This window comes from Magallana gigas, chromosome 1, assembly GCF_963853765.1.
Source record: "Magallana gigas chromosome 1, xbMagGiga1.1, whole genome shotgun sequence".
Taxonomy (NCBI): domain Eukaryota; kingdom Metazoa; phylum Mollusca; class Bivalvia; order Ostreida; family Ostreidae; genus Magallana; species Magallana gigas.
Genome location: NC_088853.1, coordinates 23,095,161 through 23,167,249, shown reverse-complemented (window position 1 = coordinate 23,167,249; position 72,089 = coordinate 23,095,161). Strand labels below are relative to the sequence as shown.

Sequence of the window (72,089 nt, the reverse complement as noted above, 5' to 3'; positions counted from 1 at the left end):
TTTTGAAAACTCAATTGTTTCCAGCGTTCCTCTGTTTGTAAAAAATCTTTTTTTACAGCGTCCCGCTGTTTGCTTTCTCTGTCTGTATACTTTTCAATGAAGGCTTTTTCTGAGAACAATCTTGCTGATTTCAAACAAGCGTGGTACGTAGTATCCCTTGTAAGGCAATATTATAAACAAATATTATAAATTTTGAATGCCAGCCTACTCGACTAACATATATGTTTATATGGGTGTATTTGCTGCTGGTCCAGATATATATTTCACACGCAGTGGAAACAGAAATTGTTATCTTCAGAAAATATAACAAACAAGAATGTTTAACAACTATTCTACACATGCGACAAGCATAAACGCTTGTTCCACAATTGTTTTCATGGTATGGATATTTTGACTTAATCCTATCGCAAATAAGAAATATCATTATTATTTTGAAAAAACACATCATATAAATAATAAATGTGTTTTAGTAGTCCAGGTATTCAAGAAACCACAACCAGGGAAGGAAAACAAAATATTTATAAATGTCGATAATTTTAATTAACTTACTTCCTCAAATAACATACATGTTTACATGGATACATTTGAAAGTTGTCTAAATATGTATTTCAAACTTAGTGTAAATAGCAATTATCATCTTCAGAAAATATAACCAATAAGAGTTATTCTACACATGCGCATTTTTGACAAGCATGCATGCCTATTTCGCTTATCTTGAATTAACTAAATACAAGTGCATTATATTTCGATGCAACTAGTTTGTTCCAAACCTTGGTTAGAGTACAGTAAGTTAGTTGCGTATTTCTTTATCATAAGAGAGGTTTAGCCAATTAACGGGTATGCGTAATTGTAGGTGTGGGTTTCAAGTTTGAAATGCAGATACCATTTCTCATCACTGTTTTTGTTCAGCAATAATTATAAGGTGTACTTGTAGATGTTTTAAATTGCAATTACAACTCTTTCTCCTTTTAATCTGGGTTTTGATAACCACAGTCGAAAACGGAAAAATGAAAGTGATATTTCCATTGAACAACATCGTTTTAAATATTCATCTATACTACTATATTAAAATAATATACTCGAATTTTTGGGCCTTAATACCGAGATATAGAAAGAGAACTGCCTTTTGTTTTATATAATTTAAACATCATTAGTACTTGAAGATGACCGATTTGTTTTTATTTTTTCTCAATCAGGCTTCGCCAATAAGTAATCAACGAAAATTCCTTTTAAAAGTCCGGAAATTATCTGGATTTTTTGGATTTTACAATCTTCCACATGCGCATTACATTCACGCTAAATCACGGGGTTTTTTTAGTTTATGTTTCCACAAAATCACATCTGCATGGATAAACTCAGAAACGATATTACAAGTACGTGTAAATTTTCATTGAAAATTAGTCTTATATTTTGTTCATCAAAGTAATACGGAAGATAACTCTAGCTCAGTGCATTTAAATGAAATATCCCGAGAGTTTCGAATGTCAACATGGTGTGTAAATTGGAAGTGAGTAAAAAGAATTGGTGAAAGAGTGTTGAATTCTTCATTTGAATGAATTTTAAGATTTTAGATGAAAATTTGACTGTTATTTTCAGTGCAGCCTCATAAATTTTCTCCAAAATCGTTTCGGACAGATTCTGCATATTTTTGCTACATTACGGGTATATGTGAGGCATCTTAAGTGTGGTGAAGGCCTGTTATTCTAACTAAGCAGAGTGTAGTGAAATTAATACCATTATTCTAGTCTTAAAGCTTGGTTATGTAAATGTCAACAATACGGTGTGACGATGTATCTATTTCGTAAATGTCCGATATCATTTGCAATGTCAACCCGTGCACGCACGGGTCAAAATCTAGTATAAGTATATGATTTGAATTACAAATAATTAAAAATCATCGCATGCTTTACAAGAATGTGTAAGTGTATTAAAACCTGGCGAACGCAGCAGGCTCTACACATACCCATATAGTTGCCTAATTTTGAAGTTCTTTGATAAAAAATATGGTCTACAAACGATGCGTTGTTGGTATAAGTAAATTTTTTGCCTGTCACAAAATTTTACACTATTCATATTTTAGAGAGATCGATGATTATGTTTATTTTTTACAATATTTATTTTCCCTGTTTTTACAGATCTTTGTAAAAAATTTAATATAAAGAAATGTTTGAACTTAATATCTTTAATCTTACATTTTAAGATAAAACTGATTGACTGCTGCAGATTTTTTTTATGTAACCTTCTAAAACCTAGATAGGTAGTGGGTCTACCGACAATCAGTTTAATTTTTAAAAAGGTTCCACGGATATTGATTAAACTACAACTAACTGTACATAAGAACAATATAATTCTCGTTTTAGTGTCAACAACAGATACATCACGATGATCTCGGAAAAAAAACAGAGTTGTATCTCACTATAGAGAGTTCCAAGGCAATGAGAGTATTTGTAGATCAGGGTGTGACAACGATATACTTTTGATCGTATTCTCTGCTTCCTGAGCAGTTGTAACGCCTTTATAGATGTCCCTGGGTGTGGGTCGTGTATATTTTCAATTAAACTCACAATTAAACTCAAGTAGCGTGAACTGTTCAGAAAAACTACCACCATCGACAGATATTATACCTTGTGTCTGTAAAGATGTAAATGAGACAACGGGGGAAGCCATAAAAAGGAGACGAAACGAACTGTTCTTGAATAAAACTAAGCTTTCATCTGCCATTAGAGGACTAACTTCCGCACGGGACCACAGGATATCGTCGAAAGTTATTAGAACTTTTTCTGTGAAAATTATGGTCTTGTTAGGAATGTTATTCTTTTGTGCTGACTTATGCTCTGTTTTACTATTTTTCTTAAGGAAGTTCTAGAAATATGTTTACCTGTCAAGATAACTTCGCTCTTTTCGTTGTCTGTCTCAGAAATTTTTTTTTTAAAGATATGTGTTTGGGGTGTAATAAATGATTCTAAGCTGAAAACTTACGTGAGATTCTCCGATCACTTTTCTTCGTGGGCCCGGCCCACTGTTTCTAAAAGTCACTAATGACCTATTTCTATTCTCTTTGTCTGTCTGTGAAATTTGATGAATTTTCGATTTTTTTAAAGAATTATTTTTTGCTATGATGTACCCTATTTTTTAGGCTAGATCATAAAATATGTAAATTTGGTAGATTTGTTTTAAAATTTACTTTCCAAAAGTCGTTAAACCTGTAAAGTTTTGAAAACAGCCTCTTAAGTATACGTTGCGTAGATAAGTAAAGTTTGTTGATATTATGATACCTGAAGAATTCTTTTTTTCAAGATCAAGTTCTTCCCACAAGCAATGTGGCCAGAGAATTTATATTTCTAGTATGAAAGCATTGTCAAATTTCAAGGTTGAAGTGAACTAAATTCAATGGTAGGGCCAAATTAAGGAATTTAAATTATTAAATTTGTGTTGAAATGAATTAGTTTTGTCATGTTGTTATTGGTGCGATGCGATGCTATAACTGTTTTAAGGATTTTTCTTAAAATCAAAATAACATTTAATATAACCAACATTTTTTTTTAAAGTATTTTGAATAAAAAATTGGTTTCCTTACGGATTGCACACAAGAAGAAAAAAAATATATCATCTATTTCGAATAAAGTAATAAATTTGTAAGTTCTACGGTCGATTTAACGACCTTGTCAGCAAATACCATCTTTTGCTATGTCGAATTATGCCTGATTTATTATACTAATTGTAAGACTATTAATAACCACTAAATTCCGTTTTCCCGATTACAAAATGAGCAATTGACGGGTGTGACTGGTCATAAGAGGATTCTCACTCCTCCATGGCACCTGATCTTACTTCTATTTTTGTTGAGGTTTATGTTTGCTCTGCTTCTGTTCTGTATTTTGCCTTTGGACTTTTCACTTTAAACACTGTTCATTATCATTAGATTTTTTAAATACGTAATATGTTGATTTTACGTTTTTTAAAGATTGTCAAAAGATGTTCTTTTTATTATAACAAACGTATTCTTAAAATATGTGATTATTTTATCTTCGATAAAAAGGGAATTATGAAATATGCATATTCACTTGGTACGAGGACGAAAGCAAGTTTATTGTCCCTGGAGACAGCAGTGAAATAGTTGCATTCAAGGAGGACAAAATATTTGCAATAATCGCTTGATTAGTCACTTAATTAGTATTTTTTTATTCCGAAGAAAACTTAAGTCTTCGGCAATACAGATTTTTTATGACAAACAAAGAGGAGTTATCGTTCTTTGAAATAAATGTAGCTACTCGGATTTCGTTAGAGCTTTTCCGAGTTTCAAAACAAAATCGAATGCCGCCGGTGAATAGTTTCGATGAATATTTGTTCGTTAAGTCCAAGAAAAAATATTTTAGCAAAACATTAATTTCGAAAAAACTTTTTTCGGCCTAGATACAAATATGGAGAATTTTGATTACAAGGTTTTCTAGCATCAGGATATTTAATAATTGAGTTAGCTGCGTTTTATTTTATCAATGGTACATGCACTTGTAATTAAAATGTTTAAGCATCGGTAATGTAAATATTTGTACACAAAATAATGATGTGAATTTTGTTCGCACTATTATTTGATTTAGAACATCTCTATTCAGAAATGTATGTACACCATCTCAAGTACATTGTTATGATAATATTTCTGTATCCAGATCTACACGAACTTTTAATTTGATGTTTACTAATTTCATATTAATTGGAAAGAATTGGAAATTTGTTTTTCAGATAGACAAAAATTGATTTTTTTTATTAATACAGTACTGTAACTGTTTATCCATCATGTCTTTAAATCAATTGATTAATTAAGCCGATGCGTTTCTTTTCCATGTGTTTAAAAATACCAATTTTGACGAGGGTATTTGATGTTAAGGTAAGATTAGCTTTAGACTTTTCATTTTGAAATTTGAAAACAGGTTAAACATTATTTTTTAATTATGATAAGGTTCTTATTGAATTTCAATGACTTTGCTTGATTCGTTTTTGAACAAAATACCATTTTTTGCTTTTTAAAGATTTCAACTATGATATGCTTCGGTCAGACATAAATAATTTTTATTCTAACTAATGGAAAATCCCACAAGTTTTAAAAAGGGCGACAACTTACGCCATATATATTCACATTTTTGTAAACATATATAACCTTCTTTTTGTGTTAGACAACACGAATTTGTAGATTAAATCTTTTTCTATGCATATCCTTTTTGTAGCTTCCGCTAAGATTTTCTTCAAAATAAATGAATAATAACTTATTATGCCAGCATAACACTAGATTTTGGAAAGTAACAAATTACATTGCCATTACTTGTAATGCTAATTTTGTGGCATTACACATTACTATCATTACTTTGAAAACATGTAATGCATTGCAATGCATTACCATTACATTTATTGATGGGACTCTCTCACTTAAACATGTTAAAATATGTTATTGTATTGCGTATTATTTTTGAAATGTTTGAAACAGTACGATTTATTTCATAATTATCTATTATAGCTTTAAAAATTATTTCTATCCATATTGCACTGACCTTTTAGGGGGATTCACTGATATCTTGTGCCAGCTGTGAATATAAATCAAAAAACGCTAAATGAATATTTCTCTAAAGAGCAGTTTCATGAATATGTAAAGATTCCTCGTTTTATTTCAAATTGATGTCAGGGAATCAGGGAGTATTCAGAAACTTAAAATAGTGATTTTTATTACTTCCTTGATAAAATCGATTTTTTTCCCTCCATAAATGCAATCATTTCTTTAAGGATACTGAATGTCATTTTTTCGCACTTGATGAACGGCAGCTTCAAAACTTTATGTAAAGTACATGAATATTAATACTTCATTGGTTTAAAGGCAAGCTCTGCAATCGTTTATCAGATTTAACAAAAAGCATGTAAAATCAGTTTGGTGTAAGTAATAAAAACAAAATAAACTTGGAACGTTTTGGATAATATAGATGGAAAAATAGTAAAGATCAAAATTAAAAATAAGCTAGAAAACCTACAAATTAACCCTAATTGTGTTTCGGACCTATATCTGTGCCTTCAGTCAAAGACAAGGCGACATATTTAGAAAATGTCATAAAAATAGGAAATTTTATTCGAAACCTCAGCTGTCAGCTGTATGATTCATCAATGGATTTTTTTCATTAAAATAATTGTTAATGTAATTACCTGTGCCGATGCAATTTTAAAGATCATTTGTAGTTTAACGATACGCATAAACGTGACAAAAAATTACATTGGACTTTGCAAAAATGAATCAACTACAAAGCTTAGTATCGATGTTACATGTATTTTTTGTAAACAAAATGAAAGGATAGAGTCTTCGCAGTTTTTGTTCAAACAAAATAGTAGAATAATGCTCGAAAAAGCCAATATGACATGTTGAGGAAATTTAAGATTTTTTTCTTTCCTTCTTACAAAAGTTTAATTAGGCATTAAAAGTAATCAAAGTTTAAAATTTAACAATGACTCTATATTGGACAGATCTAGAATAATAATGTAGAAAAATATCCCACAATTTTGTTATCTAAAATAAATGTGATATAATAAGTTACAATAACTATTTTTTTATAATTAACAGTCATACCGGTTTTTTAAATTCATTTTAATTTAAAACAATATCAATTGCTTATAAAGTATTATATTTATACAATTCACAATACTGTTTGCTTCTGAAGCATTTAATGTTGGAATAGATTGATGTGAAAAAAATCGAACTTTTTTTTCTTTCATTTGGGGCATTGTGGTAGGCAGCAATGTTATAAAAAACAAAAATACCGATGTTACTTGAATGTAGAGTTGTTATATGAAGCACACTCAACTGCAACATTGTAAACAAATAACATACCCTCAAATAAGGTACAAATGAGAAATATTTATACATATGTTCATGTAGATAAAAGAAGTTCGATGTAAACTAGATTAAATTCACGACCTTATTTTTATTTGTTTTGGTTTGGTTTGTTTTGTGTGGGTGGGTGGGTGTGTGTGTGTGTGTGATCAAAATCGATAAAAAAAAATAGATTTTTAGTGTTTATAACATTTGATAACGCATAATGTTTTATCAAAAAATAGAGATGAAATCTGTATAAAACTTTGACAAGGTGGCTATTCCTCAAGTGCATGGTATTTAGAGACGATTTTAGATTGGTTTACTGATAAAAAAAATTAACACATTTAATCAAGGCATTTTTCTATCAAGCAAACACAGTTGCGTTTATTGAGGGGAAAAAGGAAAAATAATATACTTGTACATGTAGCCACAGGGAGAAAAGACCTAATTCCATTGTTACGCATCACTAGCTACCATTTTCCTGATGTGTTTTTTTTTATCTAATGCATCAATGGCATGCAATATCTCATTGTAATTTCATGTGTCTTTTTTTTTTTACAAACAAAGTCCATGACAGATGAAAGTCATTCTAAAAGTCTTGTACTCCTCAATTGGAATGAATATCACATTAAACATGTCTTTCCGTTCAATATTGACAATTTCGAGAGTATTTGTCTTAGAAAAACACCGTGAATCGATTTGATTTTGTTATTGATTGTCCAATACATTTTGTGCAAGACTGATCTAATATTAAATGTACAATCGCTAGAATTTATATGAAAATCTGTTATAAGGAATTATTTTTTTTTTAAAGCAATATGAGCTGTGTTTTTCATCATTTTATTTTGCTGCAAAACCCTCCTAGTTTGATAAGTCTGCATGTACCTTAAACTTTTATGATAAATAAAATTTGAAAAATCATTAATATTTGTCAGTAGAAAGATTTCCCTTCTAAGGAATATATAACAAATCAATTTTTGTTCAGGACGACAATAACTCAATTTTGCTCCAACTAAGGTTTCTTAACAGCTTTTTCACAACAATAGTGCTAACAGAAATTTAAAAACCATTGTATTTTTTGTCATTTTAGAGAAAAAAAAAACACTTTCATTAAAAAATATTCTATCACGAAAATTGCAGCTCATATTGCTTTCATATTATGAGGTGATAGAATATGATTGGCAGTGACCAAATCTATTATAAAATCCCCCTGGCTTTATTGTAATGGATTTATTGCAATTATTCCTTACTACTTAATTAAATTCTTTTTCAAACTTACCGTCCTTGGAAGAAAAGCTGCATGAGATTTTGAAGATATATCAAGTTTTGAATATACGCTACACGTGAAAATGTATTTTTTTGTAGTAGGAAAGAAATTAAGTAAAATAGCAGAAATAAGACAGCTACATAAAAGCCTGTGCAAAACTTAAAAATTGGCTACGGAAACAATGAGAGAAGTACATATAATCTATGGAGACCTACAACATATATGTATAAACCGTTTGTATGTTGGTAAGATACTTTGAAGATTGAGAGAAAAGTTTAGAGATACTGCACGTTTCATGAAAAACAAAACCAATGAGTAATGCAAAGAATTCTGAAAATCAAAAAACTATTGTAGGAGAAGGAACATACACGGTTAAAAATGTAGCTCGGGGTAAGTGTGCAGCATTTATCAAGGCTAATCACCTTTATTAGTATGTTAAAGGGAGGAAACGATACATTTTGCAATATTCTTCGAGAACAATTCATTCATCAGAATACAATAGTATTACTAAGACATTTAAATTAAAAAACTGGAAACAATTTTTCTAAAAAAACGTTTTAGGGATGGTAAACTATTTCGTTCTAATTACAAGACAGCAACGCTCCTAATTCCGTTTAGACTGGAGACAAAACAAATGTTTGGGGTCCTGGCATGCGTGGCATGTTAGCTCGAAGCACTGATTCTCAAACAAATAATTACAGAAGCTCTTGACGCTGGGAAGAAAGCAAACCCTCGATTGAAAAGCAAATGTTCATAATATGTAGCAATCTTTTTTCTTTTCTTTCTTTTTTTTTAAATTCACAATCAATTCCTGGCGAGACATTTATTTGTCATCACTATTTGTTTACCATATACTGGGCGAAACAGAAAATCAAACAGGCCATTATTAATGCGTATATTGCTACTTTTTAAAATCCCTTTCACCGCAGTATTACTGTTACTCGTTTGGATCCGAATGCTCAAAATGGGCGTGTACTTATAAAAAAAAAACCTCTGTGATTGATTTCCAAAAGATCAAAAATGTTTCTTTTATTATGTACGAACAGACGTATGCATGGATTTAACCATATAGTCGAGTGTATCTTACATATTTAGTGTTGCATTTTCTTCAAAATTTTAAACAGTAATGTTTCTGGATTTCGTGGTGTAACCAATCATTCGTAGCAGTTAGAAAAGTTACACTAAATTACAACCATGTGTTTGATACTTTTTATTAAAAATTCTAGCCGGCAGATAATCAATGCATTGACTAAATCAATAAACTTTTATAATGTCAATCGATTTTGTAACTTGGTGGAATTTCAAAAACATGTATAATATCAAATTTTGAAATAAATAAACTGAGGGAAATAAGAAAACAGAAAAAGATGTATATACATGACAAGTCGAATGACACTCAATTTTAAGTACAAAAATAACATGGATAAATATTAGGAAACAGTCGATGTTTGTTTGAAGAAGAAACATAACTGTTAATATGTTAAAATACTACAAGAGCAAAACTTTGTATTCCTAAAAAAAAACTAGCGTTGCCAGTCAAGATAAAGGAAGCTTATTCTAATCAGGTACACTCTTGCATTCAAAGTTAACAAATATCTATAAGCATTTGCTCAGTCCAAAGCTAATAACAAGGCGGCATACATGTATCATCGAAAATCTATATTTGGAATAATTAGTTTTATAAAATATGGTGATTTTTTTAATATTGATTTTATGAATTAATGAGCTTTTATTTTAGGTAACTATTTGGTTCTGGCTGTAAACAAACTTCAGTTTATAAACAATGGAAATAAACCAAAATCTTTGGACACTTCTTTCCACGCTTTGGCATAAAAAAATGACTAAAAACCTATATATGTACATAAATATCAAGTTTATTTGATTTGCATAAGGAATTTTGAATGTTTTTGTGGGAAGTTAATATGTTATGCAAAATCCTGTAAACAGGATTGAAACCATCAAGTTATCACTCATAAGTTAAAGAAAAACTTGACAATCCTGTAGAAACTCATATTCACAAATCATTCTTAATTCACCATACATCTGCAAAAGAACATACCTTTATATCTTTAACTTTTATTACACATTTCCAACGCTGGTACCGGTTAGATTATCCTTTCTTTATTTTTTCAAAGTGATTTGACATGTATTTACGACTTTCATTATTTTTTCAAAGTGATTTGACATGTACTTACGACTTGAAAAAAAATGCAATATAGTTGAACTGATACACATTAAACTAACATTTAAAGACGTCGTTATAACTCAACGGCAGACTGGGCCGTGTGATCTCTGTGATTCGCAAACAATTGTATCTTAATAACTTGTTCTAATACTTCCTTATATTAATTACCCTGTATTTTGCAATATTACAAATGTCCGATAATTTCAAATTTTCTTATAACGTTCATGGGTGTTTCATAATTATTCATGTAATATGCAAAGCATTGGCCATAAATGAGAACAGATATAAATGTAGATAAATTCTGTCAGCTTGTTCACAAAAGGATAAAGATTTAATGTACAATTGAAAACTGAAAAAAAATGTTACCAATAGACCCGACTTTTGTACAGATAACAATCAATTTATTAACGACTGTGGTATTGGATTGACATTAATATATCTCCCTCTATACATGAATGCAGAACTTATAACCTATTTACATTAAAGACAAACATATAAAAAAAATAAGAAAATGGACAGACCATAAAATTTTAAGCCTGTAACGCATGTTATGGAATACTCGAATGTATTTTTCTTAGTTCATTCTTGTACATGTGTAATTTCGATTGCGATACATAAAAATTTAATAATTTTTATGATATTTTTTTTTCTAGAAACCTTTTTATAATCTTTATAAAATAATCTTAATGATTCTATTATAGTATTCAATAATGTACAGTTTTGGGTCTAGCATAGAGGGGTGGGGTATCTTGATTACCCAGAATCTCTGTTATTCAGTTATATATATATATAGAGAGAGAGAGAGAGAGAGAGAGAGAGAGAGAGAGAGAGAGAGAGAGAGAGAGAGAGAGAGAGAGAGAGAATACACGCCGTGGTAAATTAAAATGATCAATCAGTATTTATCAGTTACGCATCGACAATGCAAACAAAATGATGTTAATTTTTCTCGTTTCATTATTTGATTTAGAAAACTTCAATTCAAAGTTTTATATCAACAATCTTAGTGTTAAATTATTTCTTTGTTCAATTTTATTCTAAAGAAATTTTAATTTAATGTTTACACAAATTTAGACCAGACAGATTTAATTATATTGAAGGAACGCATATTTGATTTTCAGTGTACTAAAATAAAGCAAAGTTTATTTTTCTATTCATACCAAAGGGTTTCTTGCATCACGTATTTTAATTAATCGAATACTTTTGCACATGCGTTTGTATCACCATGTATTTCTAGATGTCTGCCTTTTGACTACTGTTTGGTATTAAGGTAAGGTTAATTTTAAACTTTAAGAATTTGCAAAGAACAATTTTGTATAACTCTTTTTATGAAATTCATTTAATTTTGCCTTACTGGGTTTTTTAAGACCAAAGTGAATGATTTTAATTTTAATTTGCTGTTTGAGATATAAAAAATATTGCCAACTGTTTTAGGGTCATTTTTAAGGAGTTTGAACAAAAATTATTTATCAAACCATTTGGTTTTTTAGATACCACAAGTCATAAAGTATCTATTTAACTGAATATTTAAACACATATAATATGCTTCAAAATATCCATGGACCAAATTAAGTATGCTTGTATTTGTTTTGCTTCATTCTTAAATTTTTTTAACAGTAATTCATGCGTATCAATTATAACATACACCATAGCTAACATTTTAATATCGTGTATAAGCCTTGAAATCTCATATCATAACATTGGAATTTCATAGCATATCATTAGGTTTTCATTCGCCATAGCTTATCATTGCATCTATACCAAAGCATACAAAATTATTTGAACTCTGTTTATTTTTGCTAAAGAATAAGTGTTTACTTTGCATATTAATGGTAAACTTTTAGGTTTTTAAAATAATTTTACATTGAAATGTTTAGGGCTCTTCTGAATGCGAAAGGTGTTTTGATGAAACACCAAAGCATAGCATATTATAGCATGCCATATCAGTAAGCCCTTCATTTTAATTTTTCATGACATAGCATTAAAATCTCATAGCATTGCATTAAAATCTCATAGCATATCATTACAACTGCATAATATTGCATAGCAGGAAATTGTAAAAGATATGCATGAAATGACTATCTGATATAGTATATGTAGTTTAATTTGAAACATTCAAACAGCAAATCAGTTTCCTAGTCAGATAACTTTTTAAATTTTTTTTTTAATTTTCAGATGAAAACGTGTTCAAAATTCCTTGTTTTGATTTTCAACTTCAATGGTAAGCTCACTGCTTCTGTATCAGAGGGTATATCTATAAAAACTTAAAAATTATCCTTTGCCATAAAAAAAACGCAAGCTTACAAATTAATTTTTTTTAAATTTAATACAGTATTATTATATTCAAGCAAAATTTTCAAGTAATTGACATTTTTGAAAGACGTAATGTTTTTTTCCAACATGTTATGGTTAAAAACAAGTCCCGGTAGAACACTTCAATTCAAGGAGATCTTTAGATGTACAATAAAAGGTTCACGTATATCTATGTCGCTAATTATTACCACTTTTATTTCAGTCATTGATTCTGCTGCAGTAAAATATATGCGTTATAAGGAGTTCAAAACAGTCTCTGACCCTTACATCAATTTGCCCCTAAACGACAAAGATTGTAAAGCGATATGTGATTTACATTCATTATGCAATGCATATTCTGTCGACACCTTTAACTCCAGCTGTTTTCTCAGTAGTTGCAACACTTTCAGGGATGTTCCTACTTGTTCGACGTGTAGTTTTGCAAGAAAAGAAATCCCGTCAAGCGTTGTGTTATGCTCACAGACTTTCACCATGTCACAGTTTACCACCATGACAAAAAGTACCACTACTTCACTGTCTGTGAGAACCACAGACCCTACCACTTTGCCAGATACTACCAATATGACACAGTATACCACTAAATCACTGACTGTGAGAACCACAGACCCTACAACTATGCCAGACAAAACTACCATGACACAATCTACCACTTTTAAAGACTCTACATCTCTGACGCAATCTTCAATCGCGACTTTGTCTTTGATAACCAAGACAACCAATGACACAACAGCAACTAACGACACTTCTTGTGTCTGTGTTTGCAAATACGTAAACCTAACTCTTGACGAATCAATTGAAAGGAGAAGAAAAGAATTGATCATGAACAAAACTAGACTTTCGTCTACCATAAGGAAGCTAACTTCTGCTCCGGATTACAGAAAATCAGTAGAAGTAATTGGAACCTTGTCTATCGTAGTTTTGGTTGTGTTAGGATTGTTTCTCTTCTGTTCTGATGTATGTTCTATCCTGTCATTTGTTTGGTTCAAAAAATGTGTACATATGAATCATGAATAAAATCTTAATAGTTATTTCTTTTACATTTATACTCTATGTTGTATTTTATTTCATAATTATACCAAACACTTTAGTAAAAACTTCACACTGGAAAAATGTTTTGATTTGCGTTTGTTTTGTGCCATTTTTGTTATGCCTTCTTTTGAAGATATATGAGAATTTTTTTTTGGGGGGGGGGAGAGGTATTTTTGGGGGGTGGGGGAGGAGGATAATATGACAACCTGCTTAGTGCTGATATTTGTGTTTCGTTATCTTACTTATTAATGTAATCTCAAGAATACATTGACATGTTGACATAACACCAGATACCATTTCAGTCAGAAGACGATCAACAATCGAACAGGTTATCTTATACAATAATTTTACAAATCGCTACCATATATTGTTAGACGCTTTGGTTGCATGCAATTTTATCCAACTTTGAATGAGTAAAGAATTTAGGATCCGTTCTGTTTTAAACTTGTTAAGAAAACGCAATAGAGATTTTGTTCAATGAATAGTTTCTGAAACCGATAGTATGTAATGAAATAACTTGATGATAAGGGAAGATATTCATAGGTTAATCATATTTATCACACCCCTATAATGTTTCACAAATTCATTTAGCACGAACGAGTATTAAGTAAAGAATTATTCTTCTTCTGTTGTACTTCTTTAACACCTACTGGATATAAAAAAAAAAACCAGTAAAGCCCTTCACTGAAATTGAAATACTGTCCCCTGGTTTAGAAGATAATATTTTGATATGAAGATGATTAAAATTTTATAAAGGTTTATACTTGTTTTATTATGCTGACATGAAATGAAATGAAAATCAAGTGAGGACATAAAACACTCTACCATTGTTTCGTTTATTTAAATGTCTTAAGCTTAAGGGAAGAATGCCTGACTTCTTGTGGGATGGAAATTGGTTTTGGTTGGGTAAGACATGTATAGTATATATCTTTAGTTCTTTTGTTGACAAAGGACATTTATTGAAATAGCATAAAGCTATTTTAAATATATACCATTTATGAAAGCTTTGATAAAATCAGACTGTAAAAAAATTATTCAAAAACTTTTTTCAATAATAAGAGTCTCGCACCTTTTCACGACTCGTATTCTTAAAGTTATGCTACCAAACTTATACAGTTCAATCAAAGGCAAGTTGTTGCAAGCATTCAGGTTTGAGAAGAGGTATTACTATTTTTTCTTGGCAATATGAGCTAAGGTTTAGACTCCAGTATGTAGATTAATCAATACATATATTAGATATTGTATATATGGGCTATGGTACTCAGGTGACAGTTTACATCCTCTTATTTTTTTAACGGAATTGTTCTGGATCAAGCGTACTTCTTATTTTCTTATTTCAATTTCTTTTATGCGATAAAAAAAAGTTTAAACTCTACTGCAGGTTTGTAATCTTTAAGTGCAGAAATATATTACAAAAGAATATCCAACAAGTCCCCCGAAAAAAAATATGCAATAAAAGTATTCAGTTTCTTCAGCTGAATTTGATTAATCATCTAATTGGAGTGCGGATGTCAACATATTTAATCTTTTTCTCTAACCTAATTAATTTTCTGACCCTCGAAATTGCGATATGAATTATAAATGTACTAAGATTTGTGTACCAAATAGCCATTCAATTTTTGCTGAGATATAATTTGATGTTTGGATTGTTTTTCGTTTGATATGATATCACAATAACTAACAATATACTTCTTAACCAAAAAAACCCTTACATTTCAATTCGAATAAACATACACTCAATTGAAGTAATGCAGAAAATATCATCAACAAATCAGTAAAATTTTGAATTTTGGCTCTTTTTGTCCTAAATTCTAAAAGTCTGTATAAGTTTTGCTGCATGCCATTTTTTATTAAGCAAGTAAAATGTCTACAAATAGTTATAAATTTCCAGAAAATCGATTCAGTAAAATTGGAGGATGAGAAACGGAACTTTGTAAATAAAACTTTTGAATAAAACAAAAATGCAAACAATGAATTTTCCCTTCCAAATTAGGACCGTCTTTTAATTAGGGCTTTTAATTATTTAAGGCCGTTCAAGGTTTTATTGAATGATGGCCGAAATCATCAATATCTGTCCATATACATTCTTAAGAAATTCTTTAATTGATTGTATGTATATGTTCAAAATTTTAGAAATACTGGTAATGCACATGCGCAGATTTGACTCATACCATTAGATAGGCGGTGTACTAGTACAATTTTTTACATCCTTAACTAATAGTTAATGTCATTTTTAACCATAATCAGTGAAATTCAACTTCATTTATGGTAAGTAAAATTGTATCATTTCATCTTTTTTCACTAGAAGATTATAAAATATAGAAATATATATTCTATTCCTTTAATCTTTCATTCTGACCAACGTTAACAAAAGTATTGATTCTAAACATCACATCAATTAGAATTCTACAGAAGAGTACTTATGGCAAAAAGCTAAAATTGATTTAAAGCTTACATATATTTATATTTCAAGTTATATGCAGAGTTTATAATTAAGGTTGATAAAAACATCATTGAAAATTAAAAGTATTTGTCATTAAAAATTGCATTCTTTTAAACAATGCTCTATTATAATTATTTAATTTGTATCGATATTAATCAGTAAAATATTATAAGATCAAATCGATGAATTAAATGCACGGTTTTTCGACGTTTTTTCATTCTTACCTAACCAGCAATTACTACATGTACTTCGGTAAATCATGATCATTAATCATTTCAATATATCAGAATCATAGGTAGTGACGAAAATAGTTCTGTTATATTTTCAGCTGACCGGAGTGAGAAACTTTTCAATGCTAAAAATTTAAAAATGAACACTAATAATCAACTTAAAAAGTCTCTCTCTCTCTCTCTCTCTCTCTCTCTCTCTCTCTCTCTCTCTCTCTCTCTCTCTCTCTCTCTCTCTTGTTATGACTGTTTTAGTTTTCAATTGCTAAATTATCACAAGAATGAACTTACATGAATATCCCCATTATTAGCTTTTCTTTGAAAATCGAGCAAAACTAGTAACGTTACGAAACATGACATAAATGACGTAACAGTTTGCTTGCAAGATTTTCATACGATTAGTAATTTGAAATAGAAATAAATCATGCAATAGAATTAACCCAGATATCAAAAAATCTTTCTTATTTGTCTTTCTCAAAGAAAGTTATCATATCAAACTCGCGTAACTCAATGAAAATTTGAAAAAGAAACTTTTGTTTAGAAAATAAGTAATCATTTTTTAATGTGTTTTGTGTCTTCACAGATGTATGCATGGGTAGCTGTCACAGTCTTGTTTATCAGTTGGAACAGTAAGCTTATTCTGTCTTTATCCCAAACACTTCTTTTTTTCTGAAAAATAACTTTTTTAAATAAAGCATGAAAATCGTTTACCGGCTAACGGTTGTATTATGTACATTGAAGATACACGTATCATTTCCATTTCATTATTGTTTTAGTATTTATGCCCATAGAGGGTCCAGGTGGAAAAGAAAAAAATGATCCCATTGTCCTGCACAGTACTTTACAACAACCTGCCTATAAAGGAGAGTATGCATCTACTTTAGAGATTACTGCTTTAAACGGAACAATGACTAGAACAGAGTATACTAGTGTGAAAGAGACTTCCAACATTACAGAGTTGAAAACTACAACCACGCCAGAAACTACCACTACTTTATCACCTTCCAGTATGACAGAGACTACTCCTTTAACAGAGACTAACACGTTGACACAGTCTACACCAAAATCAGAGCTTACTTCAATGATACAGCCTACCACTAGTACTATTGCCGAGTCAACCACTATGCCAGAGTCTACCAATATACCAGAGGCTTCTACTGTACCAGAGATTACTAATGTGGCGGATACTACTGAGTATACCACTATGCTAGAGTCTACCAATATACCAGAGTCTACCAATATACCAGAGTCAACCACTATACCGGAGTCAACCACTATACCGGAGACTACTAATGTGGCGGATACTACTGAGTATACCACTATGCTAGAGTCTACCAATATACCAGAGTCTACCAATATACCAGACTCAACCACTATACCAGAGACAACCACTATACCGGAGACTACTAATGTGGCGGATACTACTGAGTATACCAATATGCCAGAGTCTACCAATATACCAGAGACAACCACTATACCAGAGACAACCACTATACCGGAGACTACTAATGTGGCGGATACTACTGAGTATACCAATATGCCAGAGTCTACCAATATACCAGAGACAACCACTATACCAAAGACTACCACCATGACAGAGGCTTCTACTATACCAGAGACTACTAATGTGGCAGATACTATTGAGTATACCACTATGCCAAAGTCTGCCAATATACCAGAGTCAACCACTATACCAAAGACTACCACCATGACAGAGGCTTCTTCTATACCAGAGACTACTTATGTGGCGGATACTATTGAGTATACCACTATGCCAAAGTCTACCAATATACCAGAGACAACCACTGTGCCAGAGACTACCACTTTTTCAGAGCCCACCACTTTAACAGATCCTACCACTGTGACCGATCCTAACACAGAGCACACTATTATGGCACTGTCTACCACTATTTCAGACACTACTTCAATGCCACCCACAACCACTATAATTGAGCCTGTCATTGTATCAAAGTTTACTGCTTCTGCACAATATACCACTTTGCCAGGCACATTCATTACGGCAAAGACTACCATTATGACAAAGCTTTTCACGGTGCAAGATTGTTCCACCGTGACACATTATTCTACCAGATCATCGTCTTTGATAACCAATGCAAGTAATGACATGAAACACATCGCAGTTGGTAACACTTCCTGCGTCTGTGTTTGCAAATATGTTAACCAAACTCTTGACGAATCAATTGAAAGGAGAAGGAAAGAATTGGTTATAAGCAAAACTCAACTATCGTTTACCAAAAGGAGGCTTACTTCCGCCTCGGATTACAGAATGTCAGTAAAAGTTGTTGGAAATGTGGCTATCGTGGTGCTGGTATTGATTGGATTATTGATTTTCTGTATCGATCTTTGCTCTATTGGCCTGTCCAAAGATACATAAATGTATTGCATCAATACAATCTCAGTTTACTTATTTATTTTGATAAATAAATTTAATTTTGTATTTCTATCCGTCTTTTCACAGCATAATTGGATTTGTCCCTTTTTATTTCTCATTTAGATTAATGAAAAATGAACTGTGTATTCAGGTACTATGTTGTAGTATCAAACGTACCAGTGTTGATATTTTAAAAATGTTAAAGCTTTACAAATTCTTTATATATTATACACTATAAATGTTCTTTTTTTTGTCGTTGAAAACAGCAAGCGAAAATCGTCTCAAGAAGGCATGTATTACATTTAAGAATCTAAAACATACTATTGAGTGATCCAATGAGCACACTTTTTCATAAAAAAAATAGTTTCATTGATAATTGATAATGACCACAATTTCCAAACATTGTCAACATCTTAAATTATACCAGTTGGGAACAACCGCCCAAATGGGATATAAAAGCCTGTTCGAATATAACAGCCCAAATGCGATTGAAATTTAAAATGCAAAAAATCTTAAATTAAATAATTGGGGTCAATCGCCCAAATGGGACATGATAGCCCAAATTAGATAGAATATTGAAATTATAAATGTATACATATTCATCGGAGAGAGATATTTTTTCCTCAGAAATTAAAGCCACACGAATATTATAGATTAAAAAGTGTCTCTTTTATTTTAATTAAATAAAAAGCAAAATTTAATTTTGTCATTCATTGGGTGCATTACGAATTAAAACAACATAAAGATTTAAAATTGTTTTTGAAAGATAAAAAGATGAAAAATATTTCAGACAAGGATTTTTAATAATATTCTGTTATAATCTTATGCTTTAAAACACATTGAAACACGATTCAAGCTCACTGCAAACCCTTTACCCAAAGCACCTTGTGGTAGAGGTATGAGCCATATTAGGCCTAGGGAAAAGAAATTACAATGCAAAACAATAGATCTTGGACGGACGGACAGACTGATCCCTAATTACCAAAATAAATATAACACAAAACAAAACATTTAAAGAATTTATTTAAGTTTGATATAAGAATTTAAATATCTAACGGCATAAAGTTCTGAAAGGATTATGAAAGAAATAATAGAAAAATACAGCAAATTACTTTTTTATATACTTTTTCAGTTTGAGATGATACCGAAAATTTGAACAAACAATAAAACCTCTTCAGAAGTTCTAACTCATTCTAAATATAATAGTTCAAATGTTGTTTTTCCTTTTAAACTTCACCTCAGAGTATTAACTAGACTTTTGTGTCGACCGGTTGATTTTAACTTCCATACTGACAGTGATGTAACCTCAGAAATTTTATAAAGCATTGTATATATGAAACCAATAATTCCTGAAAACTCATTCTTATAAACCTTTTTTATTACCAGGACTCTTAATTAGTTTCGAGCAGAAAAAAAAATTTTCGATATGAGATAAAGGGCAATGAAATTATTTCTTTGCATAATACAGTTTCTTATTTAAGCAAAACTAATTAACAAGTTTTATTGCACATAGATTAAAAAGAGGTAAACATAATTTAAAAAGAGGCAGGGTTAAAAAATCTTTAATATATAGAAAAAGTTATTTGCATCAGATATTAATAATACTGAAAGAGTTGGAACCTAAAGTCAAGTTGTTTTCTGGAATCATTTTTACCAAGATTTGTTTGATGTGAGGTTTACACCTGAATGTGTAAATTATATATGTGCTTCTCTCCATTTTTTCTGAAGTAAGTACCATTGTTTACAATCAATTAGGATGTTTCATTTACTTTTATTTTAACTTAATTATTTGAAGCATGAAAAAGGAAACTTATTAAACATGACACGAGAAAAAAACTCGATAATGCAGAAATTGATTTATGCCTCTCCAATTAATTGAGGTTGTTTTTTTTTTTAAATCACGATTTCTTACAAAAAAGATAACGTTATGTGTTTCGTTAGATAATGGCTAAAAATAGAATAGTATACAAACAAATCAACAGAGGTACTTTATTTAGTCGCAAGAACTTGAATATACAATTCATATGCGCACTATATTTGATTAAGAATACAAATAGATGTGTATTTCTTTTGTGTGCATGTGTTTACCTTTTTTAGGGAAATCGTTCTACAATGTAAAACAGTTGACAACACCTTATGAGAATCTTAAAATGTGTTTCCACCATATTTGTATGAATTGCACGCAATTCATATTTTGCATAACGTTAAATATTTTCAAATAAATAAATAGCACTTGGTTAATTCGAAATTCATTGCAGGGCTTTTGCTTTATGCATGTTACTTTTTATCTTGAAATCATGAAGCTATTGAAAGCTACTACATAAAAATAGACTACGTAAAATAACTTTTATAAAAACATATATGTTATTTGTTTCTTTATAGATGTATAAGAGGTTAGCTTTAACCGTTACATTGGTGATAATCTGCTGGCATAGTAAGTTCCTTGTTTTTCTTTATTTCAGATAAACTTAATTCAATCTAATATTAGAAAAATATTACTACATATACATTGAAAACGTATTTTCTAACTTCCTATTATTAGAAGTTAGGTGGGTGTTTAAAAACTGAACACGAATTACCATTTTATCAATGAGACCATGTTGACAGAATGAAACTCTATCATGCTTTCAGTCAACTGAAAGATAACTCACTGAAAGACTTGGAAATTTAAATGAGTTTTGCTATTCAGTAACATTTAAGCAACGTGTCAAGTCACATTTCAGTTGACTGAATGCCAGAGTTATCCTGATGAAGGTTTGTTTACTTTTATTCGTGATGACTTTATTTCGCGATTTAACACAGATAAACTGGTTCACGAAGACTAATGTTCGTCACCTAGCCTTATCCAGGCTCCTCTTGTTATAACAACCTTACGACAACGAATGGTTCGCAGTGAGAATTATTCGCGACAACGAGGCCCTCGCCAACCTCGCCAAATTTTCTCGCACGCGAATAAAAGTTGGTTTACATGAATTAAAATGAACGCATTTTGAATTGTCAAAAACATTTCAAATTTATCACAAAAGTTTGGAAACAGTATATATCATTGGTATCGTTTTTTATATCCATGTAACTTAATTAACCAATGTTGCTGTTCCAGTTTTACTCGCTGTAGGGGGGACGACATAGAAGACATAGACAACGAATTCAAATCAGCACTTTGAAGCAGGGTACTATGATGGTCATAACACAGCCGCCTACCACTATTCTAGACACTACCGCCAAATCAGAACCTACCACCATTTTTACAGAGTCGACTACTAATATAATAGCACATTCTACTACTAATTTGCCAGGATCTACCACTATGTCAGAGAAAACCACTACGCCCGAATCCACTATGCCAGAATCTATCACTATACCAGAATCCACCACTATGTCAGGGAAAACCACTTTACCAGAATCTACCACTATGCCAGAATCCACTAACATATCAGAGTCTACCACAATGCTAGATCCAACCAATTTGCCTGAGACAAGCACTTTAGCAGAGGCTACCACTAAGACAGAGTCTATTAATATACCAGAGAATGTCAGTATAAAATCTTTACCACATTTTAACACAATGCCACAGTCTACAATTGAAATTTCTTCAACGGCTATGCTCATGAACAGTGACACGCAGGTAATCATAAACACTAGTACTTGTGTCTGTTTTTGCAAATATAAAAACCAAACTCTAGAGGAGTCAGTCGAAACAAGAAGAAGGGAGTTAACTCTGAACAAAACAAAGTTGTCGTCAACCGTAAGGAGACTCACTTCCGCCGCGGATCATCGAGTGACATCCAGAGTTATCGGAACTGTGGCAATCATAATTCTGACTGTGTGTGGAATGGTTTTCTTCTGTGCCGATATGTATTCTGTCATTATTATTGGTCTCTCAACAATGTTCAAATAGTGTCTCAAAATAGAATATCCATATCATCATTGAACGTTAGTTTCAGAATTTTACAAGTACTTTATGCGGCTTCATCCTTGAACTAACACATTATAAGACATTACCCAAATACTTTTCACTGGCCAAATAGAATTTGAATGTTTAAAAAATCGATAAATTCCTATTATTTCCCAATTATTTCCCCTTTAACTAAGGCGTAGTCCTTCATATGAACATAATATATTCACTTATGCACTTTTGCCTAAACAAGATTTGTGCCAAGTTCGGCTGAGATTGGCTCAGTGGTTTTAGTGAAGAAGATGACAACGCCAGTGACGACACATACAACGGGGAAATTTCGATCAGAAAAAAAAACCTTGAGAGAGAGAGAGAGAGAGAGAGAGAGAGAGAGAGAGAGAGAGAGAGAGAGAGAGAGAGAGAGAGAGAAAGAAAGAAAGAATGTTCTGATTTGTGAATGAAATCAATAAAGTGAATCGATTATCAATGTAAAAATGGCTGGGTTGTCTTTTTCTGTCTGAACAAATCGACAGTTCTATTATATCTTACTTGTGTTTATAGTAATTATAGTACGTAGAGTTTGGATCAGTGAGTAATGTGTGCACCATTGTGATTCTTTTGGTACTAATGGGATCCATCAGTTAAGTTAGGTCATCATGATATTCAGTAAAGCATCATTGGGATAATCTGGTATATCAAAGTTCACTTAGGATAATTTTGGGTATCATCGGGGTCTAGTGGCGTTTCACTGCATGGGTTCACTGGGGTACCATTGGTTTTTAAGTTCCTTCGGGGTATCATTGGCTAGGGATTCATTGGGGGAAAAAAGACTCTGACACGTTCTGGATATGAATTAAGTTTGTTGGTATATGTGTAGCAAAGCTTAGAGACAAATAACTAAAGACAGAATATGTTATATGGGCCAAAAGTTTGTGAAACGTCTAACTATAAGAAGCTTGATGTATATTTTAACTCAAACTCATGTCAAAAAAATTACCTCAAATACGCCACCTCTACCTTTCAAGCAATATGAGCTGCAATTTTCATGCATGTTGAAAATGCTTTTTGCAAAAATGTTATCTTCTACTAAAATGACAAAAAATGTCATGGTTTTTAAATTTCTTTTAGCCATATTTGTGTGAAAAAAAGCCGTTAAGAAGCCTTAGTTGGAGCAAAATTGAATTATTGCCGTCCTGTACAAAAATTGATTTGCTCTATATTCCTTTGAAGATAAATCTTTCCTCTGACAAAACTTCATGATTTTTTCTAATCTTATTATAATAAAAGTTTGAGTTATATGCGGACTTAACATACATGTACTAGCAGGTTTTTGCAGCAAAATAATGTTCTAAAAGATACAGCTCATATATTGCTTTAACAGAAAAGAAAAATGATATTTTTCTCAGTTCTCCATTATTCCAGCAATAAGTATTCAAGACCTTGACCTTCATGGAGGTGGACGTGATTCTCTGGAGTGCTGCTCAGTGTTTTGGAATCTAAGGACTGCTTTCAATTGGTGTCTCCTATGATAGGTATATAGTCGGAGGTTAGTGTAAGTGTGCGTCAATTGTCTACTCTAATGAATTTTGGTACTCCGTCTCCCTCGAAACCACCAAAAAAGAAAAAACAGAAAACCAAATCACAAGTCAAGATGGCTGCCGCTCAGGGACAGGGACAGGGACAAGGACAAGCACAGTGCCAAGGTACGACTCCCATTTCTAATCCATCATGTAGTCCCATGCAGCATATTATTCAAGTCGGCAACGAAACATACCACCAAATGCAGCCGATGCAACATATACAACCTATGCAGCAAGCTATGCAGTGCTCTACATCATTTCAAAACCACCCTAACTCAACCTATTCGAACACTCCAAACACTTCCCATATCCCCCCACCGTGGGCCCAAGATATTTCCCTACAAATTCAGAGTGTACATAAAAAACTTGAAAAGCTTGATTCCATTGAAACTTCTCTCTCCCGCATGCAGGGCGAACTTAATAGTTTGAGCACCCGTGTCTTAGAAGTAGAGAAAAGTCAACAATTTATTTCAAACTCTTACGATGAAAGTACAAAAACCAATGCTATAGCCCTTAATGAGCTTGACAATCTCAAAACTTCACTTGAAGACTCAATAAGAGCCAACAATCAGTTAAGCGAGGAAATTCTTGACCTCCAGTGCCGATCTATGCGGGATAATTTGTTGTTCTACGGGGTGACTGAGGCCCAAAGGGGGGAAATGGAAGACTGTGAAAAAATTGTTCTTGATATATGTCGTTCTTCTCTGAATATAACAGATGATGTTCTAATTGAAAGAGCTCACAGAATCGGCAGACCCAATGACAATCGACCACGCCCTATCGTAGCCAAGTTCTCCAGATTTCCTCAACGCGAGGTCGTCAGAAAGTCGGCATTCAAGCTCAAAGGTGCTAATATCTCGATTGGTGAACAATTCCCTAAAATCATCCAAGAGAGAAGAAAGAAACTGCTTCCAGTGATGAAGGAGGCAAAAGATAGGCAGCGAAAAGCGGTCCTTATAAAGGATAAGCTCTTTATTGATGGGAAACCATACCACCCTCCAGCAACGGAAGCTGACCACTTGGACGCACCGGTACCGGCGCAGGGAGCTGAGGGCCATAGCTCTCCAGGCGGACGCTGGGAGAGAAGGGATACGAGAGGTGGCGGAAGGGGACGCAGGACTCGCTTAAGCTAAGCAAAAGTCTTGTAAAATTTCATAAAGATTTGTTTATAGCCTTTACATATTTACCTCCTAGTAACTCTGTGTTTTTTAAAGAAAATGATGTAGATTTATTTTTTGAATTAGAAAAACATTTATGTAAGTATATGGATTTTGGTTATGTGTTTCTATTTGGGGATTTTAACAGTAGAACAAAAAATAAGCCTGATTACATTGAAAATGATGCTGTTCATGATTCTGTTTCCGTGTTGTCGTATTCAAATGACGATCAGCTGACTGAGCGGATCAACCCAGATGTAGGTCACAACGAGTATGGAACACGGCTATTGTCCCTATGTAAGGCCACAGGCGTGCGCATTGTGAACGGGCGACACAAAGGAGGCTATTCGAATGACTTTACTTTTAACGGTGCGCGTGGACTAAGCACTATTGACTATCTCTTAACAACATCTGACATGTTTGACACCATTAGTAAATATATCGTTGGCAATTTTACAATGTTTTCTGATCATGCTCCACTACATATTGAACTTCATTGCTTTTTGGATGCATACAATATTGTAAACAATGATTTTTTAAGATCCCGTGATGTTTTTAAATGGGATCCTTGCTATTTAGATCTGTGTAAAGAATCACTTTTTGCATGTGAAAATATCAGCAATACCGTAAATTTTGAGTGTATTACGTCACAAGGCGAACTTGACGAACGTCTACAAATACTGGTTAATTTGTTAGACTCCTCATTTGGCCAACATTTTAAGCTTCAATCCAAAAATCCGAAACAAACAAATACAGTACGCAGTACCCATAGACGTACAGTATACCTATCGGTTGACGATAAGCCCTGGTTTGATGGGAAATTAAAATCTTTGTATAAGGATTATGTTGTCGCGTTGCGCAAATTTAACAGTTATAAATGTAATTCTAACCATGCGGATCTTTTAAGTAAAAAACGTATCTACAAAAAACACGAAGCCAAAGCCAAACGTATCTACAAAAATACTGAAGGTGACCAATTATCTTTGTTAAAACAAAACAACCCAAAACAATTTTTCGCCAAATTTAAGAAAAGGTCTAAAACTAATTCAAATATTTCTTTGGAAAATTTTTACGAGCATTTTAAATCAATTGCTTCCACGCAGGATGACGGTGACATCGAAAGTGGAAATGAAGGTTTAGATATTAATTGTATTTTTGAAGAGCTAGATAAAAACATTAGTATTGATGAAATTAAAGAGGCTATCGGTAATCTAAAGCCTGGAAAATCCCACGGTGAAGATGGAATTTTGAACGAATATTTTATTGAATTTCAAGACTATTTTTTACCTATACTACATAATCTTTTTAATTGTATATTAAATACTGGTATTTTTCCCAGTACGTGGTCTTCCTCAATAATTATTCCAGTGTTTAAAAAGGGTGATTCTACAGACCCTAACAACTACAGGGGTATAAGTCTTGTTAGTAATATGTGTAAGTTATTTACTTCAATTTTAAACAAAAGGTTATTGGAATGGTCAAAATATAATGATGTTATAACGGATGCACAATTTGGTTTTAAACCAAGCTGTGGAACACGTGATGCTATTTTTGCTTTACATTCTATTATTAGTAACAGTCTATGTAAAAAGAAGAGGTTATATTGTGCGTTCATCGATTTTAAAAAAGCGTTTGATTCTATTGATAGACGACTTTTGTGGCTTAAACTTTCAAAGGTTGGCATTGAAGGAAAATTATTGTCAGTTATTAAAGCGTTATATCGTCATGTGAAATCCTGTATTGGTGTTGATGGATTTTTGAGTGAATATTTTTGTAATAACCTAGGATTAATGCAGGGCGAAGTGTTATCACCTATTTTATTCAATTTATATATTAACGATTTCGAAAATAGCTTTTTAAATGCCGGTTGTTTGTCTTACGAGTTATCTTCCCTAAATCTGTTTCTTTTAATGTACGCTGATGATATGGTCCTGTTCTCTGAATCTGTGGAAGGTTTACAATGTCATTTGAATGAACTACATAGCTATTGTAATACTTGGAAAATGCATGTTAATGCGGAAAAGTCAAAAATTGTGGTTTTTAGAAACAATGGCAGAGTAAAAGATAGTGAGTGTTGGCATATTGGTAATGATGTTTTAGAAATTGTACAACAATTCACTTACTTAGGAATACTTTTCAACTTTAACAACAAGTTTACCAAAGCTGAAAAACAATTATCTGAACAAGGTAGAAAAGCATTGTTTGCGCTTAGAAAGAATATACGGGGAATGTCATTTAATATAGAAACATTATTGTCGCTTTTTGATTGTTTTATTGGTGGAATTGTTAATTACTGTTCAGAGATATGGGGAAATAATATAGGTTGCAATATCGAGAAACTTCATACAGACTTCTGTAAACAAATTCTCGGAGTGAAGAAAAGTACAAATACTGCTTACTTATATGCTGAATTAGGCCGTGTGCCCCTTGTACATTATAGAATGTTTAACATTATTAAGTTTTGGAAAAATGTCTTAATTAGTGACAATTGTATAATTAGACATTGCTACGAAGTTATGTATATTAATTGTGAAGAACACGGTTATAAAAACTGGGTTTTCTATGTAAAGAAAATTCTCATTGACCTCGGTTTTTTTTTATATATGGTCTAACCAAAAAATAAAGAATGGTATTTTACAACTTGTAAAACAAAGAATTTTTGATCAGGCAAAACAAGATATTTTTGCAAATGTTGAAAATTCAAAGAAATGTTCTTTTTACAAATATCTTATCGATGGTATACATCTTCAATACTATTTAAGAAAATCTATTCCCATTAAATTACAGAAATATATAACTAAATTACGACTATCGTCACATCGCCTGGCTATTGAAACTGGTAGATATAATAACACAAATAGAGAAAATAGATTTTGTCCACATTGCAAATCTAGTGTTGAAGATGAATTCCATTTTTTATTTGTTTGTCCTCTATACAGAACATTGCGCAGATTATACATGAAAGAATATTATTATAAAAAACCTTGTATGTTTAAATTAATTCAACTTTTTAATACTGACAATGTCAAAGATCTCTGTAATCTTGGCAAATTCATCTCAAAAAGTATGTTATTAAGGGACAACTGTATTACATAATTGTAGTCTTTTGTTTTCTCAACCTGTATATGTAACAGTAAATGTTATTATCTGTACGTGCACAAGTTCTCCTGTAAATACACTACCACCTCATGTTATACATATGTCATACTGATAAGCTGTAAAGCTTAAAGAAATAAAGAATTGTAATTGTAAGTATATCCAAAGGCTATAAAACAAAACCAATTCTACTGAAGATATGATAAATACTACAATGAAATTAATTTCAATTAGGCCTACTTTAGTTTTTAAAAAAAAAACCAGAAAGGATTGTTAACCAATAAATCACGATTTAGAAAAGTAAATATATCGATTACATTTCATGAGTACGGCTATTCTAAAGATTGATTGCAAACAGTTACTTTGTTGACATGTTTTAAGCGGACCATTTTGGACTTTTTTAATATTTTAATATTTGAGAAAAAAATTAAACGCGCGTTTTTAAAAGTAAATATTAATTTTGGTATATAATTATTGCATTTTGTAAATATACGTGCCAGTGAATCGGGAAAGTACATTGAACCATATACACGTACGTTATATTTACATTTTATGAATGAGTGTCACGTCTCCTAATAAATCTATAATGAAACGAATAGTTATCCCGAAGGCCATTTGCGTGCAATTGCCCGACTATATAATTATATGGAGGATAATCGCATGCGCGGAGGTCTGACGGTGTTTTGACTTTGCCAGGGGTCCGCGGCACATATTTGGTAATTTTATAATCCCCCTCACCCCCCCCCCTTCCTCCTCTAGATCCACGGATGAATCTTGTTATAAAAATCCATACATGCAAACGTGTTAATCCGAATATGCAATAGTGCCGGTGTTTGGGACTGAGTATGAATGTGTGTAATTCTGGTCGTGTAACCTATTTAAAACTCAAACATTTAAACTTTTTCAAAACATAAGATCGGCATCAGATCATCTTCTTAGATCTGGAATTTCATACATATCATGACTCTGTTTAAACACATACATATACAAGCATTTTTATGCTATTTAAGAGCTCAGCTGAATAAAGAAAATATCACCAAAAGAATCGTTATCGCTAACACAATTTTGAAACAGGCTCTCCCCTCCTCGAAAATGTAAAATGGAACGGGGTCGACCTGCTGAGCAATTTAATAACTCAGTTGTCACGCGGGTAGGTTAAGGCAACTCCGAGTTTAATGACCGTCAAAATTATGATCAATTTAAAAAATGTTTATTTTTATGAAAACAGCGCGGAATATTAATACCAAGTGAATGTGTTCAACAAGATATTATTTTTCTACTTCGGAATCGACTCGATCTTTGAAGCTGCCCTGCCATGGTATCAAGTGACAGTTAAAAATAGATCACTTTTTTACCTTAACAAAAAATCAAAAAGTGTAACACTACCCCGAAGTTCATTTGTATGTTTGCTACAATAATTCGATCGGCAATTAGTTCATGTTTATTGGTATTGCTGCTAGAATCCTATTGTTAATCGCATAAAAAAGATATTGTAAATATTTATCAAAAACCCTCTCAACTTCTAAAATTTCATTGAAAATACTACGTATTTTTCATTTTAAACAACAAAGCACAGGATTCTAGCAGCACTTTTCAAGTAGTTTAGGTCTTATACCGTTGATATTTACCAAAATCATCTTTCCTAATATCCGGGGTAGTGTTACACTTTTGCCATTTTTTGTACACACTGACAGAGGAAAGGCTGGTCAAGCCATATAAATGTCGATCCGCTTACCTTATAACACTCGCTGATAAATCAAAACACCCATGCCTGTAGTATTCTGATTATATTCTAACTGACACTCATCTAAATCTTAGGTATTTGTATTAAATAAGTCTTATTTCGGCATTGTTTACACTGCATTCCGATAATTTGTCTCCCGACATGGTCTTCTCTTTTAAACATGCTTGTGACGTCATCAAGGATAATTATACGTAATAGAGAGAAATCGAAGATATATTCAGTTAGAAGAGTTTCTGGTGATATTTTATGTCTGTAGTTTTTATAATTTAAACCAGAGATAAAGTTAAAATCGACATGTTTCTGAGTAAAATAAGACATCATGCTGCTTATTGTGACGTCATATCGATCAGAGGAATTTGATCGCTGTGAGTTGCCTTATCATACCCGCGCAAAAAGATATAATCTAAAGTTTGTTTTTAAGATAATATGTTTTACGGTGTGACCGTTGGGGCGAGCGCAGAAGGAACCACACATCTGTCATCATTGTTAAATGCAACCCGTGGACTTGCCCTAACCAAAAAACTTTGGCTTTGTCTCGAAAACTTTTACCACTGCAAGGAACCCGAAATTATCAAACTTTTATTCCAATGGCCCCTTCTTAGTCTTATACACTTAAACAAACTACCACTGAGCATTAATAAAATGTTAAACAGACCTACATTGTATTAAAATATTTTGATAAACACAACGCCGTTTTTTTTAATGTAGATACAATTATGTTTTATCTTTTCTTTACCTTTTAATAATTATCATTAAAATCAGTAAAATTAAATTTTGTTCGTTATTTCACATTTTGTTCCTTGTTGTAACCCGTGTTTTAATTATTTTCCTCAGTGACATTAATTTTGTTTTAAATCTTTTTAATTTTTGTACGCTATATAAGCGTTGTAGACATGTGCCCTCACCCCTTTCTTAGTGTGTGATATGATTATCCAATATTATTTGACCACATATGCAACTATATAACAAATACATGTACCGGTAGATATTTTAACAGTTTAATTCTTTTCATTTATCTATTCATTACAAAATGACAAGGCTGCACGTAGATCTAATAATGATTAGACTTTTCTTTCTTAATAATTTTTTGTCACCTACCTAACGTATGCATATATGATTGGATCAATATGACAATAAATTTAGCATGGAACTTGCATGTGTATTTACTAAGCAAAACAAAAATCATCAAAACAAAACTAATCAGCCAAAGAGTCACCGTTAACACTGATACTGAGTACTTCCTACATGTTACATCCAGTACATATGCTTGATCCACCTCTAAATGTATCGCGGGAAATTAAAACGCGAGATCTTTGTGACGTCATAGTTAACATTCTTTTGCGCTCGACAGTTTTCGTAAATTGTCGGACAAATTCGGAGAAGGAAATGACGTCATATGTCAGCAAAAGTTCAGTTTTTTACGTAAGCTTATGTGTTGTTTTCTGTAATGTTTTTAGAAGGATTTTTTTTATTGTTAAATGAAAATGATGTATGCGATGTAGAGGTAAGAATTTTCCGTAGAAACACTTTCTGTTCCACCATGTTGCTATGCACCGCAAAGGATCACTGGGATACTAGAATGTTTTCACGTGGCCTCATAAAATTTTCTTTGAACAATGTGCAGATTTCAACTCGAATTTCCTCCGTTCGTACACGTTGTCTATGGAGCTCGCTACGCGAGCGGCGCTTCGCGCCGCCTCGCTGCGCTCGCTATTAAAGATTAATTGGTTTTAAAATATTGATTTAGATGAGACACGAGTAGCGACCCCCCCCCCCCCCTTTTTTTTTTTAAATCAAATTTCCAAAGATAAAAAAAATGTTTCATTTTGTCGGTAATTCACACCTCATCAGGGCATGGTCTGCCAAAAGTATATTATTTTAACCCAATTTGCTTCTAGGTCAAATAAATATGATTAATACAGATAATTGGATATGATATGAAACTATATTGAAATATATATATTTAATCAATTATAAAAAAAAAGTGATCCTTTGCGGTGCATAGCAACATGGTGGAACAGAAAGTGTTTCTACGGAAAATTCTTACCTCTACATCGCATACATCATTTTCATTTAACAATAAAAAAAATCCTTCTAAAAACATTACAGAAAACAACACATAAGCTTACGTAAAAAACTGAACTTTTGCTGACATATGACGTCATTTCCTTCTCCGAATTTGTCCGACAATTTACGAAAACTGTCGAGCGCAAAAGAATGTTAACTATGACGTCACAAAGATCTCGCGTTTTAATTTCCCGCGATACATTTAGAGGTGGATCAAGCATATGTACTGGATGTAACATGTAGGAAGTACTCAGTATCAGTGTTAACGGTGACTCTTTGGCTGATTAGTTTTGTTTTGATGATTTTTGTTTTGCTTAGTAAATACACATGCAAGTAGGAAAGTCATACATGTACATGTATATACCCGACTTTACCACATTGCCCCGGGCTATCCTATATTAGGTTGGATCATATATATTTTCCACTTTTGGATTTTAATTATCATTTGTATCTTTTTTAATTATTCCTCTATCATGAGAAGGAATTAATTAAGTTGGCTACCGAAATAATATACTGAAAATTACTTTAAAGAGCTCTACCTAACCAAACATAAGGAAAAATGGATTTTTAAAATCTCTAACCGGCGCGCTACAGCTGTTTGGAATTCCGATCGAAGCATAAGCTTTATACGCTTTCTGCAGAGTACGTATTAAAGTTCGTTTTGTGAACGATAATTAATTCGTGCACGGTAGAGTACGATTCGCCCTGTCCTTTCAGTGATAGTGTTGTAGCACGTTTTAGGGTCCGTATGATAAATTACATATAATTACTCCAGTAATCATAATGACAAATAGATCGATATATTTTTCTTAAAAATGTACATGTAATCGGGATCGGCCTTTGAATTAAATGACACGGGTAGATAATGGACTTTGACCTTTATTTTATCTACCAGGCTGTTTGATAGCATAAAACTGAAAAAGTAGAAACTTTAATAGCCGTGATGTCTGACGATGAAACATTGCGACAAGGTAAGAATAATGCATATGGTTACACTGTTTATGTTTCGAATTTCCTCCACACGTACATGCAATAATGTTAATAATATCAGAGACGTAAATAACATTATTTATGTCTCTGATAATATATGATCAGCTTCTTGAATGTTTTAATTTTGTATCTTCCTCGATTTTGGTCAAATTTTCTTTCTCTTTTTTATTGATTACAACTTTTACATGTAGTAATGCATTTCTAATGATCAATCAAAATTTTAGTGTCAGTCGTAGAGTTATATATTAAGCAAGATACAATTAGCTCACAATTCTTTCATTTTGAAAACAAGGCCTGCATGTGTCATGCTCCAAAGTTAACGTACATGTAATAGTACACTTTCCTCTTTGGGGATTTAATTCCTGTTTTTTGACATGTTGGATTATTCACTCTTCATTTGCTGAAACTTCTGTGCCAGTCAGATAGAGTTATGTTTTCTCTTCTTTCATGTTTTTGTTTTGCAAAACTTTGTATTGAAAATTTCTTAATATGTACATTCCTGGCAGTTCATTGCATAACTGTATTTATGCTGTTCAGATGAAAAAAAATTTGATTATGTTCTTAAGAAATGTTTATGACATGCAAGAAGTTAATATTACTACAAAAAAAAATTTAATTTCTTTACACATTCTTTTCTTCTCTGCTAGTAAGTCCCTAGTGGGATAAGCTAATTAATTTGCAATTGTTTAATAATCATGAATGAAATTAAAATGGGGAAGGGGGGGGGGGGTGAGATATGATTTTCATTTCACAAAATTAAGTGTATTAAATGTTTCTGTGTACTTTGAAACCAAAAATATGGCAGCCGAAGAATAACAATTAAGTTTTGGTTTATCAAAAAATATTCTTGTTATGAATATATATATTTTTTTATTTAAGGTGTTCGCTTGAACCTATCTGCGTGGATAGACAAACTGAGATGTGATGGGGATATCGAGAAACAGCACTTCTTCAAGAAGAAATTTATACAGAGGCTGCGTACATCCCCTGTTGCCATAGAAACTGACAAGGCCAATGAGCAGCATTATGAAGTCCCCACGGAATTTTTTAAAACAGTACATTTCTATTATAAAGTTCATTAGATCAATTAAAAAATAAATAGCAATTAATGTTAAAATGTTCACTGGGATAAAAAATTGGTCCAACACTTATCATATATATCCTGTGTAGCCAGAAATGATGAACTTATTGAAGATAAATAATTTGCCTATGATTATTAGTACATGTACTGGTTATTAATTTTTGATATGGATATATAAACCTGTATGCATTTATTATAAATTACTAAGCATAATTGACATGAATGTAATGATTGCAGAAGTGATGTGCTTAATATGTACTCTGTCCCAAGATATCCTCGATTGACATTTTGATTAATTACTCGATATTTAAATTAAAATACCTCAGGCTTCGATCGATTTTCATTCAAAAGCATGAAAAATTTCCAAGATTTCTCAGTTGAAACACCCCTGTTAGCTTATCAGGCTAAAAAATTGTAATGTCTACGGGAATTTTGTATAGCAGTAAGCCCGATAAAGTTGGGAAATTGCAAAAGGTATTCCGAGTGACTTCCAAATGGAGAAAAGTTGTAAACATTCCCCATTATAAATATCAGTAAGAAATCTATTTTTGATCCTGTGATTTTTTTTTGATGAAAAATGATAATGTGTCAATGAAGATATCATGGAAATTTCCCTTTCATCGAATTAAATTGCACTTCTTTCACAGGTATGTACATGTATATTTTTACTAAAAAACGACCAAATGTGCTGCAGAAATATCTTGGGACAGACTAAACAATTTTTAAATACCATGAATTATATGTGTGTCATATTAAATTGTCTTGAGAAAAAATTGTCATTGATAAGTTTAAATGAACAAATACTTGGTAGACAGTTTATTCATTTTACCTTTACATACAAAGATAAATTAATTGTTTGCAGAATAAAAATTCACAAATATAGGTTGCTCTTAAATCTCTTATATGTTTTTAATGATAACATACTCATAAAATCAGATTCATTAAAAATAGGTTCTCGGATCAAGGTTGAAGTACAGTGGTTGTGTATGGAATGACAAAGTCCAGAACTTAACAGAAGGTAAATGTCTATCAACATTATCTAAATCAAGATTTTAAGTGCTGTATACAGAGAAGTATTCACCCCTGTTTTATCACCCCGCTCTTGTTGTCAGCAGGCGAATTTAAGATGGGGCTAATTCCTAAGTCTCAAACTATCTTTCTTCATCATGTTTATTGATTTCATAACTTTGTCTGGGCAAATTCAAGGTGGGACGAAACTGTTTGCAAGTGAAAAAGGGCAAAAATAACATGGGGCGAAAATAATCCCGTATAAGTTTAGTGTTTAACTGATTTTTGTATGAAAATTAATTTTCTGAAAACAGTTTTCACTATACTGATGTTTGTGATTTCTAACTTTAACTGTATGTGTAGTTCATCATGGACTCTACTAAAAATTGTTTATTTTTAATTATCAATAAATTCCATGGTTGGTGGAATCAACATCATTTTGTATTTTTTGTTTCAGCGGAAGAAGTCACACTTCAATTGTACTGTGAAAGGGCAAAGATTGAAGATGGACAAACAGTGATGGTAGGAAGAGCTAGATGATCAAATGTAAATTTGTATTACTGTACATGAAAACATGTATGTCCTGTCAAAAATGCTTCATAGAGGTGTCATGTTAAATTTTGTAACAGCTTGTATTTCTGTACATGTATGTACATGTACTGCTTACAGGGTTATTTTCATCCTGTGTTATTTTCACCCTTCTACACTTTCACCTTGGCTTAATAATTCGTCCAGACACAGTTGTACATGTACTTAAAAAGACATAATTTGACACATAGGAATTTGCCCAATCTTAAATTTGCTTGCTGAAAATGAGGGCAAAGAGGTGATTTAAATAAAACAAGGGCAAATATTTCCCAGTATACAGTGTGCCCTGTCATGCATGCTTTATAGGGGCAATTTTTAGGTTTCATTTCTTACTAGAATTAAAAACTGAAAAAAATCTTGACCTGACATGTACATGGTTCTGTGGGTCCCTCACATGTTTGAGAAAAGTTTCCTATGCAAGCCCAAATTCTAAATTCCTTAAAGAAATGGATTTAATTTTAGCTTACATTTAACTTAAAAAACAGAAAAAAGTTTGAGATCAACTTTTAGAATGTATAATTTTCATAGAAACAAAGTCCTTGAAGCATTTGAACTTGGGACCTCTTAGTCAATATTCGAAAGCTATCCCTACTGTACTGTACGTAGAGGTAGACACTCCAATTTGGTTGCACAATAATTTGAAATAGCCATTATAAGACTATATAAAGACTGATTTGAGCCTAAAACGGCCCCTTAAAATGAACATCTTACTGCCATTCTTTGTTTTCTTTGTACAGATATTCATGTACATGTAAAGATTTTTGAGTTTCCATTTTGATTCAAGTGCCCACAATTTAGAAATATGACATCATAAAGTTATTAAATAATCATTTCCCACTATTTTTGCATTTTTGGCATAAAACAATTGTTTTTTATCAACTTTTTCTTTCAGAAAGCATTAGCGCATGCTTAAACAAACAAAACATTTTCATTAGGGATGTATCTATCCAAGACTAATAAGTGACAAAAAAATTTTGCATGTTCAAAGCTGTGCTCTATATTTCCCATTCAAAAAACACTGAGAAAAATGTCATTCGTAGATGATTTTTTGGTTGAATTTTTGAAAAAAAAATATTTTCAGGATTTAGGCTGTGGATGGGGCTCTTTTGGACTGTTTGTCCTACAGAACTATCCCAAATGTCATGTGACCTGCGTGTCCAACTCTAACACCCAGAGGCACCACATCGAGAGCGAGGGACTCAGGCTGGGCGTGTCCAACCGCCTACAGTGTATCACAGCAGATGCCAATGAATTCACCACCAACAAGCGCTTCGACAGAATCGTCTCCATAGAGATGTTTGAGGTATTTTTTAAGATGAATGTTTTATTTTGATTAAGAAACAAACAGCAATTAAAAAAGTTCACAGGGACAGGGTTGTCTCTAAGACTCGAGAGGCGGGGAATTCCCCCGCCTATGTTGCCTTAATTACCCGGCTATTATTGCATTTCAAACACAATGTAGCTATAAGCAAGACCCCCAGACCCCCTGCTACTTTTTCATTTCCTCCTTCTACTTTAATTTTTAGAGACAAGCCTGCAGGGATATGAACTTGGTTGGTCACATGATCAAATTCTGTGAAGCATGAAGGGCTTCTCAGAAGGATTGATCACATACCAAACAAGTTCATTTCCCGGTGAACCTTTTAACATTGCTATTAATTACTTATATTTAGGTTTGAAAAAAACAAATCAATAAGAATTGTTAAAATTACCAAGATTTTATGTTTACAATAATCCAACTCTGACATTTCTATTCCAGCACATGAAGAACTATTCTGTCCTGTTCCAGAGGGTCTCCTCCTGGCTAAAGCCGGCCGGACAACTCTTCATCCAAGTGCTCTGTCACCGACACTTCCCGTACTCATTCGACACCAAGCCAGGGTCAGACACAGAGTGGATGGCCAAGAACTTCTTCACCGGAGGGACAATGCCATCCGTGGATCTCTTCCATTACTTTCAGGTGAGGTTTCCTCTTACCTAGCCTTTTTTTAAACTCCTAAGTTAAGGTAGGCATTCAGCATGCAGTCTGGGTTTTTTTTAAGGATTCTTTATGCATTAATTGACAACTTTTTTTCCTGAGATGGGTAGGGGGATGGGGCCTTTGATGAAAGATTTGTTACAGAAAGAAATTTTGTCAAAGAATGGGTTTTGTATTCAAATATATAACTTTATACATACCAGTAAAAGAATTAAATTTTGAGAGTTTTATGAACTTGCACACATATATAAAGCACCTGCATAAAAAGGTGATTCACACTAAATATTAATCATAAACTTAGGGAGACATATGTATGTTAGACAATTAATGTAATTTATTTTAACTGAATGCACAAATGATTTTTTTCTTGTTTGATGATAGAGAGGTGTTTATCCTTAATAGTTTCATGTTTTAGATTCTGCATGTACCTTAAGTTGAATTTTGTGTGCATGTTTATTTATTTTTTTTCATTTTTGTGTGATATGATAGATATATGTTGATAATAGAAAGATTTGTTAGTATATTTAGGGGATATCTTTCTTTAGTTAGTGAAAGTAACGATATGAAATATCTACTTTACCTTTTCTGCATTCCATAATGATAGAGAGATGTGTACCTTGAGGATGAATGGCTGATCAATGGCTGTCACTACAGTAAGACCCTGGAGGCGTGGCTCGCCCTCATGGATAGACAGATGGACAAAGTGAAAAAGATCTTCACCCAGACCTACGGTCAGGAGGCAGACAAACAAATTTTTAATTGGCGGCTCTTTTTTATCTTCTGCTCGGAGGTGTTCGGCTACAATGGGGGAAACGAATGGCATATTGCTCAGTATAGATTCAAGAAGCAGCTCAGCAGTGCTCTGTAAATGTTATTTCAGGAATTGACAAAGTATTATTCTGTTGAATTGAATGTTATAATGGAGCTAATGAGTGGTTTATTGCACTGAAAATTAGATCCAAGAGACAGATCAACAGTGCTTTGAAAAAGTTTTCAAATTTTTTTTTATCAAAATAAGTCTACACAATATATAGTCAGACATATGATTGAAACTAGTTGATGGCATTTTATTTTAGTGGACTGAATGTTGATTTTTTTTTCTAATGTCAGAACTACTGCTATGATACATTTTGACATTCCCCAACTTGAGGTTCAATGTTTAACTCATAAATACATGTACATGTATGTGAATTACCAGTATTTGGTTGCATCGATCCATTTTGATTTTTATAAGAAATTGTTGAGTTGTGTAATTATAGTGTATCTCTTATTTAAGTATTATTATTATTGTGTAAATTAGTATAATTTATTATTTATAGCATTAAGTGTTTTAAGTATTGAATATTAAATAAATATTTTATATAAGTATTAGCTGTTATTAGTTATTATTATGCCTTCTGTCAGTTTGTCACTATACATTCAATACTCATCTATTTTCACATAGTATCAAAGGATTTATATAGCGTAAGCATACTATGCCGAAATAGAGCACGGCAAATATTTTCAACGAAAATCTTTCAAGCGCCGACAGCGGGATTCGAACTCACGACGCTAAAATCATTCAAGCTTGAAGCCCAACGCGTTACCGCTACGCTAAATTAGCCGTTATTATAACTTACGGTATTTATATATATAAAACGTAGATATATACGACTGACATCAAGCAATTAAAATTATTCATTTTTCCAAAAACACTTCATTATTGACGGTAATTTTAAAGTTAAAGTTTCCTATAAACTTTTGAACAAATTGATTGAACAATTTTCAAAGAAATTCTACATGAGAATCACAAAAACGCTTTTTTAAATGACGCTTGAAAAAGAATGTTCAAGAAAAAAAATTCAATGAGATTTCGTCTGCTAAACATTTCGAGTTTTCTCGGTAAGGTCAAACGTCTCTCATTTCTTGAAAACAACATAAACCTTTGATGACGTTTTATTGTACAACAACTTGTTGATTAAATAAACAATCAAATCAATTGATTAATTTTAAGAAGAAAAAAACCGCTTGCTTTTCCGGTGATTATTTTTAGCGACTTGTCAACACTCGAACGTCACAGCTACTTATACCAAAGCACGTCAGTATATTCAACAGTCGGCATAATAATAACAATAGTGTTGTGTTGTGCATGTACTATGCCTAAATAGTAGTCAGGGTTTGATACATAGTGCACTCGCCTCCGGCTCGTGCACTATGTATCAAACCCTGACTACTATTTAGGCATAGTACATGCACAACACAACACTATTATATAATTAGTATTATTAGTATTGAACAGCATTAGTACCAAGTATTATAGTTTTCATTTGTGATAATATGGAAAACCTACCTAAATCTTTGGTTTGACTCTCGGGTCTATTAGTTGAACTTCACAAATCTCTTCTCGTCCACTATTTTCTATGCATGTAGCATTATATAAATAGTGCCTGCTTGGGAGGGTAACTGTTGAAATTGACAACCCGAGAAAACTATTGTCAACGGACGCGAAGCCTGGTTTTCGAGGGGTGTCAATTTCAACAGTTACCTTCCCAAAGAGGCACTATTTATTTTATTATACTGAATGTCTTAATTGTGAGAAAATATTACTGCTTTTATATAGAAATGAAGTTAATTTTACGGCGAACCGTACGCGCATATATTACGCGCATGTAACAATTCGTTTTATTATACTTTCATGTTAAATACTGAAATCTGATTGGTTAAGACGCAGTTCATAATCCGTTCTATTACCCTCAGCGTTAGCAACGTACTTAGCAACGGGTAACATTACGAATTATTACATGCGCGTAAATGATGCGCGTACGGTTCGCAGTAGAATTCAAGTCATTTGTATAGAAAAGCAGTTAAGTTTTCTTTAAATTGACATTCAGTATAATAAAATAAATAGTGCCCGTTTGGAAGGATAACAGTTGAAATCGACACCCCTCGAAAACCATTGTCAACCTCCGCTTCGCGTCGGTTGACAATGGTTTCCTCGGGATGTCAATTTCAACTGTTACCATCCCAAACATGCACTATTTATATAGTGTTACCCGTTGCCAAGTGTGTTTCTAAGGCTGAGGGTAATAGAACGGATTATCAACTGTGTCTAAACCAATCAGATTTCAGTATTTAACATGGAAGTATAATAATACTAAATAAGACTCAGCTTGGTGAAAAAAAATGCTTTTTCATGTTTTTGGCCAACTTTATGAAATACCGTGGTGAAATTTAATTTCTTTTTTTTTAACTTAAACATAACATCCTAGGTAAAAAGGCGAATTTTATTTATTTATATTAAAAATTCAGGTATAAAATATGTGCTGTCTGATGAAACCACAGTTTGAAATGTAGTGATGTTAAGATCAAACCTTATTTACCACGGTGGAAGGTGAACAAGAATTATTTCTACCACTGACAATGATTGTTCCGAAATGCCTTTTTTTAATGTGTTGCATGTATATGGATGAATTTGTGGTATATCTGAAACTGTTTTGATTACCATGTATGATATTCCTGAATTGCATGATTATCTTTCTCCCCACCCTTCTCTCTCTCCTTCTTCAGGGTACAGTCTCTCTCTCTCTCTCATCAAAGTATCCCTCTATCTTTCTCTCTGTTTCTCTCAGTAAAGTATCTCTCTCTCTCTTTCTCTCTAACCTCTTTTCTCTGATTGTACACAAATTTGATTAGCATTTCATTTGTTTTGTGAACATCTCTTTACAAAGACATATACATTTTCAAACAAAAATTTGAATGAGTCAATGAAATGCAAACTGTCAATATCACCTTTGTGTAAAAATCAAGATGGCTAACAATTTTTCTTTCGTTTGTGTTCACTACAAAATCCATAACATACATGTAAAATGTTATTTCTATACTGATAATAAAAATAATATCGTCGGTTCTTCAGACAATCGTTAGACTGTCCAAAGATTTTTACTCCATTTTTTTTTTCGGCATGAAAGGTTGGTCACGTTAAAATTCCTGAGGTATTTGAGACGATATGCTTTTATAATCAGTGTTCAATGTTTATAAAACAAACACAAATTCAATATGTATTAAATCAATCTGAAATATTTTAACATATTCCAAGAAACAAAAACAAATTTTAAAAAAAAATCCCTTTTATTTTTGTAATAAGTTACACAGTGTTTTACATATATAGTTAAGTCACAGTTTATGACTTGTATAATAAAGTGCTGTAATTATGAATCATGACAATCAAAATTTAAAAAAACCCCACACATTTCTTACTGGTTTATGTTCAAGGTAAATTCAGTGTGTATACGTTGTTTCAGTAATTCACAATGTTTTACACACGTCGATTTTATCTATTGCAATTAAATTTACAAATACAGAGTTTCGCTCTTGCACTACTAGGTGAAGCATTTTTTAAACAATTAAAAGACAATATAACACAATATGAGATACAAGTATATCAAGTTTGATCAGCACCTTACCTTGTGATTTATTCACATTTAACTTTTCAACGCAAAGTCCTGATGTTAGCCCGAATTTGCTTTAGTGTAAAGTACATTTTTAAAATTGCTTAGCATGCTTAGAAATTTTACTACTAACTAAAGGTGTAATTCATATCATCAAATGTTACATGTATGTCCGACTCTTTGAAAATAAATTATTGATATGTAATGAAGCCATATAATATGGACCATGCTCGTTTTAATTTTTAAATACGACATGTACCTAATTTATTTTCTTTAATTAAGGTGGTCAGGGGCACCTGTCGATATTAACATGGGTGAAATTACATTATAACCAAGAATCTTTCACTGGTTCAGAATTTTCAATTTTTACAATATCTGACCAAAAATATGTTTTAAAAATGTTGGGGAAAGTAAAAATCATAAAAAGACCTAGCAGAATTCTAACTCACGAGTTACAAATTCGTACATGTAATTGACGCTCTCCACTGCGCCACGAATAATGAATGCAAGTTATGAGATTTTGTACACATGATATAAATTGTAAATGGTGTGAGTACTGCAACGTTCAGACAGACAGATTGACAAGACGGCAGTTAACAAAATGTGCCATCTTTAGTCCTCATAGACCTACAAGTAGAAAATTAATTATTATTCATATCGGTTACTTTTAGAACCATTTTAACAGGAGCTTGGACTTTGGGTAGTTGTGTCAAACAGCAATGTGACGTAGGCCTCTCTGTTTTATTGTTGGCCACTAGCCATGGCTTTTAAAAAATCAACAAGATTTTGCTAGCTTTTGAGCGAAGGCTACTCGATTCGTTTATATTTCATTTCGAAACCAGCGTCATTTTTAACTTGTTTTGACGCAAGAAATAGATTGCTTCGTCCTAATGAAAGTCCGAGGTGTTGTTAGAATGGTTCAATCGTAATGGTGTTGTGACATTACATGAAAGAATTTTAATATATAATAATTACAGACTGTCATGATATCGACAATATACTTACTCAAGTTAATTAGATACTCACCTTATGTCATGGGATTGAAATCGTAAACACACTTGCCTGTTGCCAAATTGACAGACTTTCTCGTTGTTAATTCAACAGATTTACCCGTTGTTAAATTTACATGTACACCCTTACCCGCATTGGGTAAAGAAACACAAACTAAGTCCTACCCATTGTTAAATTCGCAGACTTTCCTGGGTTTTTGCACACTCGCGCGTTGGGTAAAGTAACAGACTTTCCCGTTGTTTTTGCAGACTTTACCATTGTTAAATGTACATTTACAGACTTGTCAATTGTTAAATTTACAACTTACCCATTGTTAAATTTATTTACAGACCTAAATGTCCCCGTCGTGAAATTTACAGACTTAACCACTGTACAATTAAAAGACTTACTGCACCCGTTGTTAATTCTACAAACTTACCAATTTGTTAAATTTACACACTAACCCGTTGTTAAATTTACGCACTTACCCATTGGTAAATTTACGCACTTACCTGTTGTTAAATTTATGCACTTACTCGTTGTTGAATTTACGCACCTACCCGTGGTTAAATTTACACACTTACACGTTGTTTAATTTACACACTTACCCATTAGTAAATTTACGCACTTAGCGCACTTGTTGTAGCATTAACAATCGACTTGGCACTCTTCCCATGTTCGTTAAACATGGCCAAGGAAATAAGGTACGTTGTATTTGGCTCTACAATATGAATTAATGTTTTCCGTTAGAAAAATACTACAATCAAGGAGACATAATTATTGTCTTGAATAAGATTGTTGATATTTTACACGTATTGGATAACTGAACTTACTTAGGTTTTCTATTCTAAAACTTCTCTGACTCGCAGAAATAAACTCCTGGTTTTCATTTGGTTTTCGCGTCCCAAATCCTGAATATAGAAACACAATTAGGAAAGGATAAATTTATATGATATTCATGTTGATATTTTTTTTAAACTTTGTAATATCCTTTTCTGTTGCATTTAGCAGCAGATCTAGCATTGTGAACTTTGACCAAAGTTAGTGTCCGTTACGTCATAACCAGCTACTTGCTTCAATCGCAACCTCTCGGGTCTTTTCGTCAAAGCAACTGTTGGTGGGTTTTTTTCCGAGCTCTGCTGGAAAGACCCGAGAAGCTGCGGTTAATACTCACCTAAAATAAATCCCACGATCACGTGAAGATAGTCTTTGAGGGGCGGTTTCCAGTTCACGTCTAAAAAGTTTGTTCCGGAGAAAACCGATGTGATGCTTGGAGTGGGCAAAGCATGGATTGTATCCTCTGTTAACAGTAATTGAAAAGTTAACTAGACATATTTTTAGACAAAATGTAAACTTGTGCACGTATACGGCTTGAATTTAAGCTGTTTTTTAATCTTTTTCACATTTAGATATAAACTTGACCTCAAGAATAAAAAAAAATATGCGCATGTTCTCATTCGCTTTTTGTTTAGTTTGATGTAATTGAATTGACCGTTATTTTGCTGAAGTTTCGGTTGCCTTTTTTTGAATAATATTGAATTATGAGATATATTGTGCAAGTATTTTAAATTTTGGATTCGAACTCAAATTGCTCAATTTGATACAAACATTTCTTTACAACACATCAATGTAAAAGAAATTCATTTTGTAGAAAATATTTACACACCCAAAGAAAACGTTTTGATGACGGCCGTCCGGGAAAGTTTGGCTTTGACGCCATCACTGTAATGAACGTTTACTCTGACGTAATACGTCGAGTCGAAAGAGAGGTTTCTGAGAACAAGGAACGTTGTTCTGTCTGCAAACATAACCGTCCATCTCTTCTCGCCCTGCTTCTTATAATACACGTTATAACCTGCAGAAACAGAAGCATATCAGTACGCAAAACGAACATAGTCAAACAGTTATTAAAATGATAACGCAGTTTTTTCCTTTAGTTTAAAACATAAAACTGAACAAACCATTCATTAGATTTGTTAAAGACTGTTTACGGAAATATGGTGGGTTGTTAGGGTCCAAAGAATGATTGATTTTCAATTGAAACAGTGTACATATCAATCGGGATCATATTCTTTTCCCTCATATCTGAGACAAAGTACATGCATACGTAACATATCACGTGGATACGTGGCATCTCTCTCTCTTCTCTCTCTCTCTCTCTTTCTCCTCTCTCTCTCTCTCTCTCTCACTCTCTCTCTCTCTCTCTCTCTCTTACCCAGTAACTGTCCCTGTAGCTGAGCTGGAGGGAACCACCGGACGTTCACTGTTGGGATTTCCCCGTGATTCAACTCGAGGCTCACATTCTGCGGAGCGTCATCTGGCGATTAACACAAACTTTGTTTTACTTGCATATTAGTCTCGCGTCTTATATACCAGATAATGATGGATATGGAGCTACAAATGTAACTATTTTTGGCACAAGAAATACACACCATATTGGTCGAAAATAACGAGGGGGTTCAAAAATTTGAACAAGAAGTCCTTGTAGCAAATACATTATTTTTTTTTAATCTAAGGGGCGCGGTCATCAGATGTACATGATAGACTTAACCTTAAATCTGTTTTCTTTTTTAAAAAGTGAAGATAAAAATAGCTTTATGAACCTTATCAATACAGATTTGAGAAGGTGCAAGAACCTTGGCGATTCAGTCCCAAGCCAATGATCAAAATGACCAATTTCCTCACCATTATTGGCAATATACATCTTGAGACAAACAGATTAATCTTAATATGTTTAGACTGTCTTTTTATTATATATGATTATCATTTATACCATACCATCTATGCTTGGTATACAATTGAGATTCATTGTATTTCGAAATACAAAAACTTTACGGTGTAACATTCATTTTAAAATAGGCCTCGATCACATATACATGTAAAAACATGCAGCATCATTTAAACAAGAACTAGTAAAAAAAGTAATAATGACCGTGTTAGTGAAATAAAAAAGTATATTGTTTTACCAAACTGGATATCATCGTCGCTCTTGTCGACATCATTATCAATCAATGGAACAATCGACATCTTCCCGTCACCTTAATGAAGAGAAAGCAAGGTTTCGTTGGTTTGAGTCATTTGGTGGTCTGTTCCTTGACCTTAAATGTACCGCGCTCTACAATTATCTTATCTTATACATGTATTATCTTATCTTATCGTGTCAGGTTGCTAAAACACACCGTACACAAACGTTAATTCGCGGACTTACCAATCAATTTCGTGACGTATGCAGGAACCGCATTTTCGCGAATTAATAAAGCGTAAAAAATTCCTTTATTAACTGTTTTTGGTTTTTTTCCTTACATGATTTTTCCCATATATTTCATACTCAACAAAGCTAAAATCAGTTCAGCGCGAGTGTTCTTTTTATCGCGAAATTATTAAACCGCCAATTAAAGTTAATTTACAGTCTTCGTTACCTGCCGTGGCCACAGCGATCACAGGTTCGCTCTCCCCAAAATTGTTGAACGCCCGCACACTCACAATGTATTCATGGTTTTGTCCTAAATAAAAAACGTTGTTTCTGCGTTAAAGAATTGGTGGGCATCATTTCTCAGAGAGAGAGAGAGAGAGAGAGAGAGAGAGAGAGAGAGAGGGGCATAGTATCAACTAATTCTTACTGAGTTTATGAATGGTGTACTGGTTTTTATTGGCGCCAAGAATTTCTCGGTACACCTCGGGAATGAACCTTCCATAGCCTACGATATATCCATTGACAGGGACCTCTAGTCGTTCCGGTCTCTGCCAATGTAATGTGATTCCATAGGGCACCTGCTTCGTGGTAAAATGTATGGGTGGTGCCGGTGGTTCCTTTACAACTAAATTAACATCAATACAATGCATGGAAAAAACTTTCGGTAAGGGGTTTTTACATGTTTTTATGATTTTAAATGCTAGGTTATTTTTGTTTTTATATTTTACGAATTTACGACTTTTTTAAACAGAAATGTTAATTTGCAAAAATACCTATCCATCTAGGTGGAAAAATATTTATTTCCAATTAAACATGACGTCATATCTTACCCGGAAGAGGAGGAGTCGTTGCTGTCAGCCATGTTGTATACGGCCCTGTTTCATTAAAAGTTAGGGCAGCGACTCGCACATAATACGTTGTGTCTGGTAGTAAGTCTGTTAATTAGTAAATCGTCTAATTAATCCATCAACAATCAATATAAAATCAGGGATCATAGAATATTGATTATTGAAAAAGAAAAAAAAAGTGTTTAGACACTGAATCCTTGTAACATGATTTTGTGGGGTTTTTTTTTTGAAGAATAGGTATAAATTAAATTGTCTATGGAGAGTTTGGTCGTGAAAACGGAAGGTAAAAATTGTAAAAAGCGTTTGATGGATGCGTGCTTATAATTCATGTTGTCAAAATTGTAGTCATTTAAAAAAAAGAACTTTCAATCAATAGTTGTTTCCAGTAATTTAATGATTCTACCGCATTCAAATATTCAGAGTACACTTCACGCGGAATAAAAGAATACCTAATCTAATTTGTTCATCTAAAAACCATCATTTAGCTAAAAATAAAACGTCCATACATTAAGGCTTTGAAATTTGAACATTTTGCTATATCTTTAAACAAATATCTTTCTCTTAAGGAAATTAATATAGTAAAAAAAAATGGCCGCATCCATCCATCCCTCTTAATGGAACAAAGTAACGTAGTGTTTACCCCCGAGGATGACTTTGGTATCATTACTGTATTGGACAGAGTCCCTGGCTGTGTCCGATGTCCGGTAACCCACGATGTACTCTGTGATGGCCCCGCTCCTTGGGGGCTCGGGAGGGGGGCTCCAATGTAGGGCGATTTCCTATCATATAGAAAAGATTCGTTACCGGAACGAGTTGTTTTCTTTACTGCAGTTAATTATCGCAGCTCTTAAATTTTTTCAGACGTTGTTGACTTGGTTAATATAATGACGATGAATAAGGAGGAATTGTGATTTAGCAAAGGCATCGGTTCACAGATCGAACCCAGCCGAATGTCTGCGCCGATTGAAGAGTATAAAAATCTAACTTCCATTATCATGATTGTATCTAACCGTTAAAAATCAACTCTGTAAAATCAAAAAAAAAGATGTGTATCTCTTTACTGTATTACTCCTATATAACTATCAATACTTCCTTACCGTATAGTTCACTCTGTCGACGGTCAGATTTTGGGGCGTGGCAACAGGTGCGCCAGCCAAGGTGCGCACTACAATGGACGAATCATTGCCCACTTTCTCGTTAAAGTACGGGATGATAGAGATAAAGTACGACTCTGGGCCGCTTAGCCCAGTCAGCACGTAGTTATTATAAGACGGGCCCAGCCATTTGTCGACGATGTTCGAATCGTTATACTCGAGGGGGCGGTACCTCAGCAGAAATCTGGCCAATCGCTTGTTAGTGGGCGGGTCCCACTCTAGAAGAATTGAATTTGAAGACAGCGGCTTCCCTCTGAGGTTTCCTACTGCACCTGTCTGTCTCGAGTCATCGTCGTCTGAATATATCAAAAATTCATATAAATTATATATAAATAATTATACATGATTTTGCAGAAAAAGATAATAATATGCAATAGACTACGATGGTTTAGGGGAAAATACCGCTGCAAATGTTTGAATTTGATTCCAAAATAGGTATGTACATTTATTATTTATTTTTTTTCAATTTTAATTTGCTGTGTTTCAACTGGTTAAAGAAGATTACAATAAAACTTTGATAACTATAATAGTAAATTTAACGGATTGGTTTTATTTTTTGCGGTTGAGATAACATCTAAAAATTTAGAAATATTTTTATTTTACGCAAATAAGTCCACTTCGACAGTATAACATGTTCATGTTGATATCACTGCAGTCATTTATAGTTTAGAGTTACCTGCAAGAGGTTTGTAAATCCTGAGAATTGGGTCACTCGCCCCCGCATTGTTGACTGCCGTTAAGTATACTGTCGCCTCTTGCGTATCGTCTGCAAAATACAGAATTTTGGTGACTCATTCTAAGTAAAATTATAAGGTAGTACGGTACACCTGTCGATATGAATGTGAATAAAAAATATTTCATAATTCAAATACCTTCACCCAATAGAATTTTTAAATTTTACAATGTTTGACCAATTATACAGTTTAGAAATTTTTGCTAAGGGCTAAGATGAAAATTTTATTTTTTCCGTTGAGAGCGCCGAACATTGTTATTCGTTTGTAGTAGTCATAAATTATAAAACATGTTATATAGAGGGAACAACCAATAAATAACGAGAAAATAGAGAGCGGGAAATTTTAATTTTTTAAGTTAGAAAACATTCTATTACAATGAGAAGTTAATTTGTTTAAAAATCAAAATTAAATTTTCCTTGAGTTAACAAAAGAGTTACCAAAAGAGCTCATTCATAATAAAATTCTTTAGTTTAAAACGTCAAATACTAACTTTCGTTTTTGATCTAGGAAATCGATTGTTTATTGAACATTGATTTCAGACAACATATTCATTTTTTTTTTAAATCTACGATAGGCTACATGTAGTTAAAATTACTAATACAGTGGGTTCTTTTTTTTTTTTTTTTTACCAAAATCCGTTAAAGTGTAGTTACGTCCCCTGTTGTCCGTTAGGTGTCGCTGTAGGACACCGCCCTGATAGATGTCCAGTCTGTACTGCCGTATGTGGGTCATGTACTCAGGGTGGGGCGGCAGCCAGCGCACCGTCATCGACGTCTTATTGACCATCAGAAAGGCATCAGCAGGGGGCGTGGGTCGCCGGTTTTCTGTAGAGATTATTTTTTTTCAAAATTCAATTAATTCGTATCATATTTATAAACATTTTTTGAACAGTAAAACCCTCTTTTGACAATTGCGATACTACCTTTTTTCCAGGCATATTGACATACATGTAGTTTAGGGATGCTTCAAATGACGTATATTTGACACAACTGTATATAATGTCATTTATCAACAAATTTTGATAGATTGCCTTGCAAAATAGGAGCACTGGAGATATCGTGAAAGAGTTAATTTTTAAGAAAAAAAATGTAAAATCTATTGCGAATCAAACATTTGTTTTATTCTATTCACACTTAAGCATTGAATCATTATTTTTTAAAAGATGTGGTCTCATAACTGCAACGGTGTGTGCATACAAACTGAATAACGTGCGCTAGCGCTTATATTTACGTTTTATAGCATTTATTCCCTTTTCGTAAATATGATTTATTTTTTAAAAATCTCTGCCTTATTCAACGAGTAATGCGCAATTAACGTAAGAGCCATTGGAACAGCCGAATTATGCTGACAAAAATAGTGCACAGCGTTTTAGATTCTAATAACACAATTTAATTTTTCATTCTGTAATTAGATGAATATACTTTTGATGAACTAAGAAAATAATTAATTGAATTCATTTAACCGTTGAAAATTTACGTCAATGAAATAATAATCAGCGTAAGTATAATATCAGATCATGATCCGGTTTGAAGTTGCGAGGAGAGTCAGTCATGTTCACCGAGAAGTAATGAAGGAAGACTGAATGTATTCATACGCACCAGATTTGGTGATTGGGTCTTGTGTGTTATACGTAAATATCAATCAATGCAATTTAATAGGGGAAAAGAAAGTAATTATAAATATAATGTAATAAACGTTGTATCATTAGGTTCAACACACAAGTTATCTCTTAATTTAAAAAAAAAAACCAAATCCCTTTTAAAAAACTGTAAGTACCCAAGAAGAAGTTTTCGGGGATGGTTTCAACTGTTATTACGTCAGAAGCTACGTCATATCTTCCGTACACTGCCATCACTTTTATGTCATAGGTTGACCGCTTACGTAAATCTACAATCACAGAAGATTTCTAAATTCATTACACATTTTGTGGAATTATGGCGTCACTATAAACTCAGTATTTAAAATCATTTTAAATTCACGAGAAGGACAATGTATGTATATATCGACATATAATGAGGACTGTTTTAAAGAGTTTTTTTATGCTAAACCTTGTAGAAGCATCGTAGAAGTGGGTGGAAACGCTTTTCTGACTCGGAAGTCTGTGTCAGTTTTTCTCTTGTAGAAAACTTTGAACAGGTCTGGTGCAGTCGAGGAGTTTGTGAACCAGTTCAGCGCAATGACCTTTAAAATCATAAAAAAAGACGTGAATAGAGATAAGAACCAACGTAATTTTAAACTTTTTTGGACGCAAGAAATAGTTTGTTTACGTATTCCAGGATGTCTAAGGCCTTGTTATAATTACCGTATCATTCCAAAAAAGAGTATGGAGTGTGGGTTTCGGAAGCGATTTCTCTGTAACAACGGAAATGACGTCACTTTCACTTGACCGTAGCCCCTCGGGTGTCACCGCAACCACGTATATCCTGTATTCGGTACTCTCAGTGAGATTTCTAATGACACAACGATTTAAGGCTACTTCCTCCTCTCGCCGATACCTTCCATTGACGTCTGATAACGTCACTATGTACGTCACGTTCAGATATTCGTGTTCGATCGTGGTTTCCCATTCGACTTCGATTTTTCTTGACGTCATCGCTCGAACCGTGACGTTTACAACCGGAGATGGAATTGGACCTGTGATTCAGAAGAGGTTTTTTTTAAATAAATCTACTGATTAGCATAAAAAACAGACATCATATTGAATATATTAAAATGTACAATCAGTTTAACAACGTACGTGAAACGAAATTAACACCACAGGTTTTTTTTTTATCGAAGTGTGAAAAATGAAGATTCATTGCATGTTGTTGGTTTGTTTATAAAAATAGTTTTTAAAGTAATAATAAAGATTTCATTTCATTTTAAAGGTGGGATCCCTTTTATTTACTAGTATTTCCAAGCGGAACAACGGATTTGGATTTTGTATGCATTCCTTGTTCACAACTCAATGCCCCCATGGTATATTGAAAGTTTTAGACATTTTAAAGAAATAATTACCAATTTCTCTCACTTCACAAGTCAATTGATAAAAAATTTGGTGTCTGTAATTTCTTTTTTTTTCAAAATAGAAGCATTCAATTATTTAATAGTTGATAGTAACATACACCACAAATTATAATGGTCTATTCACATTACCTGTTACAACTATGCTGTGTTCTTGTGTTACGTTTTCAAATGCATTTTGCGCGTGGCATGTTGGATTTTGGAAATCCTCGGGAATGTTGTATAACTCTAGGAGAAGAAGATACTTGTCGAAGCTGTCCTCTTCAAATCTGGTGACGTCATAGTGAGTCTAGAGATCAAAGTACATATGTATTAGGGTGAGTTAAATTTTAAACTGTGTCCCCACCCCCTCCCCCCTCGAAAAAAAGAAAATTATTTTTATTTAATCTATACTGGAATAAAATAAGAATTTAAAATACCGAGTATTAATTTCAATCATTCCCAAAAAAAAAAATTCTAAGGGATAATGATTTGTTTTTATTTTAGGAAGCAATCGTTTAAACATGAAACTTGATGCACGATTTTAATCAACTAATTGTTTGTATAATAAAGAAAGGTACACCAAGATCCAAAAGAAACCTACAAACCCTTGTCCCAGCACCCATTCGTAATGAGGCTGCGGCGTGCCCTGTACGATACATCGCAACGTCACATTCCCGCCCACTAAAGTCACGTGGGCTCCTTCTGTGACGACAGTCACCGGAACTGCATAATTAAATCAAACAATACGATCTTTATTAAAAAGTTATTAAAGTTTCAATTGTTCGTTTTTATATATGTTTGTCATACGTGGGAAATGGGGCACGTAACCGAAAATTTAGCATCAAATGTTACTGTATCCTTTGCAAAAGGGGAGCGATAAATCATGCAAAACACCTCTCTCTCTCTCTCTCTCTCTCTCTCTCTCTCTCTCTCTCTCTCTCTCTCTCTCTCTCTCTCAGCACAAGAATCAATTGCAATAATATACATGAACATATTGGTACATACTCAACGGGAGGTAACTTACCAGGGGTTTTAAACGGGGTTGTCACACTGGCTTCTTTTTTAGATTTAGAAGTGACTCCTTGGATCGTGACATTAAACTCTTGACCAGGGTCAAGGCTATACACCTCGAGAGCGATAGGATCCCCATAGATTTCCTTTATGTACAATATATGGGAATCTGCGACATAAATTTTTGAAATCTTATGCGGATATTCATATTGAAAAGAAGTTCAATACATATACATTATACAACACTCTGTTTTCTTCCTATTGTTTAAAATAAGTTTGGACATGCACAAAATTAACAGTTGTATTTACCTTGCGTTATTTCCACCAAATACGTCACTACTTCGCTAGAAATGTCATTCCATGTAATATTTACCCCGCCGGAAATCTGTTCTATTTTTAGATTAAAAAGTTCTTCTGGGCTACCTGTATAATCATATAAAAAATATGTAGCTACAGAGCGAAACTGTAGGTTAACTTTATTTCGTTTTCCTTTGCGTATATTGTTTTTAATACACGTATAGTTATTATTATACAACTGTCTTTGTGTTTACTCTTACACTAGAAAACTGATTACCGGTATTTGATTTTTTTTTCCTAACGCCAACGGTTGTTCAGCAATGACTCCTAATATACAATAACTATAAACTATCAAAGCACTATAATCTTTTTCATTCAATAATCTAAATGAAAATTGACTACTTTCAGAAAAAAAATTTAATTTATAGTAGTAATCAATTGAAAAACAGCAATAACAACAATTTAATCTCACGTGGCACAGTTTCAGTAACGGAAGTATCCACATCGCCATCACGCTCGTTATTGCGCTTTCCCGGAAGTTTGACTACAATCCATGGCGTATAGGCTCCCGTGGTATACCGAGAAAACGCGGCGATTCTGACTTTGTAGAATTCTCCCTTCAGCAAGTCTATGAATAGAAAAATAGGATTTTCTTAAATTAGGAATAAAGATTTTCACCATGATTAATATGGAAATACAATATGATTTCTGTTTATTTAAAATTATGCGACAATATTAATAGAATTGAATGTATTGAACTCTTAATCTATGCAGTCAAATAACCGATAGAATTAAATAAAATTTAATCAAACTCAGGTTGTGACCAATTTATGTATTGATTTACCATGTCAGAACTTTCAGTACTTTGATTTTTGCAGTTTCAAAAAAAAAAAGATAGCATTTTTTCTTTCTTTTATATTTATATCTACATTTTCCGTAAAGTAAAAGTAACATAAAAAAGTAACCAGTGAATGCCAGAGACCTTATGTGTAACAGAGGTTTTTTTTGGTTGGGGGGGGGGGGGGCTTGGTTTTATTTTGTTTTTTTTATTTGTATTTTTTTTTGGGGGGGGGGGGGACTTACCCGTTTATTTTGAGAATTTTTTTTAACCTGTGTCTGTATGGGTTTAAGAGATAGAGAATCTTATGTTAAATCCTAATCTACTAAATTTCAATATAAGTCATACATTGTTTCATTTTTTTCCTTTCTATTACAAGTATATGTATGTGATTTTCAGAAGAAGAAAAAAAATCATGATACGTGAATGATGGTATCAAATGCCTTATGGTACAGACTGACAATCTGGGTTTTTTGGGTGGCTTTATTTTTTCATTTTTTTTTACCTGAGATGACGTAGTTGGACTTCCAGGGACTGGCCTTTGCTGAGCACATATCCCCCCGCTGCACCCCGCGTCTCTTGTACTGAATCTTGTACCCGGTCAACTTGACGGTCGGCTTCTTCTGGGGGGTCCAAGTCAGGCGGATCTTCTGTTGGTAAAAAAATGAATCTATTATTAGAAACAAATTTCCATTGGTTGTATATGAAGTATTTAGCGTTTTTTCTTCGCTGTGTATTTTTTGCTTGTTTGTGTTCTGCTTTTTTTTTGGGGGGGTGTTATTTTTATTTGGGGGGGGGGGGGTGATTCGTGGGGTTTTTTTTTAGGTTGTTTATTTTCCATATTCATAAGTATACGTTCCGGCACCAATGGAAGAACGATGCCCTAACCTTAATATTTGTCTCTGGGCACGGAGAGAAATTAAGTATGTAAATATATCCTCACCCATCCTATCTCACCCCAACACTCGATGGTCATTGTTAATTAATTACACTCACCGTTGTCCCGATGGCTTTCGCTTTAAAATTGGAAGGGGAGAGAACCCCGTGCTCTTTCTGAGTCTTACAAAACAAAGACAGGGACTTTGACACTTTGGATGCGTACACGGTCTGGACGCGGAACAAGTACGTGGATTCTGCTTTCAATCCTTTTAGAGAATACGATCGCCTCGTTATGACTTTTGACTTAAACGTTTGGCCTTTTTTCTGTTTCCAGGTCACTCGGTAACCTTTGACATCTAGTGTTTTTGCGTCTTTTGGGTCTCGCCATTTCAGCTTGAAGCCAATCGGCGAAATAAACTTGACTTTTAATCCTCTGGGTTTTGGATATTTAGCATCATCATCTAACGGTGTAATGAAGAAAAAAAAATTAAGCAAGGCATAAAATCTGTTGAAAAAATATTAATACGAATTCTGGTCAAATTTCAGTAATCCTACTCCATTTTATAAATATCCATCCCATCCTTTTCTCCTATATTCCTTTAAATCAGCATGAGGAAAATGATCCATCTGCTTACCTCCATTATCTCCCCTTTTAACGACAGGTGGCGTCGATGTTGTCACGTGAAGTGTTTCGCTCCAATCGCTGAGCAACCAGCCTTGTTTTGCTTTGACGATGAAGTTAAATGTTTTTTCTTTTCCGAGGCCTTTGACAAGGAGAGTATTGACCCCAGTCTCCTCTGTGGTGGATGTAGAATCTGTACAAAAGATATCAAATCCCGCTTAGCTGCAGGTCTGTAACTTCCGGTTTAAACAAAAAAAAATCGAATGGACGACGGTGTGCCAAGCCGAGGTTTCCTCCACTCGTCAAAAGCTATATACAGATCTGCAGCTAGGACCCTCTACATAATATTTTTGTTTTCTAAACGTTGGTAAAATCATAAATTATCACAAAAATGTGCTGATTTTGGGAAGTATTACCCAATTTTTTTTAAAATGTGAGTTACGTGTTTAATTTCAGTCTGAAAAAGGGAAGGAAGACGAGGAAGAATGGCGGGAGTGCAACTTTCTATACTTTATTTTTGGTTAGTTCAAGTTGTCATTTAGTTCTACATGAACAAGCATTCTGAGTGTATTGCATTAGCGATACATCACCCTAACGGCACTCTAAATCGTTATATGATATTAGTAAATGAGAAATGTCATCTGTTGACAAATCTTTATTGCTACTCAAATTCGATCTGTATGGTGTATCAAGCTACATACCCAGTCTCATGTCATTCACCAGACCGTAATCAACAAAGTCTGGAAAATGAAGTTAATTGCTCACAGCCTTTCGATTAAACTATAGCCCCCTCTCGTTGCACAAGTAGACTTAAACTATCTTAGATATTCAAACCTGCCGAGCTATCCCGCTTTATGATATACAGCAATGGTTTCCATGACTTCTTATAATGCACTTCCGGCCATGTCAGGTTCACGTCACATTGGTCCGGAAGTTGTCTGTTACAAATGACGTCAGCATGGATATCTTTTGGAGTAGACAGGTATCTATAGGGCCCTAACGAGCTCTCGCTAAACCCTGAAAACAAATGATATAATCATATATAATTGAATTTCTATAACGAGATTTTATGAATAGATAATAAATAGATAATAAATGTTATCTTGTTCTTAACAATTTCCGGTATCCCAGTGAATTGTATGCACGCCTTTTTTATAATTATTTTTTAATATTTTATCATCAAAAATTTGATTGATATTTATTATTTATTATAAATACGGATTAAGTTTATATTAATTATATCCATATCTAAATTTTTATGAACCTCAGGAACAGGGATGGGGTCAATTACAATGGAAAGTAATTAATTAAATTACAATTACTTGCTTAAATTCTTCAATTAAATTACCATTACCATTACAACAGTTTTCAAATGTAATTAATTAAATTACAATTACTTTGCAGATGTAATTAATTAAATTACAAATTACATTTTCATCAAAATTTACTAAAACCATGATTTATATACAACACAAAAACATTTAAGGAGGTATATCTATAATATGTATAAAATTTCCTTATAATCAAAATAATTTCACTGTTTGAGAATTTGCTAACTATTCTAATAATTAGTTACAATTTTTGGAAAGAAAAAATATATATTTGGTTTTTATTGTTTATTTTAAAATGCAGGTACTGGTAGTCACAATATGGAGGTGTCCCATACACCCTGATATTCAATAAACATTTAAAAGTCATATCCCTTAACCTACACCTATAGTATTTCTTGCAAGCAAAACTATAATATGAAAACTTTCTCCTTTGCATTTTTATACACTATTTTTTTTCTTTGTTAATACAATGCCAAAGTACAGGTTAATCTCGGGTAGAGGGCAGACTTTAATTGTTATCAAAACACAATTCACACCTGTTGTTCTCTACCTAATTATCAAAATGTGTGCAATAAGGGAACACACCCTGTGGACATGTTAGGCATCAAAAACTTAAACCTATTTGAAGCCATGCATTTTAGGTCTGTGTATTTTAGGCTATCAATTACAAAGCATGACTTGATAGTTTATATAATTTCGATGACACTGATTTTGTTTGTAAATTAAACAGTGATGTTTTAAACTAATTAAATGATAATTAACACACTAATTATTCTAATAAGAAGGTAAATAAGTATTTTTTAAGAAAAAAGAGATCAAACAAATCATCAAATACATGTACTTACATGTAATCAAATTTGGGAAACTTATCATTAAATATTGAATCACTGAAAAAATCCATTTTGAAAAATATTTAGTATTATGATGATATATATAATAATAGTTTAATGCTTTTTAACTACTCTTCGAACTTGACCTAATGTATCATTGTGGGGGAAAAATGGGTAGTGGACGGCTTAATATTTATATGTCCATCAGTGTGTAATTGAAAGTAATTGAAAAGTAATTGGAATTACATGCCTTTTTTGAAAGTAATTAATTTAATTACCATTACATGTAATTGAAAATGTGGCCAATTACACATTACTTCCAATTACATCAAAATTTGTAATTAATTACACTCAATTACCATTACAAATTACCATTACCCCATCCCTGCTCAGGAACAGAATCAATACGCAAACGATGTTTCCGCCGTATCAATCGAAATCGGCATTATTGTCTCCTGTGGCATGATCGTATTACTGTTTAACCCGTTTAGAATTTCTCAGGGAAAAATAAAGTTTGACTCTTTTCATTGGGAAAAAAAAATTCACATACACGTGTCCTGTTTTTCCACTCACTGCTGTCAACCGTGACAAAGAATGCATTTCGAAATCCCTCTTTGTTTTAATTTAAATGGCGCCAGTCATGAATGATATAGTACATAAACAACGCTTGGGGATGTTTTTTTCTTTGATTTTATTATAAACGTAACAAATCTAAGCATGCGGTTGATAAAGATATGGACGGAATTTAACTCCTTGATCTGTAGAATAAATACTTAGTAAAGTAAATGAAAAGAAATTAAGCTACGTATGTGTGTGCAAATCATCCTTAACCATTCTAATTGATTGAACTCATACCTTATCTTTATTTTCAATTAAACATCGAAAACAGATCTAGAATTTGAACTTCATTCTTATTTTGTGAAGTGCGTACTTACTCCCCTTCTCTCTCTCTCTCTCTCTCTCTCTCTCTCTCTCTCTCTCTCTCTCTCTCTCTCTCTCTGCATGGCAGTTAAGAATTGAAGTTACATGAAAACAATTGCTATTAAAACATTCTGAGGTTATGGTCGAATATCGTAGTAATTTAGGTTTTAATTCTTTAGAAAGAAAATAATTCTTTAAAACACAATTACTAATAATACAAATCCAAGTCTTTTGTAAGTTATATTTCACTGTCCTATATCACACTTAATTCATGCACGATAACGCAAGCAATTAATTAATTGTTCAATCAATAAGGGATTTCCAAATTGATGAGTAAGTTGACATCAATCAATTAATGTAAAATATTATTATTCATAAACTTACCTAATAACAAACTAAACACTATCAGAGTTCTTCGCATGATTTCCTATGTATAAACTCCTTTCAAATTCACGTGAGCTTTTCAGTTGAGTGGGGCTTTTTTTTTTAACTGGCTTTCATTCACATTTCCTCCTGAACTTTTGCCTGGTTGTTTAGATTTGCGGCAGCCGTTTCTAATTAGGAACATTCCTTCGTGTTTTTGAAAAATTACCTAAAGCTTTTGGAGTAGTATCGAGTTTTCTCTTTTGCCGCGAGAGCTCAGCGGGAGCTCTTGTTAGGCCCGCTGAGTTTTCACACTCTCCTCGTATTTAACAGTGACAGATCTTATACTCACTGTCATTTTACTTTGCTGAGCTTTTTTTGCAAATTAATGTTTACATGTCAGTCTTTCATGTTTCTTTTTCATTTATTTCTTCATTCGTTATTCATGCCCACGAATTAATAGGTGGAAGAAGATTCGTGAACGAGATATATAGCGGCCAGGCGCGCGGATACAAAATTTTCCCTCAGAGAGTGTGGGGGTGGGGTTTGGGGTTAGGTCTATTGACTTAGGAAGAATATAGTTTACTGTGGATCAAAGTCCTAAACTATATTTTCCCCATGCAGTTGTCATCTTTGTACGCATTTGAAATGACGTCCCTGAATTTACGAAGGAATTAATTTAATAAACTGACGATTGGAATTAATTTCCCGCTTTATATAGATCAACGAATTTTTAGCATTTTAATTATTTGACTGTATAATATGCATATATTGATTTTGATTGATGCCTTAAATTATCATATAAATTTCAGGCGCACAGAGAGAGATATTACATGTATCTTTTGAGAAGTGGACAGGCGTGTGTAGTATGCTATGCCTGTCCACTTCTCAAAAGAGAATAAGAGAGAGAGAGAGAGAGAGAGAGAGAGAGGGAGCCGGAGAGAGAGAGAGAGAGAGAGATTTCTGTCCCATGCACAAAGAATATAAGTAGCAAAAAATGAAAAGTTAAACGTGACCCTTCATGCTTGGTTCCCCTCCCAGCTGATCACAAACTTCTGCAAGAGTTCGTTTGCGTGTGTAAATTTATTTGTATCGGGTTCGGCATACTGGAAAACTTGATGACTCTAGTTTCATTTTAGTGAATAAACCGGTCAATGTACTTCAATGACTTGTTGTTCACATGTTGAATTCTTTTTTGTCAACACCTGTGAAAAAGAAGGGCTGGTCCATTGTTCGTTGTTTGGCCAATGCACGCCGTTTTGCGGGAAGGTAGCAATTTGGTATTGAGTGTGTGCTTATGCAGAAAACAGGTGAAGTCTAGTTTTGACTCTCTCTCTCTCTCTCTCTCTCTCTCTCTCTCTCTCTCTCTCTCCATTTTGTCCTCACAGGAATTGTGCCATCAGGATCAACAGTTATTTCTATAATACATATTTCCTTTTCAGTGATGGGGAGAAGAAATAAGAGACTCCAGGTGTTGCTGTGTGTAGCAATTATTCTTTGTATCTTCCAAATTTTCAACTCCAAGTGGAATATTTTTAACATTGGAAAACACTTATTTCAGGTTGGTTTAAAAAGTAATCCTCTCTTATCCAACATCATAGTATATAACAGGGTTGTCTCTAAAAATTGAAGTGAAGGAGGAAATTAAAAAGTAGAAGGGGGTCTGGGGGTCTTGCTTATAGTTACATTGTGTTTGAAATGCAAAAATAGCCGGGTAATTAAGGCATTATCGGCGGGGGAATTCCCCGCCTCACGGGTCTTAGAGACAACCCTGATATAATGTAGAATATAAAATGAAAAATATATATATGGTTATTAGAAAAAAAAAGATATTTGGTTAGAAAGATTAATCGTCATTTTGAGTTTTTAATTATTTTTATATATATACGTGTAATAATGATAATTACTGTAATTGACTAACAGACCTACATACAATAGGAAATTACTTAATAATGCCTTTACTTAATTTTTATTAAATAATGAATACACTCCTTCACTTCAACATTTTTGAAAGCTCTGATTATTTTTATGAAAATAAAATCAGTCTAGGACTACCAAGGCAGAGTTGAAAAGCTTGAACGACATTGCAAAGGATAACAAACCACCCTACCAGGGTGAAGCCCCATCACCCAAGAGTTCCAATCATCCAGATCTACGGATCATCGTGGTCGTTTATAACAGACCCCAGTCCTTAGAACGTCTCCTCAATTCTCTGAACGAAGCCCACTATTTTAAACATAATGTCGAACTAGAGGTTTGGATAGACAGATCGAAGAAGGATGGGTCCATACACAATGCGACATACTACGCAGCGAGCAAGTTTAAGTTCCTCCACGGGAAATATAAAGTAAGTCATTTGTAAATATACATGTAATTTGAAATCATCAGTTACCTTATGGTTGCTCAAGTTTTTGTTAATTTACAAACAAAAGAACTAACATCTCATTCAAAATATGAATCACAGTCTCTTAACATTATTAATAATTATGTTCAAACAAATCAACAGAATTTCTGAACTACTAGTCCTTAGCATCAGGCAAAATGATTTGTGCAGCACTACATTGACATTTGTACACCCTGAAGTTAATACATAAATTATTCATTATTATTGAAAAAAAAAGTAGGTGCAAGTCTGTAGCTCCAGATTAAAAAAAATTAATGTTATTGTAAATTGACAGTTTCTAACATGTAATGTTACTGTTAGAATTGCACATGCTGTAGTTTTCAGACTTTTTTCGAAGCAGCAGCTAGAGACCTGCATCTACACAAAAAAACCTTGGTATTTATGTTCAGTGCTTTGATATTTGTATTCTGTACCTACATATATCAACAGGTATGCAACCACACAAAACATGTGGGTATTTACGGCCAGTGGATCGACACTTGGAACCCCGCCCCTGACTCTAAAGAGATTGCTGTCATTCTAGAGGATGACCTGACCGTGTCTAAACACTTCTACCTGTGGCTCATCAACGTCCACAGGAAATACGATGACCGGACGGACCTGGCTGGCTATGCTCTCCAGGGGCGCAGCATGAAGCATGGAGGGGCAGCAGGGAACCTGAGGGGCCCGGACAAGGATGTATGCTTCATGTACCCCATCCTAGGTATCTGCTCAATTCAAGATTAATCTTGTTCTTTTTCTCCTCTTCTTTGTATCTCATCAATGACTATGAAAAACTGATGTGTAGATACTTTAAATGTCTCCTTTAATTTGTAAAACAAAAATTTGGTAAAAGTTAATGAAAAATATCTTTCTCTATCTCCTTCTTTCTATCTTCTCTCTCTCTTTTTTTCTCTAACCTCTGTTCTTTTCTCTCTATCTATTAGATTCATGCTAAACTACTGAACATATTTATGAGGCCTAATATCTAAAGGCAATTTATTTATTTCTTAGACCTTATTGCAATTGAAATATACATTACCTTAGTAGATCTATCTTCTAGCTGTAGGTAACGGTACTTTTACTTTTTATCTTCAATGCATGCTGCATGTAGTACCCATAAATCATTTATCTTGATTCTCATCTCATGCATTGTCTTTGAAACAATTAAAGTTGTCTATTTTATCGCACACCAATGACTTATAATGAACCATTTTAAATGAACAATATAATTAATTCATCTCTATATAGCAAATCGTTCATGGAAATTTCGACTATCTCTGATCTATTTTTTTTTTCTTTTTTAGCACTGTATACAGGGAAATAATCTGCCCCGTTTTATTTTTGCCCCTTTTGCCTTCGTCGTGAGCAGGCAATTTTAAGGCTGTGCAAATTCCAAAGTCTCAAAATGTCTCTCTATAAACATGTCAACTTTGTTTTGGCAAATTCAAGATGGGGCAAAACGATTTCCAAGTGAAGAAGGGTGAAAGTAACTAAACAAAGGATGAAAAAACCCTGTATACAGTATATATATATATTGGGTACATGTACACCCCCACCATAAGAAAAACCAGAGATTTTGACAGCTTTAATCTATTTCAAATTACCTCAGCTAGTACACACTCCCTAAAAAAATCCAGCTTTGTGTAATAATCAAGTTAGAGCAGATAAAATTCCGTATTTGAATTACAGCACATGTAAATTGTCTCTGATTTATTTTTTAGGTACTTGGGGATACTCCCCACACCTTAAGAACTGGCTGCGATTTGTGGAGTGGTACAAGAACGTGTCAAAGGACCCCAGCTTCCAGCCCCTGGTCCCCGGAATCCTACCCTCCCAGTGGTGGCAGGTGTTCCAAAAACAAGGTAAATATTGATAAGAAAAAAATATCAATAAATATATATATATCAGGAATATTAGGAGTGTAAATGTGTGTATATAAAGGCTCAGTACTGCCACGCTTCTACTAGCACTAGCTAGTGGGTTAACCCTTTAGCTCAGTCGGTACAGCGTTGGTTTTTAAACTGAAGGGTCCCGAGTTTGAGCCTAAGTTTGGTTATTCCTCCTCTTCTATTACAGGACAAGTATGGCCTCAATGTTGGTCAACAGTGACCAAAAATGTGACTACTGCTATATATGGTTTCATCGGTATTAAATTTTGTTAAATAACAAGTTTTGTGGAGTTCGTTGTTGAGTTCATTCATGAAAAAGAACTTCATAGAATTAATAGCAATTTTTGATAATAGATTTTATGGATATGATCATTGTCCACGAATTTATTTATCTTTGAAACAGTGATTTTCGTTAAATTCACAAAATTTGACGCCTAAGAGTTAAAGAGCAGATTCATAATAAAGCGCGAGGAATTTATTTCTGTATAAAATCTAGAGAAACAACCCTCACGGATTTAAAAATCTCACTGACAGTTTTATTTTCCTGACAATTTTGAACTATATGAAATTATAACAAAAATTTGGTGATCATGATTTTATATTCTCACAATTTGATACAAAACATTTGAAATGCGTAATAAAGTAATTGCGAAAAATAATTAGGAATTTACAGTATAAGTTTAAGAGTTTTGCTATATATCTATATTTACAGGTAAAACAGACGGCATGTGGAGTATGTGGCATATCTACCACGCTTGGAACAACAAACTCTGGACTCTGTATCCGAACCTCGAGGATTCCCGCGGCCTCACTATCAGCTGGAAGGAGGCGGGCCTCCACTACAAGAAGGGGGACACCTCCGCCGACCCCATACTGCAGGAGTGGAAACCAGTTTACAAGGACCTGCCCAGGGAACCAGCTAGAGTGGATGTGAATGGGAAAGTGCTCAGGTTTAAAATACAGTAGCTGGGGGAATAAATGTGCATTTAAATCGATTATTACTGTAGTAATTTACATCAGATAGTCCCATTCCAATTTAGAACATTGAAATATTTTATAATGTTTATGGGTTAGATTGGGGAATGAAGACAGAGAATTTTTTTTGGAGTGTTAAGTCTCATTATTATATTCTAAATATATACTGTTTCTGTAAGAATGAGAGTCTACCAATATTTGAGGGTATTTGAGGTTATTTTGGGTGGGAGGGGGTATGCAATTTTTTTTTCCACATTAAGTGTAATTAGGAATGAAAACTATCATACTGTTAAAAAAATGTTTAGGGTTGGATAAAAAATTGTGGGGGAAAAAAATATCAATGAAGCTTTATTAGAGTGTAATGCTTACTATTTACATATTTAAATATTTTGGAATCCGTGGCTCTTATTGATCAAGAATGACTCATGAGTATTTTTTCCTACTGTTGATTTCATTAAATTATCATTATTGAGCACTGCATATTAATAATGTAATGAGGAAAGGAGATCAACTTGTCTTGCCAACCACCATTCATGGCTATGCATATAAAAGTCCCATTATCTTTTTTTTTATAATTATATACTAGTATACATAGATTTTGTGTGTTGTGGTTTTAAGTATTTTTGCTCAAGACATTTCTTGTTGTAATTTTTGTATTGTTAGAATCTTGCTTGGTATATATACTCTAGTTGGTTAACTGGTACACTGTGTGTGCTGGTTCCCAGAGGGCATTGTGTTGTTTTGATTTCTTGAATACTCCTCCTTTCTATCTCACAGTGAATTGTTTTATTTGGGTTTTTTGTTTGTGTTTATTGCGAAACCGTTAGGTTTTTGGGAGAACCTACGCATGCTTGGTGTAGATCGAACCACTTGTTTGCAAATATACGTAGATGCATGAATATCATTTCAATTAGATTCATTTTGTTTTTGAATCACGAGGATTCCGTTACAGATTAATGTTGTGACAAGGAAGATAACTCCTATGTGTACAGTAAAAATTAAGCGGGCTGGATGGTTTTACTCTGTATTAATCTCCTTAAATAGAAGAGTTCTGTGTGAATATTTAGCAAATATTCATATATATTTCAAAGCTAAAATATACGGATTTTTTGTTATTAAATGATGGTTTATACTTGTAGCTAAGACATCATATCTAAACATTCAAGGAAGATCAGGCCCTGGTGCCATAAAACTTAGACAAGCTTACTTTTGATCTCAGTATCACTTTTCCACCATATATTCCTTTTGTAAAAGTGAGACTTAATTAGATAAAGGTGATCTTGTCTAAGTTTTATGGCCCCGGGGCCTGATGGTTAATTTGTTGACTACACAGCCTCCTTTATACTGAGATTTGAAATTAAGAGAGCTTGATGGCCATGGCTTTTTTTTAGACTGTATTGGTCTCCTTCTAAAGGAGAGCTCCATATCAAAATATAGGAAAATATCCAAATTCTGAAAGGTAAAATTTCAGTACAATTTCCATACTAAATAATATTTTATTTTGTTCCGGGTTACTTACGCGTGTCAACTAACTTAAACGGTAAAATTTCAGTAATATTTCTATGCTAAATTATATTTTATAGCTTAACAATTCATATTTAAAATTCTAGGAAGATATGTTGGTTACCTAATTTATTGACTATCCAGCCTCCTTTTTAAAATTTGCAAGCAAGAAGTAATAATGAATGCCACAAACGTTAACACAATGGTATCACAGTATTAAACTACGCAATATATGAAAACCTATGAACTGGAATGACATTGTTAGTATTTGCAAACGCACAAGATATGACTATCCTGAAAAGAAGTTTGTTGTTTTGATCTTAACTTTTTGAAGTTGATTGATTTGTTGGTAATTTAATTACATTTTATTTACATTAATGTTCATTGTTGCAGTATTATCTAAAGCTTTGACATTTGAGCTATGAAGGAGGTTATAAACAAAGTCCTAGATTATATATGCATAATAATGTTTTGTTTGTTTACAAGTTAATTTTACAAAAAACTTTTACATATGTTAAATTGTTAATATTATACATGTAATAATACATTAGCTATTTTTCCTTTTCTCTGCATACAAATAATCAAGAGTCCCATTTTTCTATATTTTTTACATGCCTTATTTTACATACATATACAATGTTTATCCTTATGACATCACAAGAGTACCATTCTTTTTTAGAAGAGGTTATATTTTCTTGCTATTTTTAGAGGCAATTTGGCTTTGAAAACCTTGTCCTCATAAACTATTTTTGTTGGTTTTTTGGGGGGCTTTAGAAGTGTTCTTGCTTTAAATATTATTAATAATCATATTTTGTGCCATTTTTGCTTTGAAAGTGTTCTTACCTAAAAATCTTTTTCTCTAGTAATTTTTGTGTAGAAGGTTTTACATTATTTTTAATTGCCATATATATACAACTTTTGCATTTTATTTTTGTACAGTGATTTTTGTTAAAAAAAAGCAGACATATCATTTTCTTTAGGTTGTGAAAAATTGATGTTAACTTTATGGTTAAATAATATATATATATTGCATGTATAACATGCAAAGTAATACAAAATAATCAGAGCACATTTTTTTATTGCATTAATTTTTGAAATGCAATGTAATGAAATTACATTTCTATTGTGTTAATCATTGTTTGAACTGAAATGTCATGAGATTACATTATTGCAAATCCAATGTAATGAAATTACATTATTATTGCATTCATTTTTGAAATGCAATAAAATTCCCATTGAATTCATAATATTGAGATTTTATTTCATTACATTCCAGGTGCAATGTTATCATTATTACATATCAATTTCATTACTTCCTTTGTTAAAATTTATATACTATTTCATTAATATTTAGCATAATATTTATTTTGTTTATTAATGGAGTTATATATCAGTTACATATGGAACAGCAGTGCAGGATCAATAACTATTAAATATGAAACAATTTGCATAAAATCATGAGATTTGAAAGTTAAATTTATAGGATGGTCAGGTGACTTGTTAAAAATATCTTTAACGCGAATTTAAACACATGAAATAGTTACATATATTAGAACTGAAAGTTAAATACAATCAGAATTTAAAAAAAAAAAATTAATGTTTACTAAGAAGAAGTTGTTTTGGTGTTAATGTGTTGTTTATTTTTGATATTTGTTAGTTAGAAATAACATTCAATATTTAACATTTTAAGTGAATTGTTGTTCATGAAATAAAAAGATTACTAACTGCAATTTATTCTTTGTTTTTAATTTTAATTCTTACGACAAAATGTAATCTTTAGTGTGTTCAAAGCTGCACATGGCTGGTTTATATTGAACTATTATCCTTGGGGGGGGGGGGGGGGGGGTCCGACGGATATTTGAGTTTGCGATGGGGGCCCAAGTTATATTATCCGTAATACTTCTCTGTAAATTTAAGAAATTTTAATTTTTTCAGAGGAGGGGGGGGGGGGGTGTACTGGACCAATCCCCACTCTAGATCCGCGCACGTTTTTCAAGTCATCGAGGTCTATGGAGCGGTAACGTAATAACTTGTTTACCCGGTTTCTAGTGATAATATTCTGATGTGAGCCGTAAATTTCCCTCTGGGTTTGACATTATAACAATAAAAGGGTTGAAATTTCCCCATAAAATTTTGTTAGACAGTACCATGGTTTTTAAGCAGTATTTAAGTTCACTAACAGTTTTATCAGTTCCTAAAATCAAAAGAAAAGTTGATGCTCTCATAGATGATTTATCTTTTGATCTCTTTGTCTGACCGACTATGTAGTACGTATTTCTGTTTTACATATACATATTTGGCGGCTACCATTACTAGATCTAAGGGCTGGGTTTTAAAAAAGGAGTAGTGAATGAACTAATGATAAACGACGAAAAAAGTCAGGTTATCAGAAAAGTCAGCAACTACAGTAAAAGATGAGACAAGACATGCAGACTGAAAAAATAAATGGCAGACCGAGAGAAAAAACAGTATTTGCGCGGCAAATAAAGGATCAAAATAACTGAATTTGTTGGCATAATCGACAAACAAATCAGGAGCGGAAATTGGACGACGCAGAGACGCGTTTAGCTGAAATCATTTTATGCCATTTCAGATTTCAGACTGCAGTGCTGAGCAGACGACAAATAGGGGAAAAGCGAGAGCAAAATACATTGATCAAGATGAATGTATTTTTCAAGTCGTTATCTTACTATATATATGCTAATTTGTGATTTGTTACGTCAACACTGTGAAAGAACTGACTAAGGAGAGTCACAATAAACATTCCTCTTTCTGCTGTCTCTTTATTGGTATCTGTTCGGTTTTATTTCTAAAATCATTATTCTAAAAAAAATTTTTTAATGGTTTCATTGTCAACGCGTGAAATGACGCAAGTAAAACTTATTCGTTTGTAAATGAGAAATATTACCGAGATCCGGATATTGGAAAGTAATTTTGTTTTGATGGGCATTGATAATCTATTACAACTGACTGTTAACGTTTTAACGGGTTCGGTTTGAACGATCTTGGGCAAAGGTTCTTTTTGGGAGGTGGGGGGGGGGGACTACAATATTAATTATTGCACTTGAAAATGAAGGCAATTAATTCCATTTTCTGGTTCAGTAAAGTTAACTTTTCATGAAAATGTAAACAGGCACGTAAGCCCCTTGAAGATGTTATTTTTTTAAATTCGAAACAAAGGCATAAGAATCGGATGCCGGATCTGTGCATGCAATTTGACGTCATCCATTATATTAATTAACACTGTAACGATTTTATGTTATGTAATGTTGAATCATGCGTACGGCACATGATAGCTGTGTTTGTATTGTCGCCTAGCAACAAGCGGAGATTGTCACGTGACCCACAGAGGGTATATAAACGAGCGCGTCGCAGCCGCAGCGTTCTCTTCCCTAGCAGAGTTCCAACGGAGAGGAATTGCGAGACTAAATTACGATTTGGTAGGTGGGTTGCCTTGAGAGAGAGGCTTACCACATTGATTATTATAGGACCAATCGTGTTTGACCACTAGTTGGTTATTATAGAGGCTGTCCTCTTGGAGGTTAGCCTAGTTAGTCGTCGCTGATACTCTACTAATAGTATTAGGGAAGGGGTACGCCTTTGGTTAGAGGTTGTACACTGTCCGTCCTGCATAAGGCATTAACACAGTGACTGCCTCTACTAAGGGTTTACCTCTTCAGTAGGTTATCCATTTAGGGCGTGCCGCGGGTATTCACTACCGCCTGAATAAGGCATATAATAGTGTTTACCTCGTGGTATTAATAAAGTTTCAATACCGGCCGACCAGATTCATTTGTGATTTTACCCTAAGTAAGGGAAGGCCATTTTGTAAATATTTGTAGGCCAATTGTAATCACTAATCATTTTAGAGAGGAAAATTATTATTGTTTGATATTTTTATATTCAACCCCAGACCCTAGAATTGACTAGGTACGGACCCCTCGACACGTTACAACACATTTATCTAGAGAAGACGTTATAGAAAACACAACATCATTAAGAAATCGACTTTTTGCATGGTACAATTTATTCAGAACACTTACTTATTTGACAAAATATAACTGCATTGTATATATGTTACATTAAAAGTTTAAAATCGAAGATTTCTAAACTTATCTATAACAATCTTTGTTATAGATAAGTTTAGAAATCTTCGATTTTAAACTTTTAATGTAACATATATAGTTACATGTATAACAAGACAATATAAAACCAAATAACAAAATACGTGTATATATAATTGCAGATATTTAATACCTACATGAAGCTGCAATGACGAAGCACAGCCCCCACCCCCCCCCCCCCAAAAAAAAAAAAAAATTCTGGAGGGAGGGGATGAGGGGGGCTAAGCCCTCTCCAGGAAAAAAAATTGGGGAGAGCTGCATTATTGCAGCTATCAAATACCGGATTATTTGCTTTTAGAAGACACAAAGCACACACTCCTGTTATTACATATTGCATTTGTTATATTGTAACTGTAATGGTTGCATTTGATTTGATGGGGAATGAAAGTCATGCAATGCTTATAAATACGTTTTGTGAAACATCATAAATGTAATATTTGCAGCTTCAAATTTTGAAGTTAATATTTATAATAATGATAAAAGAAGATTAAACGCATTCACTTAAATTATCAATGTACAGCAAATATTAAAATAATTTTGATACTTACTGGTCTATTGGGAGTATTTTAAAAACATTTTGGTGTATGAACTGAATAAAAAAATCAAATTGATAAATAAATAAGTTGTGTCAAATATCTTAAATCCTATTTTTCTCGTTATACAGGGAATATCAAATGCCCGATTTCTTGAATAGTATGATATTAAAACTTAAAGTACCTTAACATTTGTTTCACATTCATGTTTTTTTTTTCTCCCCAGTAGCTGTTAAAACAGTAATCAGCTATTTCCGTAGCCGCATACGGTAACGACCGAAATGATCGAACGTATTTGGCTAATTTTCTCTATCGTCTATTCTCACCGAAAAAGACGGTAACACCACAGATAAAACACAAGGCACATCATCATTGCATGATATCGAGCAAGTACATTAAGGGATATCCCAGAACTCCTCGCCGGATTTAGACACAGTCTATAGTAAAAGCCTTTCTCGGATCGGCAAACGTGCTCGGGTTCGCAGCAGTCACTTCTTTTGGTGCAAACTCCCCAAAATGGCGAGCAGCACCGGAACTGCCTGCCGCACTTGAGGTATTCGTCGCAGTGGAAGTCCGCGTGGCAGGGCTCGTTAAGCGAGCTACGTAAGCACCGCGCGCTGGTCCCCACATGAGCCTGTTCACAGTTGTGGCTGCAGCATTCCGAGCCATCATTGCAGTTCTCGTTCGACCATTTGCACATCGGCTGAGAACCTGAGGAATAAAAAGAAAAAAGCTCGAGATTTAATATATGATATACCGGCAACAGGATGAAACTCACCCATATGCAGTGAACTGTCTACATTGAGGTGACCGAAAGATACTGTAAAATACTTTTATTCGCGTGTGAGAAATTCTCGCGAGGTTCTCGTTGGCCTCGTCGTCGGAAATATTTCTCGCTTTGGACCAGTTGTTATCGTATGGATGTTATAAAAAGAGGTGTCTGGATAAGGCTTGGTCGCGAACATGCATTAGTCGTCGCAAAACAGTTTATACCAGAGGTAAATTGCGAAATAAAGTTGCCGCGAATACAAGTTGGTTTACAGTAACTAAAAGGTGACTGAATGAAAAAGCTCTGCAATTCAGTCACTTTTTCAGACCTTTGAATTAACATTCAGTTGACTGAATGACAAAGCTCCAACAGTGTTTGTATAAGGATAAAAAGAAAGCTGAAAAAGTTAGGTTTTATTGTAGAGCAATCACATAGTTACGTTAAAATTGATTAAACCTTTTGAAGGTAACACGTGCATGGATATAAACACTAGACATAGGATTATATTTTTGATGAAAGCATTTTTTTTTCGTCGAATCAATGTTCTATATCTAAAGTTCAAATGAATCAGTTTTGCATGACATTTGGGAAGATGAGTGATAT

The 72,089-nt window shown here is 33.2% G+C and overlaps 4 protein-coding genes across 5 annotated transcripts; 3 read left to right on the top strand and 1 right to left on the bottom strand.

Annotated features, from left to right (window-relative positions):
* The first annotated feature begins 17,512 nt into the window (after positions 1–17,512).
* Positions 17,513–24,124, top strand: LOC105326963 (hepatitis A virus cellular receptor 1-like). Its single transcript, XM_066085586.1, has 3 exons — positions 17,513–18,452; positions 21,997–22,232; positions 24,002–24,124. Exons 1-3 carry the CDS (start codon positions 17,513–17,515, stop codon positions 24,122–24,124), a joined length of 1,299 nt encoding a protein of 432 aa, XP_065941658.1.
* An 8,992-nt stretch (positions 24,125–33,116) lies between these two features.
* Positions 33,117–38,878, top strand: LOC105326949 (uncharacterized). Its single transcript, XM_034466075.2, has 7 exons — positions 33,117–33,210; positions 34,109–34,284; positions 35,262–35,328; positions 35,776–35,840; positions 36,988–37,209; positions 37,666–37,866; positions 38,489–38,878. The coding sequence occupies exons 1-7, from the start codon at positions 33,183–33,185 to the stop codon at positions 38,750–38,752; spliced, it is 1,023 nt and encodes a 340-aa protein (XP_034321966.2). The 5' UTR covers positions 33,117–33,182; the 3' UTR covers positions 38,753–38,878.
* A 3,356-nt stretch (positions 38,879–42,234) lies between these two features.
* LOC105326948 (receptor-type tyrosine-protein phosphatase delta) lies at positions 42,235–59,693 on the bottom strand. Of its 2 annotated transcripts, none has more exons than XM_066088741.1 (27): positions 59,329–59,693; positions 56,697–56,879; positions 55,876–56,055; positions 55,358–55,701; positions 54,867–55,011; positions 53,996–54,151; positions 53,536–53,649; positions 53,240–53,395; positions 52,817–52,938; positions 52,366–52,522; positions 51,533–51,864; positions 51,279–51,411; positions 51,007–51,117; positions 49,860–50,054; positions 49,173–49,262; positions 48,440–48,792; positions 47,983–48,121; positions 47,325–47,429; positions 46,922–47,119; positions 46,721–46,804; positions 46,268–46,339; positions 45,517–45,618; positions 44,968–45,156; positions 44,476–44,601; positions 44,135–44,212; positions 43,935–44,022; positions 42,235–42,939 (listed from the first exon to the last, which is right to left on the bottom strand). In XM_066088741.1, the coding sequence occupies exons 1-27, from the start codon at positions 59,363–59,365 to the stop codon at positions 42,924–42,926; spliced, it is 4,005 nt and encodes a 1,334-aa protein (XP_065944813.1). In that variant the 5' UTR covers positions 59,366–59,693; the 3' UTR covers positions 42,235–42,923. The 2 variants fall into 2 exon arrangements, with proteins under 2 accessions (XP_065944813.1, XP_065944814.1); XM_066088742.1 differs by having other exon boundaries at positions 42,235–42,938; positions 43,910–44,022; positions 59,329–59,691.
* Positions 59,694–60,417: 724 nt separating this feature from the next.
* LOC105326947 (uncharacterized) lies at positions 60,418–67,773 on the top strand. The gene is made up of 6 exons (XM_034466077.2): positions 60,418–60,617; positions 60,750–60,868; positions 61,352–61,654; positions 62,141–62,414; positions 63,415–63,555; positions 64,295–67,773. Exons 1-6 carry the CDS (start codon positions 60,605–60,607, stop codon positions 64,546–64,548), a joined length of 1,104 nt encoding a protein of 367 aa, XP_034321968.2. The 5' UTR covers positions 60,418–60,604; the 3' UTR covers positions 64,549–67,773.
* Positions 67,774–72,089: the final 4,316 nt, after the last annotated feature.

Bases quoted from the DNA above. Each gene is read 5' to 3' on its own strand.
- LOC105326948 (XM_066088741.1), bottom strand. From the start codon at position 59,365: ATGCGAAGAACTCTGATAGTGTTTAGTTTGTTATTAG. The intron at 47,120-47,324 runs GTAAGATATGAC...ATGTTAATTTAG, and splicing joins AACGACTCCTCCTCTTCCGG to TTGTAAAGGAACCACCGGCA. The intron at 46,805-46,921 runs GTAAGAATTAGT...TTTTTTATTTAG, and splicing joins GTACACCATTCATAAACTCA to GACAAAACCATGAATACATT.
- LOC105326963 (XM_066085586.1), top strand. From the start codon at position 17,513: ATGCTAGAGTCTACCAATATACCAGAGTCTACCAATATACCAGAGTCA. The intron at 18,453-21,996 runs GTAACACTTCCT...CTAATTTGCCAG, and splicing joins CATGAAACACATCGCAGTTG to GATCTACCACTATGTCAGAG. The intron at 22,233-24,001 runs GTCAGTATAAAA...TATTTTTCTCAG, and splicing joins CTATTAATATACCAGAGAAT to TTCTCCATTATTCCAGCAAT.
- LOC105326947 (XM_034466077.2), top strand. The intron at 60,869-61,351 runs GTTGGTTTAAAA...AAATAAAATCAG, and splicing joins TTGGAAAACACTTATTTCAG to TCTAGGACTACCAAGGCAGA. The intron at 62,415-63,414 runs GTATCTGCTCAA...TTTATTTTTTAG, and splicing joins CTTCATGTACCCCATCCTAG to GTACTTGGGGATACTCCCCA.
- LOC105326949 (XM_034466075.2), top strand. From the start codon at position 33,183: ATGTCTGACGATGAAACATTGCGACAAG. The intron at 34,285-35,261 runs GTACATTTCTAT...CATTAAAAATAG, and splicing joins CCACGGAATTTTTTAAAACA to GTTCTCGGATCAAGGTTGAA. The intron at 37,210-37,665 runs GTATTTTTTAAG...TTTCTATTCCAG, and splicing joins TCTCCATAGAGATGTTTGAG to CACATGAAGAACTATTCTGT.